The sequence below is a fragment of the Bufo gargarizans genome, chromosome 2 (assembly GCF_014858855.1).
Source record: "Bufo gargarizans isolate SCDJY-AF-19 chromosome 2, ASM1485885v1, whole genome shotgun sequence".
In the NCBI taxonomy this organism is placed as follows: domain Eukaryota; kingdom Metazoa; phylum Chordata; class Amphibia; order Anura; family Bufonidae; genus Bufo; species Bufo gargarizans.
In genome coordinates this window covers 60,390,769-60,453,641 of record NC_058081.1, presented here as the reverse complement: position 1 = coordinate 60,453,641, position 62,873 = coordinate 60,390,769, and the positions used below count along the sequence as shown (strand labels likewise).

Here is a 62,873-nt window from a genome sequence, read left to right as displayed (position 1 = left end):
CCGGCCAGGTGGTGATCGAGGTGCCCTTGATGGTGATTGGGTTTCTGAGTGCTTGTGCGGCTGGGCCCCTGACTTAGGTAGTGTCATGACGCCCAGCTTGATGGTGCAAAATGTTGAGAGTGGTAATAGTGTGAAGTTAGAAGAACGAGGCAAGTTTAAATCCAACTGAGAACTTTACTATAACCAGGTTCTTGATAACAGTTTACATCCAGTAATAAAGCAGTCTCTGATACACATGCAAGTTGGATGTGATGAATCCCAGTAACAGGCTGTACTTGTAGTAATGTCTCAGGCTAGGGTAGTTAGTTATGTACTCGCTGATATTCAGTTCCTTCCCTTGCTTCAGTCTCAGTTGAGGTAGTTCAAGTTAGGGTTGCCACCCGTACGGGAATGACCCGGACAGTCCGGGTTTGTAATCCTGTGCCTGGGTACAAGCCTTTCTCAGACCCGGGCACAGGATTCAAACTGCAGACTTGCACTGTGCACACCTGACAGCTGGCGGTTAGCGGCAGCGTTGGGTGTCAATCAGCGGCGGCGGCGGCCGTATCCTGTCTGCTTGGCCCGTTCCTCAGTTACAGCTTGCTCTCCACAGCTGGACCCACTTCTGGCCTGTGGAGCGCAACGTCCGTGTTCGGGTTTGGCTTGAAGAAAAGGTGGCAACCCTAGTTCAAGTCTTAATCTTCTACACAAGTGATGCAACAGAAACCGTATCTGTCCTTAGAATAACAGTGAGGCTGCCGGAAGCTAATAAATCCTTCACCTAAATACAAGGCGCCTAGAGCCCGGAATAATGGCTTTGTCCTTCCTTTGTCTTTTCCACAATAAACTTCACAAAATCCACTTGCTACTCCGGAAGAGTGAATGGTAGAATACAGACTTCACCTCTGCCTATCTTTCTGGCTTGACGCTGAGATACAAGTTGGCTCCTCTGGGCCGTGGAGCCCAAGAGAGAGAGCTGAGAGGAGAGGGGGCATCTCCTTCCCCCTGCTCCTCACTCCATCTCCTTCTTTTCACTCTCACCAACTCCTACATCTTCTCAACTGACTAACTAGGCCTGAACTGTGCTATATATACTGTGGTGCTACCCCCATCTAGTGGTGGAATGTGTGTAGTGCACCGGACAGCCTGGTAACAGGGATTTCACATAAGGATGAAATACAGCATGATATAACACGTGACACAGAAATCTTTTGCAGTGCCCACGTACACTAGTGGGACGCTGCATATATATATATATATATATATATATATATAGGCTATGGAATGATACACGCACAGTCGGCATGTTCTATACTGTCTGGATTTCACCATGGCCGCAGTCACTGTTTTTACACAGCGTGTTATTGCGACCCTAATGTGACGAGGCCAGTCGCAGTCTTGTCCTAGCCTTAGTGTCTAATAATGGGTGTTGCAGAATTGCATGGGACTCACAACCAGGGGCGGATTAAGTGCATGATAGGCCCGGGCTGTCTACCCAACTCCCCATTTTAATTTTTTACCCTCCTTGGCCTTTGGGGGGAGGAGGGGTGTATAATGGTGGATGTTATTGTAGGCCAGGGGTCAGCAACCTTCAGCACTCCAGGTTATCTGAATGGGTCCTACAGAAATCTATGGGGGGGGGGAAATCAACCCCATTCAAAAGAATGGGATTTATACTCAGTTGTAAAAGTCTCTACATCAAAACTGCCATGTGTGAATATACCCTGACACTTCTCATAAAGCCACATGCTTCTGTTGATTGACATTTATTGTTTATGATAGTTTTCACTTCGTTTTTCCACATTCCTACGTGATAATTGACAGTACAGTTCTGGCGGGAAAAATGTCCCAGTCCCAGAAGTGCGCTACATTTCTCTCACACGTACACAAACTACTACACATCCATCCCGCCACCACATCACGTGACCCACCACTGTATTTGAACGTAAGCGTCGGCGACTGGAAAGCCGGTCACGTGGTTACACACAACCAATGACATGCAGAGTAGGGCTAAATAGTATTCCATTCATACCTAGTATTCGGCGACTTAACACTAGAGGGCAATGGGTCTTTGGAGAAGACATATTGCCGGAGCCTTATTCCATAGCTTTTAAGCGGTGGTCTCGGGTAAAATGGCGGCTGCGGCGGGCACATTTTGCACAAAGGTTGAGCGGTTGAACTTGACCTCGTTATTTTGTAGCAGTGCATGGTTTATCAATACAGGTGATGTGTTGACGATTCCATGTCGGTGGTGACGCCCCCTTCGTCACGGAAAAGAGGTGGGGTTAAAAGTGATGTGACGTCAAGGTTTAAAGAGCCAGCTCCAGAGCTCCACGTTGCTGACAGGGAGGCCGTGATGAGCAGAGTGACCGGGACACCGTGAGCGGCTGGACTTGTGTGACAGTGAGGGCAGCGGCCCGGCAAGGTGAGCTAAGGCTGCCGGGGCCCCAAGGCTTCATTTATTATGTGTGCTCTTTACCATAACCCAATTATACATCTCAATGTCAGTGGATCCTGGCGACCTGTCATCCTGTCCCTTCTTGTGCCCTCGGTACTGGAAACCATGGTACATGGTAGTGTCAGCCCTTGTCTGTCACCCTATTACCTTATGTATTGGGATGCTGCCTTCGTGCCCTATACTCTGGAGGGGGGATCGCCTTCGTGCCCTATACTCTGGAGGGGGGGGGGGGGGATCGCCTTCGTTCCCTATACTCTGGAGGGGGGGGGGGGATCGCCTTCGTTCCCTATACTCTGGAGGGGGGGGGATCGCCTTCGTTCCCTATACTCTGGAGGGGGGGGGGATCGCCTTCGTGCCCTATACTCTGGAGGGGGGGGGGGATCGCCTTCGTGCCCTATACTCTGGAGGGGGGGGGGGGGGGGGGATCGCCTTCGTGCCCTATACTCTGGAGGGGGGGGGGGGGGGGGGATCGCCTTCATGCCCTATACTCTGGAGGGGGGGGGGGGGATCGCCTTCGTGCCCTATACTCTGGAGGGGGGGGGGATCGCCTTCGTGCCCTATACTCTGGGGAGGGGGGGGGGGGGATCGCCTTCGTGCCCTATACTCTGGGGAGGGGGGGGGGGGGATCGCCTTCGTGCCCTATACTCTGGGGGGGGGGAGGGGGAAGATCGCCTTCGTGCCCTATACTCTGGGGGGGGGAGGGGGAAGATCGCCTTCGTGCCCTATACTCTGGGGGGGGGGGGGGGGGTTCGTGCCCTAATTAATATAACCCATTTGTGTGTCTCAATGTCCGTGTGTCTCACTATACCACCTTATTATATTGGACTGTTGCCTCTGTGCACTGCACCGTGGGGTGGTTGCCCTCCTTACTATAGCCGATTTGTACGTCTCCGTGTCTTGGCGCCCTTTTCTTCTGTCTATTGCACTTCTCCACTGAGCTGTCACCTTTCTTGCCCCGTGCTGTCACTCTATTGCTTTGTTATAATGGACGGTTGCCTCCAGACCCCGCACTGCTGGTGGCCGCCCTCGTGCCCTGCACCACAGGGTGGTTCTCATGCCCTCATTGCTACGGCCCATTTTTACTTCTCAGTGTCCTTGTACCGTGTGCTGTCTCCCCGCTGTCCTCATGCTGAGCAGATAACAATGAAAAGTCAAACGTATTTGTGTCTTCAGTGAACGCCGTCCTGTAGGTTATACGGCATCACCCCCCCCCCCCCCCCCCATTATGGACCGGGGCACTGGCACTAATATTGTCTGCATCTCTCCCCCTATAGAATCCATCATGTCTGGTCCATGGCTCCTTCTCGCCTCCCTGCTGCTTGGTTCTGTAATCGTGAGCTCCTTAGACGATTCGGCTGCTCCTGCCTCCCGTGATTGGCTGAGTGCGGCTTCCTTCCTGCAGGACATATTGGAGCGGTATGGGGAGAATGAGACCCTCTCATTGCCGCAGCTGCAGACCCTGCTAGAAAGACTGGAGGTTGGACGAGGGGCCAGGCAGTCCCGCAACATATCACAGGTGGGTTATATGGCTAATCCTGGAGCCGGGAGGCAGACTTATCATAACTGGTGTAAAGGAAAATTGGTTTAGGTGCCCATAGCAAACCAGTCAGCCTCCACCTTTTATTTTCCAAAGAAGCTCTGAAAGGTGGAATCTGATTGGATGCGGGAAGCTAAACCAGTTTTCCTTTACACCAGTGTATTGTGGAGGGAAGACCCGCTGCCCATATCTCCCACATGTATGTAAATCATGCCTGGAGTAGTATTTTCAGAGTCAGGGCTCATGCACACGAACATATTTTCTTTCCGTGTCCGTTCAGTTTTTTTTTTTTTTTTGTGGACTGTATACAGAACCATTCTTTTCAACGGGTGCGAAAAAAAACTGAAGTTACTCCGTGTGCAAAGGAACATGTCCTATTACTGTCCACATGACAGACAAGGATAGGGCTGTTCTGTTCCACAAAATACAGAATGCGCACAGACATCATCCGTGTTTTTGCGGACATCATCAGTTCTTCCGGACCGCAAAATACCTACGGTCATGTGCATGAGCCCTAAGGCCACTTTCAGACGAGCGAGTGTCGTGCTCTGGACTTGCAATGTGAGTATGCGGCAGCTCCTGTCCTGACCTCCCAGCACTGACTGTGGCGCATAGCATTGTATTGATTTATGATGCTATGTAACCCGTAGAGGTCTGGAATGTATTGGATAACACTGCCATAATGCTGCCAGTGTTATCCAATACATTCCACAACTGTAAGGGTTACACAGCATCATAAATCAATATAATGCTATGCGACCTCGACAGTGCTGCGAGTCCGGAGCGTGTGACACTTGCTTTTCTGAAAGTGGCCTTAGGGGATGTCCACAGAAAAATGTTGTCCTTGTTGTTGGCGGCCGTGTCCTTTGTGTCTCGCTTTCATTTCAGTGGAAGGTAGCGCTGAGGGACACGTCCCTTCTCGAAGCAGCCGCAGCTATAAGCCGCTTCTTCGCGATCCTCATCCCTGCCTCCTATTAAGATGTGTGGGAGGCAAAAAGGACAACATTTCAGCTCCGCTGTCCGCCCCAAAACTCTGCAGTCAAATCCATTGTGTGAACGCCCCCTAATAACGGTTTGCGTTTTAGTGATCAGCTCAATCCTTCAGAAGTGGGATTCTATAGTGTGTGTGTGTGTGTGTGTGTGTGGTCTGATCTGATCTGTAGATTTGGGTGGTAATAATACCAAGGACAGATCATATCTGATGGATGCATCAGCTGTTGTAAGACATGGGTGAGCCCCGCAGTGTGGCGAAAGGGGTGCTCATCAATTCTTTATTATATTACCCCCGTTTACAGGGCTTTTTGGGCACAAAAGGACTGTGTATGTAGGAGGACACCCTTTGGCACAGCAATGAGATTTCTGCTAGGGTACATTCACATCTGCAACCAGATTTCGTCTGCTCCTGGTAAACTGTAGGATCTCCACTCATTCCCAAAACAAAAGGGATCCACCTAAAGACCAAACCCCTTTGGCACCGCACAGTGATTTCTGTCGCCACTTTCTAAACAGATTGCTAGAAAATGCCCTTTGCTCGGAAAGTTACATCAGATTATCAGAAATCTCTGTGCTGGGCCAAAGGGGTTTGGTCTTTACATGGATCCCTTTTTGTCCTGGATGTGAGAGGGGATCCTAAAGCTTACTCACTGGATTTAAACTTCCTGTAAGGACGCATGCGCACGACTGTGTTCTGCATCTGCGTCCAGTCCGCATTTTTCCACTAATTCGAGATCATGTCCTATCCTTTCCTGTATTGCGGATGATGGGAGTGATAAAAATGCACACTATGGAGGTTCTGTATTTTGCAGATCTGTGGTTTACGGACCACAATAGGGACTCAGTCGTGTGCATGAGGCCTATTATGGTGTATATAGAGTACGTGTATATGGCCTGGCGGATGAACAGGTAATCTCCAGCTAATCTCGCCTGGCACGATTAGCGCTGACAGGAAGGGGCGGCAGCCGTTGTAGAGCGGGGTGTTGTTCTCTCCGTCCAGAATACGTGTGAATGGTGTAAAGTGGTTTATCTGGGGTTTTCCAATAGATTAACACACGCAGTGAGGCTTTACTGAACAGAGGGCTCTTTATAGAGACCGTAATCGCCACGAACGCCCAGTCCTTTCATCTACAGCACATTGTAGCCCGTGAATCCTACACGTTCCACCGTAATGGGACCTGAGGCGTGCTGGACTGCCAGCTATTCTAGATTACAGGATAATCCTAGTAAATGTACCCGAAAAGGAAGAAATCCAGCCAAAATGTTGTCATCTGGCCAGCGACTCGTCTGGGACACGCCAATCCCTTCCAACGCTAGTGCAAAGCAAAACTGTAGGAGTCGCCCATAGGAACCACTCGGGTTCCCATGTCCATATTTTGAGGGTAGTCCTCAATGCACTCCACGTGGTCACATTTTTGGTGATTGATGCGGATGGTTGGTCGCTGACGTGATTTGCGTCCTCCTGGTGAAGCCGCTGGATCACTTTTGTCCTCCTTGGATGGACAGCTCTGCCCCCTAGTGGTGGTTTCCGGCCTTATTGACAGAATGGGTGAAGCAGCCCTAGAATGTTTCACAAATGACGGCATTTTTAATTCTTTATGCATCTTTGACTATTTGGGAGGGGGGAGAGGGTGAATTCACTCTGGATGCCTAATGCTGCCGCCATAAGAGGTGACATGGCGTGTATGAAAAGTAGTAAATTGGAGGAAGCAGCATGTTACACCTGTGCGCCCATGACAACTCTTCCTGGTCTGAGTTTGGGTCAGAGCTATTAGGCCCCTTTCACACGGGCGGGTATTCCGCGCGGATGCAATGCGTGAGGTGAACGCATTGCACCTGCACTGAATCCGGACCCATTCATTTCTATGGGGCTGTGCACATGAGCGGTGATTTTCACGCATCACTTGTGCGTTGTGTGAAAATCGCAGCATGCTCCTCTTTGTGCGTTTTTCACATAACGCAGGCCCCATAGAAATGAATGGGGATGCGTGAAAATCGCAAGCAATATTTTAACTCTCCTTAATCCACTTGTTCGCGCAGCCGGCATCTCTTCTGTCTTCTTTCTTCAGAACCTGGGTAAAGGACCTGTGGTGATGTCACTACGCTCATCACATGATCCATCACCATGGTGATGGATCATGTGAATGACCATGTGATGAGCGCAGTGACGTCATCAAAGGTCCTTTTCCTCACAGATGAAAACAGAAGAGATGCCGGCTGCACGAACAAGTGGATTAAGGTGAGTTAAATAATTTTTTATTTATTTTTTAACCCCTCCAGCGCTATTATACTATGCATTCTGTACTCAGAATGCTATTATTTTCCGTTATAACCATGTTATAAGGGAAAATAATACAATCTACACAACCTTGAACCCAAACCTGAACTTCTGCAAAACACATTGCACCCGCACGATAAAAACTGAACAGCGGAACGCAATCACAGTCAAAACTGACTGCAATTGGGTATCTACTCGCGCGGGTTTGCCGCAATGCACCGGGACGCATCCGGACATGTGAAAGAGGCCTTACAGGGATGTCCCAAACTGTATTGCATTCACATCATTGTATACTTGCCCCCCCCCCCCCACTGCCCTCTTTTGAGCCCCGGGCCTTCTTTCCTGACATTTTTAGATCTCTGACCTACATTGTAATGCATCTGCTCAGTGAAGCTCTCTGCAATCGGCTTCGAGACGCAGAAACTCCCCCCCTCCCCAAAGTGTGAGCTGACTGGGTACGGCTAGTAATTGCAAGGTCATAGACACACACCCTCATGTCATCTAAAGGTTTTAACATTTTGTTTTGTTTTTTATTTATTTTTATTTTGGGGTAGGATCGCTTACAGGATCCCTATTGCTGATTGGCTACCACCACAATGTATGTATCTAAAGATGGCCGCACACATTTAATGCATGCCAGCCATCATCTAACGCGTATGGCGTGTGTCCCAAACCTCCTCGAAGGATGGGGGAAGTTGGATTTCAACGTGTCCGATCCCTTGGTTATCAATAGAGGGTTTGGTAGCAGCTTCTCCACATGCATGCTCGGCTAAGCCCAGTGTGCACGTGTATGTCCAGCTTAACCCGATGTCTTCTGTATGGATATTGGCCGGCTTTGTCACCGTCTGTATCTTTCTTGCAGTGTCTCAGCGCCTCTACCCTATTCTCCGCTCACAACCTGACCTCTGATTCCACGGTCGACGCAGGGGGTCTGCAAAGTCTCTGCCCATCAATCCTTCAGCAGTTGGAAACAAAAGCGTGCCAGGAGAATGCCATCTTTCACAATGACACCGAGACGGAGGGAAGACCTAGCAGCGCTGAAGGTAAGAAAGAAGCCACCTTCACCACTTGTGTTCGGAGGTCAGTGACTGAAGGACATCAGGGATTTCGGGCTGCGGGCACGACTGGCACCTTTTTTTTATAACTTCCTTTTGATTAATGGGTTTGATTTAAGTTGGCAAGAGCCTAACGGCATTAGCGGCGGTAAGAAGGTATTAATGTGGACCGTACGGCTGCTTTCTTTTCCAGGTCACGTCATTGGAAGGCGTTAGGAGTTCCTGTTTATGGGGTTTCATTCAGTCTTGGTTCTCCCCAGGAGCAGCCCATCTGTGAAGACCTCTCTGGGTCTGACCCACTTTATGTCACTTTAGTATAAGGGCACTTCCTCCCAAAATTATCAGTAACTATAGGTCCATGTTGTCCTTTTATTTCAAGTTATTTATAAATGACGCTTAAAGGGGGGGGTGCAGCTTTTTAAAGGGCATCTGTCAGCAGATTTGTCCCTATGACACTGGCTGACCTGTTACATGTGCACTTGACAGCTGAAGGCATCCGTGTTGGTCCCATCTTCATATGTGCCCGCATTGCTGAGAAATATGATGTTTTACTATATGCAAATGAGAATCTAGGAGCAACGGGGGCGTTACCATTACACCTAAAGGCTGTGCTCTCTCTGCAACTGCAGCACCCTCTGCACTTTGACAGGACCAAGCAGTATAAACATTGCAGAGGGTGAAGCAGTTGCAGAGAGAGCTGAGCCTCTAGGTGTAATGGTAACACCCCCGTTGCTCCTAGAGGCTCATTTGCATATATTAAGACATCATGTTTCTCAGTTATGTGGACACATATGAACATGGGACCAACACGGATGCCTTCAGCTGCCAAGTGCACATGTAACAGGTCAGCCGGTGTCATAGGCACAAATCTGCTGACTGATACCCTTTAAGCGTTTTTGGCTGACCCATCCACCCCGCCAGAGAGGGACGCATACTTGCCTGCTTTCTGCCACTCGGTTCTGGCTCCTTCGTCCCCCCTGTCATTGCTGCACTTTTAGTTCCCGCTTTCAAACTTCCTTTGGCAACACATCACGTGGACCAGTGCATCTGATGACTGGCCGCACTGGTGACGGTGACCTGTCTCCCGAAGCGGCATGAGATCTCTGTCCACCGCAAGTTGGGACTGGAGTGCTGCAGTAACGGAGGGTGACCAAAGGAGCGGGAAGCAGGTAGGTATGCATCCCTCCACACGTCCGGCCGGGTGTGTGACAGCCAAAAAGGCTTAAAAAGCTGGACAACCCCTTTAATCACTGTATACATGAACAGTTGTGCAGTTTTCTCATATACTTTATATTACAGTTCTGTCCCATCTTCAAGATATCAGCTTGCTGTCAGTGAATGAGAACCCTTGATTGCATTCAGCGGCAGTAACCCTGTATATAGTAGAATAGTAGGTCATCCTTCTGAGAAGTGCTAAAGGCCAGGTGATCACCATTATATGCCATTGCATCTTCCCTTAGGCCTCTTTCACACGGGCGAGTTTTGCGCGCGGGTGCAATGCGTGAGGGGGAACGCATTATTGCACCCGCACTGAATCCGGACCCATTCATTTCTATGGGGCTGTGCACATGAGCGGTGATTTTCACGGATCACTTGTGCGTTGCGTGAAAATCGCAGCATGATCTACTTTGTGCGTTTTTCATGCAACGCAAGCCCCATAGAAGTGAATGGGGCTGCGTGAAAATTGCAAGCAAGTGGGGATGCGGTGTGATATATATATTTTTTCTTATCTGGCCCAAAACCATGACGCCCGTGTGAAAGATGCATAAGGGTCCTGAACGGCCCTGATCCCATATGTAATGGGGTGACCTAGCTTTCCAAGAAACCAAAACGCTGAGGAACAAGTGAATAGAATTTCTCAGAACTTGTCAGACGAGGATGACTGGTAAGAGCCGAGACAGATCGGCAGATTTTTGGAGGGTACGTGCGACGTGACGTTGTTAGACCAGTTCTTATGCCTCCTGCAGCCTTAGTTGGGTGTTACATGCTTAGTCTTGCTGTAAGTCTGTTTCTATGTCCTTATACTGCATACACATCCCTTACTTTGTCCTCTTGTCCCACAGTCTGGGGTTTTGGGTTCCTGGCAGTCACGCTGATCAGCCTGTCCTCTCTCCTGGGTGTGTTCTTTGCCCCATGCATAGAGAGACCCATCTTCCGACGACTACTTATCTATTTCATCGGCCTGTCCATTGGCACGCTGCTGTCTAATGCTCTCCTGCAGTTGATCCCAGAGGTGCAGTACCAGTTTCCACCACAGAGGGAACCCACGCTCTACAGAACATTGAACCACACTGACCATTCATATACTGTACAATGGGGGAGGGTGGTGGTTATAGTTGTATCTTCATCGCCTTATTCTTCTTCCATGACATATCTGTGGTATGGAGAAGACTAAAGCATCATTCAGTGTCTCCACCTAGCTTCTGCCTTCATGTAACCCTTATAGAGTGCACCCGTCTCCTGTAATACAACATACCCTAAAAGCTGACCCGTTCATTTAAGGGGAGGGGGGGGGGGGGTCCTAGTGAATGCTGACGTCTCGGAAGGTGCTGCCTCCATTCCCCCATGTCCTTGATGAGCTGACAGATCTATCTGTAATTCAGTGTATATGTTTCTGATGCCCTTTAGCCGCCATTTTGCGGGAGGAGCCACTAGTCATATTTGCAAAAGTTTGGTAACGTCACATGGGATTACCATTGTGATATCCTTCCACTACTGGTTCACAAATCAAAATGGCGGCCACTGTGACAGGTGAATGTTAACTCAATCGGAACCGCCGCGCTGTGATGTGTCTACCGCTCCTTACAGAATACAGCGATAGAATATTTTTTTAATGATATTGTTAATTTTATGTCAATTCAACATCTTTCTTGTTTTCAGGGTGTAATTAACGTCTGTATTTCTGCTGTAACCGATGATCCATTTGTTAAAGGAGCATAAAAAAAACTCATCCCAAACGTTCAAAAATGGCAGCAGTTCCCGTGACCTCCTCCTTCTCTTCCTTTATCTGGTTCCACTTGCCCCTTTTACTAATAGTGTTGAGCGCGAATATTCGAATAGCGAATTTAATCGCGAATATCGGCACTTTGAGAATTTGCGAATATTTAGAATATAGTGCTATATATTCGTTTTTAGAATATTCGGCATTTTTTCCATCTGAAGTGAACACGTGATTCCTCCCTGCTTCTTGCTTGTGGGCCAATGAGTCATGAATCATGTGTTCAGATGTAAAAATGAGGAATATTTTAAAGAGGACCTTTCACTAGAATAAAAAATCTAAACTAACAGACATGTAGGGCGGCGCCCAGGGATCTCCCTGCACTTACTGTTATACGTGGAACCTGCCGGCGCCTCCTTCTCCCATGCTGTACATCTGGCCAATCTCAGCGCTCAGCTCATAGCCTGAGAGGCTTTTTTTTCTTTTCTCTCAGGCTATGAGCTGAGTGCTGCAATTGGCCAGCGCTAAAGCATGGGAGAAGGAGGCGCCGGCAGGTTCCACTGGGTGGAGCCTAACATATGAAGATACCGGAGCCTATACCAGGAGAACGGAGCGGCGCCCAGGTATAACAGTAAGTGCAGGGGGATCCCTGGGCGCCGCTCTACATGTCTGTATAGTTAGTTTAGATTTTTTATTCTAGTGAAAGGTCCTCTTTAAAAACTAATATATAGCATTATATTCTATAGTGCTATATATTTGTTTTTGACCCACGCCTGTATTGAGCGTGCAATATTCGCATATTGCGCGATCATTACCTTGCTGATTTTCGCGTAAAATTTATAAAAAAAATAAGTTGAATATAACGAATTTGCGAATATATGACTAATATTCTACAAAATATTAGCGAAATATCACAAATTCGAATATGACCCCTGCTGCTCATCACTATTTACTAATGCATGTGAGGGGTAGGGTATAGGTGGGGCCGAAAGGGAGGCAGCATGCTGCAGCTGAAGCCTCCCTCTCGGTGTGAGGACGCAATGGAGACCATGCTCTTCTGTCCTTGGTGGAAGGGGGGAGGAAATAGAAATTCAAAAATTCTAGATGACCCCTCCTATGGGAGTATCGGCTACAGCAGAATTACCTGGAGTTTTTGGTTTCCTCGGTTATATATGGCTGGGGCATTGGATCGATGTATGAAGAGCCATTCATTAGAATGTCCTGGTGCAATGCCCTCTGATCTGGGATTGGTGGAAATCATGGGACTCATGCACGTTAATACTGAGCGCAATACATACAATATAGTCATGACGGCTCATTAAAGGGGGTTTAAAACCGATGGCCTATCCTCAGGTGGGGGTCTGACTTGTAGCACCCCCTGCTGATCAGCTGTATGAACAGGCCTTGGTGCCTAGACCAATGACGTCATGTTCATCAGTCACATTTCCCGTTTAATTTAATAAGCCTGGGCTGCAATACCAAACGCAGCCACTACACAACGTATGGCGCTGTGCTTGATATTCTGTGAGGAGGACCGGAGCATCGCGACCTCTTCAGACAGCTGATCGGTAGGAGTGCCGGGAGTGTCGCCCCCACCGGTCAGATATTGATGACCTATCCTGAGGCTAGGCCATCAGTGTCAAACTCCTGGAAAACCCCCTTTAAGCAGTTGTTCAGGATAAGCAAAACATGGCTGCTTTCTTCGGGCAGATAAATACCACATTGGTTATGCCTGGTAAAGCGGATCTCCTTCAGTAAAGTGTGTGTCGCTCAGCTGCAATACCACGCACAACCTGTGGACAGGTGTGGCTCTGTGTTTGGAAGGCGCAGCCATGTTTTTGTGATCTGTGCAACCTTGCTAACTGGGAGAGAAGCTGGATCTTGCTGGGTTTGAGACTTGAGCGAAATGTGCATGAGGCCCATGACTTGATAGATGTGATCAGACTGTGTCTATGGAATCGGATCATTAATCATCTTTTGTTCTCTCCCGTCCCTGTGATTTGAATCCTCTGTCCTTCTTTCCTCTCTAACATCCTTATCTCTCCCTGATGTCTCTGTTTTGTCCCCCCCTCCCCCTTAATTCCTTCTTTAGTGTGGGGTTATGGCTTCCTATGTGTCACGGTCATTTCCCTCTCCTCCCTCCTGGGGGCCGGCGTGGTTCCCTTCATGAAGAAATCCTGTTACAAGCGTCTTCTCCTCTTCTTCATTGCTCTCGCCATTGGGACCCTCTATTCCAACGCTCTCTTTCAGCTCATCCCTGAGGTATGGGGGACCTCGTACAATCCCGAGACACCGTGTGTATGCTGCGTGGTGTGAGACAGTGCATGCGTAGTCTTAGTCGCTGACGTCTTACAACGTTCCAGTTACCATCTACTTAAAATGGGGGTCACTTTATTTTACTTCTCCACTGTGGATTTTTTACTTGTACATGTTTTCTTCTCTATTCCCAGCAAAAGTTCACATTCTGTTGATGAAGCAGTGCACACCACTCCTATGTGGCACAAATCTGGCCTGTCTTTCATCAGGCTCAGTTGGGTGAACCTGACCAGTTGTAGCACCCCACACAATAGACCAGGGCAAGCTTGCCCCTTCCACCAGCTAAGAGCCCCTGCTGACAAAACTTCATGGGAGTCCGTCCAAACTGGGGACCCTCCGCAGAGTCTGTGTCCCCTGCTTCCCTCCACAGCCTTATCTGACTGTGGCAAATTGAAACCGCCTTAGGGTCCATTCACACGTCCGTATGTGTTTTGCGGATCCGAAAAAACACTGACAACGGCAATGTGCGTTCCGCATTTTGCGGACCACAAATCGCCGGCACTCTCATAGAAAATGCCTTTTCTTGTCTGCAATTGCGGACAAGAATAGGACATGTTAAATTTTTTTGGGTGGATCCGGAAGTGCGGATGCGGACAGCACATTCCGGCCCTATTGAAAATGAATGGGTCCGCACTTGTTCCACAAAACTGCGGAACGGATGAGGACCCATTTTGCGGACGTGTGAATAGACCCTTACTGTGTCTGTAAAGTGCCGTTATCCTGCCTTATAACACGTCATCCAAGCCAAAAAGTTATCGTCAGGTGGGATGGTGGGGTTTCCTCCTGTCCTGTAAGTAGAAACAGAGTCAGCATAGATAGGATAGGCCTTCACTAGCTGTTAGGTGGGGTCCGGCATCCTGCACCCTCACCGATCAGCTATTCAGATGGTACTACACTGCACCGTCAACTGCGGTCTCCATTGAAGTCAATGGAAGCAGTGCTGCAGTTGACAGTGGTGTGTGAACAGCCGCGATCGGTGGGGGTGCGGGCTGACGGACGGACCCCACCAGTCTGCCAGTGATAACCTATCCTGAGTAAAAGCTGGACAGTCCCTTTAAATCTCCTGAACTACGGCACATTTAATCCCTCTGATTCCCCCCCCCCCCCCCCTTCCTGCCAGCTAGTGGCGACTGCCATTTTCGACACAGAAACCCCTATCAAACTATAAATTATGAATCTGAGTGCCCTGTTTGGGTTTCTGAGAGATCTCTCCATTTTGAGACGCTCCAAAGTAGTAGTAAAGTATGCCTTCAGCTTTGGATGTGAATGGAGAAGAAAGCACAAGCAACGTAAAAAACAAAACAAAAACTTTATTTCTCATTTTATGCACTTTTAAACTGAAACGTTGTAGAAAATGCTCAAAAGCGGAGGTTGTTTTCCACTTGAGGCTGAATTTGTGCAGTTTGCAAAAGAAATGGGCTATAAAGAGGAAGACTGCTACTTCCCGCTTCTGGCTTTGGCAAAAAAAAAAAATGCATCAAAAACTGCTTGTGTGATTTAGCCTTGCAGTGGTTCTCCAGCTTGCCAGGCCGGGCTCCTTGCAGTGGTTCTCCAGCTTGCCAGGCCGGGCTCCATGCAGTGGTTCTCCAGCTTGCCAGGCCGGGCTCCTTGCAGTGGTTCTCCAGCTTGCCAGGCCGGGCTCCTTGCAGTGGTTCTCCAGCTTGCCAGGCCGGGCTCCTTGCAGTGGTTCTCCAGCTTGGCAGGCCGGGCCTCTTGCAGTGGTTCTCCAGCTTGGCAGGCCGGGCCTCTTGCAGTGGTTCTCCAGCTTGGCAGGCCGGGCTCCTTGCAGTGGTTCTCCAGCTTGGCAGGCCGGGCTCCTTGCAGTGGTTCTCCAGCTTGGCAGGCCGGGCTCCTTGCAGTGGTTCTCCAGCTTGGCAGGCCGGGCTCCTTGCAGTGGTTCTCCAGCTTGGCAGGCCGGGCTCCTTGCAGTGGTTCTCCAGCTTGGCAGGCCGGGCTCCTTGCAGTGGTTCTCCAGCTTGGCAGGCCGGGCTCCTTGTACACCCGGCCGGAGAACCATGGGTGCTTTACCTCGGTTCAAGGAAAACTCCACTTCTAGAGCCGCTTTCTTGGTCATTGCTCCAATGGCAACTCCCTATTATACTGTTCTTATTGGAGGTGCTCCTACTAGCTGTGGGAAGTCTATGAAATTCAAGCAGAATTGCCCAGGGCGTGTTGGATTTCCTGTGCCCAAACTATATAAGGTGCCAGTTCTGGCCAATCAGGCCAATGATGCCCTCTACAATAGTGACAAGTGAAGTGCCATGGGCAGGTGCCCAGGTCGCACACCCCTAAAGCTGGCCACTTACATAGGTAGGTGTGATCCCATTCTCATCCTGAATCGATGGGGCACCAAAACCACAAGGCCTTCTTCTCACTGCGTGTGCAGAAGGCTATAATGGATTACTAGGAATCCAGGCAGGGTAAACGTCCGGGCCGGACCTAATTATTAATAGTATCTTGTGAGAGCAAGTCATGTGACTGAAAACATTTGTGCAACTTGCTGTCTGAGAAAAGTCGCCCCCCCCCCCCCCCCCCAAAAAAAAGCCAACACGTTTGAAATTTCTGCAGAAGTCACAGTTGCGGCATGTCTCATCGCAACCCCCAGTGATGGTCAGGTGCCATGATGCCTCGCGACATTCACATGACCATATTTTAGATCCGCATCCGATCAGCATTTTTGCGGATGGTTTCACTTTAATGGGACTGCCAAAGATGCGGACAGCGAACGTGTGCTGTCCACATCCGTATGTCCGTTCCGTGGCCCTACTAAATAAAAAAATATAACGTGTCCTATTCTTGTCTGTTATGCCATTTCTAACCAAGGGCAGGACATGCTGATCCGCAAGATGTGGAGGACACACAGCCGATGTCAGTGTCTGGTGGATCCCCAGTTGGCGGACCACAAAACGGATTCGGCCGTGTGAATGCCCCCTAATGCAGAGGAAGAGTAGAGCAATTGCCTATAGCAATCGGATTTCAGATGAACTTGCTGCTCATCAGGTTAGAAGAAAATACGGCAGCTCTGATCTAATGTACGTTTCAGCTGTGGGCACCCAGAGGTCCTATCATTCCCCCCCCCCCCCCCCCCCCCCCCCAAAATTTTTTTTTTTTTATTAAGTCGCGAGTGCCTCGATCATTTTTATGAATCCTATGCCGGCGGGCTTTATACTAGGGCCCATCTATGAAGTCTGCCTGTTGCATCTACTGCGCACAGTCCCAGCTAGGTAAGCGATTCCAATAGTAACAGAATTGGGAGTTGCTATTTAAGCAGTGTCGTGGTGTATGTGAAGAAGCTGCCATAATGGACATTACTTGGATGTATGTCCTTTGCCCTTTATCTTTGATGCCAATACTGGGTCGTGACTCTTATTTCTTACTGTACTGCAGGCATTCGGCTTTAACCCGCAGGAAGACTCTTACATAGCCACCTCCGCAGTCCTCTTTGGGGGATTTTATCTTTTCTTTTTCACTGAAAAGGTCCTGAAGATGCTTCTCAATCAGAAACATGAGGTAATGTCTCGGTAATGATGGCGCCGTGCTGACTTCATTGGGAGCAGCATGGTAATAACGAGCTTCCTCCGCATCCATTCCTGCCCCATTGAGAATGAATGGGTCCGCACCTGTTCCCGATATTGCGGAACGGATGCGGACCCATTTGCGGACATACGAATGGACTCTTATACTGATGTCCTTAACTCTGCAATAGGTGATCAGTGGTGGGTCCAACACCCGGGAGCCCTGCCGATCAGCTGTTTGAGAAGGCACCAGCGCTCGTAGTAGCGCTGTGGCCTTCTCGCAGTTTTCCCTAGGCCAGTGACAAGTTCTCCGTACTGTACCGTATTAGACTGTATGGGCTCCGAGGAGCCGAAGTAAGTTATTCTCGAAGTGGTGCTTTGAATCACTTCGGTCGTTGATTTTTAAAGTGGGACAAGCACTTTAAAAAGTGAAACCGGACTCGACTTCGAATCCAAGGTACCAGTTGGTTTTCCGCTTTAAAAATCAACTACTAAAGTTATTCAGTGAAGTCACGCCGACTTCGAGAATGCCTTACTTCGGCTCATCGGAGCCCTTACATTCTAATACTGTACGGAGACAAATCTCAACACTAATCCTAATCCTCATCGGATCCCCAAAGTGTGAATGGGCCCTTTAGTGTCTGTCAGTGACTAATTCTGTCCGTTACCTCCTCAGCATGGGCACAGTCACTATACCGCCGACACCAGCAAACGGGATGCCGAAGAAGGGGTGACGGAGAAGCTGCAGAATGGTGACTTGGATCACATGATTCCTCCACCAGGTGGCAGCGAGTCTGACCTGCGACAACACCTGGGTGATGAGAAGGTTGTGGTGGGGTCGCTGGCTGTGCAGGTTAGTGATGACTCTCCTTCTCCTCCATGCATGCACCCCTTATGATTTACAATTGGCGCACACTTACATGTCCTGTATCTTCTGATGTAGGAACTCCCGGGGAAGCAAAGCTCTTGTTACTGGCTCAAAGGGATCCAGTATTCTGACATTGGCACACTAGCCTGGATGATCACCCTGAGTGATGGACTCCATAATTTCATAGATGGCTTGGCTATCGGCGCCTCGTTTACAGTGTCCGTCTTCCAAGGGGTCAGCACGTCTATCGCCATCCTGTGTGAGGAGTTTCCCCATGAACTTGGTATGTTAACCGATGCCAACCAAAGCAAGATCTGCCATATTGGGCTCTCCATGTTCTGGATTGTGTGCCAAGTAAAAGTCCTATCTTGGATGACATTTTTAAAGGGAGACTGTTGCCTCCAAAATTGGTAGTAAGCATATCTCCATGAAAGGTAGGTACACTGCAGCATGACCATACCTTTCTGGTGAAAACCCAGTCCTCCAATCCTGAGACAGGCTTCTTGTGCTGTTATGCAAATAGGTTTTTGGTGCACTGTGGGCGGGGCAGCTCAGTTTGGTGCACCATTGATCCAACATTATGCTGCCCAACAGCTCCCCCTCTTGTTCGAGTGACAGCCCCTAAGATTTCTGACCCTGTATAGATTACACAGGGGAAGCTAGATGCTCCGAATGGAGTAGCCCCGCCTATTGCGCACCAAAAACGTATTTGCATTAAAAAAAATGCGGATTGGAGAATCCAAGAAGCTTTTTATCAGGCTGGATTTTCACAAGAAAGGTATGGGTTTGTTTCGGGACACCTACCCTACATGTATGCTTACTTTGAAAGTGATTTTGGAGGTGAAAGCCTCCCGCTGAAAAAATGTGCGAAAGAACTGCATTAAGGATCCATTCACACGTCCATAGAATGGGTCCGCATCCATCCGCAAACTGCAGAACAGGTGCGGACCCATTCATTCTCTTAAGAGGCAGGAATGGATGCGGAGAGCACACGGTGTGCTGTCCGCATCTGCATTTCCGGAGCACGGAAAAAAATAGAACATGTCCTATTCTGGTCCGCAATTGCGGACCAGAATAGGCAGTTCTATGGGGGTGTATTGTGGATCCGCACTACACTACGGACGTGTGAATGGACCCTTAATGCTAATTCCATGAGGAAATCCACTGTAGTAAGGTTACGGTAATAAGATCTAGGCCTGCGGGGTTGCGGTAATAAGATCTAGGCCTACGGAGACTTTCATACTTGCAATCTCTTAGCAGACACAGGCTGCATTGGATTATTCCCGTAGTTCTTATTTTAGGTGATTGCCGTTTTAAAGGGCATCTGTCTGCAGTTTTGTACCTATGACACTGGCTGACCTGTTACATGTGCACTTGGGGGCTGAAGACATCTGTGTTGGTCCCATGTTCATGTGTGTCCACATTGCTGAGAAAAAGGATGTTTTAATATATGCAAATGAGGCTCTAGGAGCAACGGGGGCGTTACCATTACACCAAAAGGTTCTGCTCTCTCCAACTGCCACGCCCTGTGCACGTTTATTGACAGGGCTGGGAGTGTGGACATTTACACTGCGTGGCCCTGTCGATCAAAGTGCAGAGGGCACAGCAGTTGAAGAGAGAGCAGAGCCTCTAGGTGTAATAGTAACGCCCCCGTTGCTCCTAGAGCCTCATTTGCATATAGTAAAACTACATATTTCTCAGCAATGTGGGGACACAGGAACATGGGACCAACACAGATGTCTTCAGCTGCTAAGTGCACATGTAACAGGTCAGCCAGTGTCATAGGGACATAGGTACAGATCTGCTGACAGATGTCCTTTTAATATATTCCACAGTTTTATCAGACCTGTCATTTAGAAGTCCAAAATTTTATTCTGAATAAAGGGTTTTCTTACATTGCAAACTTATCCCCTATGCGTCCGTCCCATAGAGAGTGAATGGGAGAGCAGCACGCATGCTTTACCTGCCGAGCCATTCATTTGATCAGTGGGGGTCACAGCGGTCAGGTCACCACCAACCAGATACTGTGGATAGGGGTTAAGTTTGTATTGTGGGAAACCCCCTTTATTTTGTTGATTTATCATTTTAGGGGTCAGGGCTATTTTTATTTTATTTTTTTTTCTTATACAAAGGTCTAAATCGCCTGCATAAAGCCTCATTCACATGTCTGTGTACGTGCTCAAATCCGTGAGCAGGTGGTCAGTGATGCATGCATGAAGGATCAGTGTTGGGGCCGTGTGTCCGTTTTCTCTGTTTTTAGCTGCTCGTGTTTTTTCAGTGACGCTGAACAACTGAAAAATAATTTTCAAAGCATCTTTTCCTAATCATCCGTCAAACATGGATGCAGCGCGGACGGCATCCGTGTTGCATCTGTGGTTTTCACAGACCCATAGACTATAATGGACGTGATGGATCCGTGAACATGGACAAAATGGAGTGTGCATCTGTGCTGTAAACCCGTATCCACGGACCGTGCTAAAACACTGTGTGAATATGCACATTAAAATGAATGGGGACGTGTGCTGTCCGTGGAACACTGACGTGTGAATGAGGCTTAAGGCCCCTTTCACACAAGCGAGTTTTCTGAACAGATGTGATGCGTGATATGAACGCATAGCACCCGCACTGACTCCTTACCCATTCATTTCAATGAGTCTGTTTTTACATGTGTGTATTTTTTCACGCATCAGTTCTGTGTTGTGTGAGAATCGCAGCATTTTCTGTATTCTGCGTTTTTCACGTAGCCCTGGCACCTTAGACATGAATGGGGCTTCCGGTTACAATGTGTGTTTGTTTTTTTTGTTTTTTTCACTGATAGGAGATGTTGTTTGTAAACGCATTGCACCCACGCAAAAAAAAACCCTGAACGCAATCGCAGACAAAACTGACTGAACTTTCTTGCAAAATGGTGCGAGTTTTACTGAATGCATCCTGAGCCTATCCATATCATTCATGCGAAAGAGGCCTAAGGGATTTTATTGAGCCCCCTGCACCAAAGAAGTGGCAGCCTAAAGTTTCATTGCATTACCTTTTTTGTTTCCACCCAAAATTTTAGCTTTTTTTTTTTTTTTCTTCTTTCTTTTTTTTTTTTCCTGTTTAGGCCTCATGCACACAACTGTATCTATTTTTGGGGTATGCCCAAAAAAATAAATAAATAAAATAGATACCAGCTGTGTGCGTTGCGCACTTTCCTGTTCTGCACATCCTGCGTTGTAAAAATGTTACTCTCTACAGTACTCTTACAATGCAGCAAAATTAGGAGCTTGTACGTCTCAATAAATTCGGCGCATTTTAGTCCATTGTATCTTTTTTGCCCAGATGCGGTCCTCGCCATTGAAAAGAATGGGTCTGCATCTAATCCGCAAAACGTGCGGATCATGTGCAGACCAAAAATATGGTCATGTGAATGGACCCTAAGGAAAGGGACACGCTCTCATATCATGCCCTCTTCTCATGGCAGGAGATGGAAGAGAAATGGGCGCAATAGAAAGGACCCGTCTCAGTTCCGTCCCGCGCAGTGAGGGGAGAGAGCGTGACATGGGAGCTCTTCTCTCTCCTCATTCTAGTGGTCAGTGGGGGTCCCAGCACTCAGCCCCCCACTGATCAAAACTTTTGATATCTCTGTGTGACATCAAAAGTTTAAGAAAAACTCAGTGACCCCCTTTGTGATGCACAAGAAAAGACCACGTATCACATGGGCAGAGCTCTAATACATGGGGTGTGCCGCAGCAGGGTCACATGGCATTGCCACATTGTGATCTAATGAAATACCAGACAACTGGGGAGTTATATTTTTTTATCGGCTGCTCCTAATGATATTCTTATCAGTTCATGTCCTTGATGAACTGCCTATGTGACAGCCGTCAGTGCATAGTATGACAGTGCAAAATGAAGTCATTATGAACACTCGGTACAGTTTGGGAATTTATGATGGTTGCACAACATGATCATGAACCTTGGAAAGAAGCTGATTGTGTGGCCCGCGGTTAACTGTCTGCGCAAGTGATTATTTCCAGGTTGGTATCTGGCGCCCCCTGCTGTTTGTGGATCTGAACCTTCTTCTGCTATGTTGTGTTGCAGGCGACTTCGTCATCCTGCTGAATGCTGGGATGAGCATCCCTCAGGCGCTCTTCTTTAACTTCCTGTCCGCTTGCTGCTGCTACCTCGGCCTGGCTTTTGGGATTCTCGCCGGCAGCCACTTCTCTTCCAACTGGATCTTTGGTTTAGCTGGAGGAATGTTTCTGTACATCGCTCTGGCCGATATGGTGAGTAATACCGTATTGAAGGAGGACTGGTGGTAGGATAGGGCGGTGCAAATGAACATGTTTATTAGGCTCTGTGTTTGGAGTATATGGCAAGCGTATACATAAGCTTCTGGCCATTCAATGGCGGCCCCAAAAAATTGACTTTTTGGCCTCTGTTGGGCTGGTATACTACTTCGTGTGCGTAGAAAAGCATAGTTGACTATGCTTTTCTATACAAGGGCACCCCATAAACTGTACCCTGCATGGTGCTAGTGGTTTTATTATGGGAGTGAATGGATAACATATGCCGTTGTATGCCTGTACAATAGGTCAGTGCCTTCCATCAGGAACAGGCAACACTCCCGACGGCTCAGATGTGATGTGAACAGAGCCTTTAAGGGGTTATCCCATTATAAAGACCTGTAGGATAGAGGGATAGGTGTCTGATCTGATGGGCCCTCACCGATCACAAGAATCAGGACCCACTGTTCCTTATTGGAATAGAGCGGGGGGGGGGGTCACACATGCGCCATTTAACTCTGGTGGACTGCCGGAGATAGCCGAGCGCTTGTACTCTGCCATCTAAGACAGTCCCATAGAGTTAAAGGGGTTATCCAACCTCTATAATGCCCCCATAATTCCCGGGCACCTCATAGGTTATACTTGCCTCGCTCCCCGGCACCCGCATCTCTCCTGATGCCAAAATGGTCGCTGCTGCATGTCCCTGTCACGTGCTATTCCAGTCAAACAGAAGAGCACTGAATTCTCCATGATCGGTGGGGGTCTCAGCAGCCGATCAGACGCTTGTTCCCTATGTTGTTGAGAGGGGATAAGTCTTTATAATGGGACAACTTCTAGAAAGGGGCGACCATATAGTTCAATGGATGCACAATATTTGCTGGATGTCGTACCATGTAGAGTTGTTGCGATACCAATTTTTTGATTCGGTTTCGATACCATGAAAAAGTATTGCGATACTCGATACCATTCGATACCACGCGAAAAAAATAAACAAAAAAAGCCACGTGCATTCCTCATTTTTAAAAATGGCGAATCGCGCAGTTTTTATTTTATTTTTTCTGTTCCGGCATTCACCACCTAGATTTTTTTTTATATATTTTAATAGTTTGGACTTTTCTGACGTGGCGATGTAATATGTTTATTATTTAAATATTTTATATGTGAAATTGGGAAAAGGGGGTGATTTATACTTCATATTTTAGTGTTTTTTGTTTGTTTTTTTTACACTTTTTATTTAATGACTATTTTCCCCTTAGGGGCTAGAACCTGGGATCTTTCATCCCTTTTCCTATTCAGCCTGATAGATCTCTATTAGGGTGAATAGGACTCCACACTGTCCCTGCTGCTCTGTGCACACAGCATCAGGGATGTTACCATGGCAACCAGGGCTTCTGTAGCGTCCTGGCTGCCATGGTAACCGATCGGAGCCCCAGGCTTACACAGCTGGGGCTCCGATCAGAAGCTGCCACTGCACCACCAATGAGGGGGGGGGGGGGGAAGAGGTCCCTGTGGCCACTGCCACCAATGATTTTAATACTGGGGGGTTGAGAGGGGCCGGCACACTGTGCCACCAATGATTTTAATGGGATGGGTGGGTTGAGGGGGGGGGGGGGGGGCAATGAAAACTACCTCTTTATACAGGAGGCGGGTACTGGCAGATCAGCGGCAGTTAACTGCCGCTGATCGCAGCTCCCTGTCAGGGGCAGGGTGCCGGCAATGCGATTCTGCTGCCGGCACCCGCCTCCTGTATGTGTTAAAGACTGACTACTGTATATGAGTCCAGACTTTCACTATCAGGCCACACAGAGCGGCGCCCAGCAATGTCCCAGCACTCACCATTAGTCCTGGGCGCCGCTCCGTTCGCCTGCAGTGCTCCATTACTGTCTCCTGTCCTGCTCCACATGCTGCTGATTACTATCGGAGCGATGGGAGGAGACATCAGATTCACTAGTGGGCGTTCCTTCTCCCTGGCTGTAGCGCTGTCCAATCGCAGCGCAGGGAGAAGGAACGCCTACTAGTGAAGCTGATGTCTCCTCCCATCGCTCCGATAGTAATCAGCAGCATGTGGAGCAGGAGAGGAGACAGTAATGGGGCACTGCAGGCGAACGGAGCGGCGCCCAGGACTAATGGTGAGTGCTGGGGCATCGCTGGGCGCAGCTCTGTGTTGAAATAATCCTATCATTGGTGGCGCAGTGCGCCCGCCCCTCCTCCGCCCCTCTCTTCTCATTGCCGGCGCCGCCCCTCCTCCGCCCCTCGCTTCTCATTGCCGGCGCTGCCCCTCCTCCGCCCCTCGCTTCTCATTGCCGGCGCTGCCCCTCCTCCGCCCCTCGCTTCTCATTGCCGGCGCTGCCCCTCCTCCGCCCCTCTCTTCTCATTGCCGGCGCCGCCCCTCCTCCGCCCCTCGCTTCTCATTGCCGGCGCTGCCCCTCCTCCGCCCCTCGCTTCTCATTGCCGGCGCTGCCCCTCCTCCGCCCCTCGCTTCTCATTGCCGGCGCTGCCCCTCCTCCGCCCCTCGCTTCTCATTGCCGGCGCTGCCCCTCCTCCGCCCCTCGCTTCTCATTGCCGGCGCTGCCCCTCCTCCGCCCCTCGCTTCTCATTGCCGGCGCTGCCCCTCCTCCGCCCCTCGCTTCTCATTGCCGCCCCTCCTCCGCCCCTCGCTTCTCATTGGTGGCAGCGGCAGCAGCAGCACAGGGGGAGGGAGGACAGCTTCCTTCTCCCCGTGCTGCTGAGAGAGAACATGAGCGCGCCGATAGCAGCGCGCTCATGTTCAGAGATACTAGACTGCGCAGAAGCGCAGCCCAGTATCGAAAAAACGGAAATCCCGGTATCGTATCGATACCGGGACAAAAGTATCGATTGGGTATCGAAATTTCGATACCCGCAACAACCCTAGTACCATGTGCAGTTGCATCTCCCCGTGCCTGATATCAGATGAGACCCTGGTGCAATTCTTTGACTTGGGTAATGGTGATGATGGAGGAAGAAGGTGGGGATGCACAGAAGGAGGGGCGCCGATAGGATATATCTAGCAGCAGAGGGGAGACTTGTCAGTGAAACGCCAGACGCAGTGATCACTTCTAGACAAGCCCTCTAAGGTTACAGCCACATGTGGCACATACTCTGTGGCTTATTAGCAGTGGAATTGTGTACAGGGCCGTAGATAAAAAAAAAAAAATTTCCTTGTGGGGGGGGGGGGGGGTGTTCAGCTTTCTCAAATTATAAGAGCCCCCCTCCATTTTAGTTTTTTTTTTTTTTTTTTTGTATGAAGAGGCTGCGGTGCTTCATGGGCGCCACAGTCTCTTCTTAGGCCATAGGACATCTTCAGACTAAAAAAAAAATACCCCAAATTGGGTCCTAAACTGAAAAATTTGGTCACCAAATTTTAAATACATATAATTGTAATAAAAAAGACATGGAGGAGAATACAGCACCACATACCTGTTACATCCAGTGACATCTCCTGTCATGTAGACCTTCTCTTTCCTCTTCTCCTCCATTTGACCCAGACCACCATGGCAAATTCTTTCAGCCGCATCTCGTCTCTACAGTTTGTAACACAGACATGTTAGATTTCTCAATTTTTCCATCAACCTCCTCATCCTGGTGTCCCCACAGTGTCATCCTGCTGCCAGCCCCAATACTGTGCCCGTTGTGCTCCCCAATGCCCCAGGAACTATACTGCTGAAAAAATAGTGACCCTAATGGACATAATTGGGGTAATTTATCAAACTGGTGTAAAGTAGAACTGGATTTCCAAAAGAGCTGTCAAATATGAAAGGTGGAATCTGATTGGCTGCTATGGGCAACTAAGTCAGTTCTGCGTTACACCAGTTTGATAAATTACCCCAAATGTTCCTATAGCATCTACAGCAGCTATAATGTCCCCTAGAGTGCCCCCAGTAATAATACCACCCTATATTGTGCTCCAGGCAATAATCCCTGTATAGTGTCCCCAGAAATAATAGAATTGCCCCTACAGTGCCTCCCCAATAGCAACGCCCCACATGGCAATTTGCCCCCACATGGCAATTTGCCCCCACATGGCAATTTGCCCCCACATGGCAATTTGCCCCCACATGGCAATTTGCCCCCACATGGCAATTTGCCCCCACACAGTCCCCATATGGCAATTGCCCCCACACAATAGTTTCCCCCACACTGCCCCCACATAGTAATTTCTACCACACTGCCCCCACATAGCAATTTGCCCCCACATAGCAGTTTGCCCCCACACAGTCTCCACATAGCAGTTTGCCCCCACACAGTCTCCACATGGCAATTTCCCCCACACAATAGTTTCCCCCACACTGCCCCCACATAGTAATTTCTACCACACTGCCCCCACATAGCAGTTTGCCCCCACACAGTCTCCACATAGCAGTTTGCCCCCACACAGTCTCCACACGGCAATTTCCCCCACACGGCAATTGCCCCCACACAATAGTTTCCCCCACACTGCCCCCACATAGTAATTTCCACCACACTGCCCCCACATAGTAATTTCCACCACACTGCCCCCACATAGCAATTTGCCCCCACACAATAGTTGCCCCCACACTGCCCCCACATAGCAATTACCCCCACACTGCCCCATATAGAAATTTGCCCCCACATAGTAGTCCCTCTCATAATTTGCCCCCACATAGTAATTTGTCCCCACATAGTATTCCCTCCCATAATAATTTGGCCCCATACAGCCCCCACATCCCCCCCCCCCCCATGTACTCTATTTATCTTCCCTAATATGTCCTCCTGTGTCCCCCCCAAAGTAGGCACATGAAATAAGAAATAAAAAAAATGAACAAAAAATGAAAAGCTAAAGACTCGCCTATGTCCAGGGCCAGGCGCTTGCTCGCAGAGGAAGGCGGGATGAGTCAGGCGCGTCACAGTGCTGCGTCCCGGCACAGGTGCGTGATGACGTCATCACGCACGCCTGCGCCGGGATTTCACTACCGCATAGGCCTCAGGCCTACAAGGCCTGAAGCCTATGGCAGTGATCGGCGACGGGACAGGAAGCTATGCGCTCCCGTGCCCCGCCGCAGTATGTGGGCGTTCGGGTCAGCGTTGGGCCCCGGGCTGCCGACCCGAACGTCCGTATTGTAATCCGCCACTGGGACAGCGGTTTATCTACGCCCCTGCACTGTAATACAGTAGCCGCTAAGTGGATGAAATGGTAAAAATCTCTCATCCACACACAGCAAGAAATCCGCACTTAAAGGGGTTGTGTCACTTCAGCAAATAGCATTAGTTATGTAGAGAAAGTTAATACAAGGCACTTACTAATGTATTTTTATTGTCCATATTGCTTCCTTTCCTGGCTGGATTCATTTCTCCATCACATTATACACGGCTCGTTTCCATGGTTACGGCCACCCTGCAATCCAGCAGCGGTGGCCGTGCTCTTGCACTATAGAAAAAAGCACCAGCTTATGTGCGCACCTACGGTCCCGGGCCCCCAGAGAGGCTGGAGCTTTTTCCTGTAGTGTGCAAGCACGACCACCACTGATTGATTGCAGGGTGGTCGTAACATGGAAACGAGCAGTGTATAATGTGATAGAAAAATGAATTCAGCCAGCAAATGAAGCAATATGGACAATCGCAATACATTAGTAAGTGCAACTTTCTGAAGTGACACCACCCCTTTGACTTCACTATAACACAGTCGGCACTCCGCTGTCTGTGGTGCGGTGCACCTGTCCGGGGCTGCCGTCTAGCTCACAAATAGAGGAAGAAGAGGAGCGGCACTCGCAGATTAAATGCAATTCTTGTACATTTTATTGCCACATCAGAAGAATTGACGCGTTTCGACTCACACTTGAGTCTTTTTCAAGTAGGTCAAGTGAGTCGAAACGCGTCAATTCTTCTGATGTGGCAATAAATGTACAAGAATTGCATTTAATCTGCAAGTGCCGCTCCTCTTCTTCCACAACCCCTTTAACTTGACCTGTGGTGGCGGACTCCATCTGTAGCATTTCCATTTATGTTGCAGATTTTCATTGTTTGCAGTGCAAACATTGTACCCCCCCCCCCCGTCCCCCTTCTAGGATTTTGCTTCTCCAGAAATACATTCCACCCATCCTGAGCTTATCCTAAATGCTCGTGTCCCTTCAGGATTTCTAGAAGCTTGCTAGTGCATTTTAAGTAAATCTATATGTATATGTTACATGGTCATGTGGCCAAGGAGATTAAAAACTGAGAAGGTCTCCTGTAACAGGAGCTGAAATGAGATGCTTTCCTATTGTTCTTCGGACTCCTTGGTATAGACCTCATGGTCCCACAGAGGTTACGTTTCTCCTGCCCATCATAACACTTTATTTTTTCTCTCTTCTCCAGTTCCCAGAGATGAATGAAGTCAGTAAAGAGGATGAGGAGGGAGGACGTCCCCTCACTGCCTTTCTCATACAGAATGCCGGCCTGCTGACTGGGTTTTCCATCATGCTGCTACTGACAACGTTCTCTGGTCAGATCCAGCTGGGATAGGCCAAGGATGGAGACTTGTGAGGAGGAAACTGGACCAAGGGAAGAGGAGCATTTTACAGCACAGTGTTAACCCCGCATACTGGTGGAGCACTCCATACTGGTGGAAATGCCGCCATTTGTACCTGAAGAGGGCCTTCCCACTACCTACATGGCGGCCCGTCCCACACCCAAGGAGCATCAGCGGTGACTGACTATTTCTTCCTAATGCGATTCGATTACGAGCCCTGTACCAAATCCGTCACGACCAAAACCAACAACCCCTTGCTCTCCTTTCACATCAGTCTCTGACGTGGAGATTTGAGGACTCTGGTTTTAGACGTTTATCTTATCATATTGATAAGTGGATTTTATTCCAATGGACCAAAGCGACTAGACAAAATGGTTGACTTTTCTCCATGTCCCGTGCAACAGAGGCGACAACCCCCTCAGCCGTTGGAGCCGCGCCGAACCGCTGCTTCATTGGCACCATAGCCGTTCCGTTATCTCTTCATCCGGCGGCGTCCGATGAACTGACCCAAGAGCCGCCGGTTAAAGAGAACAACTCAGACTGACGGGACCGAATGCGTCCCATGCTGCTGCTCTGTCCAAAAGCAAAGTAGTGTATCCCGAAGTACAAGGGGGAAGAGAACTAGAAACCTTGTTGTGCATGACTGGCGCTGCGCTGTAAGCTTGCCATATTATAGTGGACATAGCACAGTCACGGGAGGGATCGTCCAGTGCTGGGGGTGGATTTGCACATTTTTGGGATTTGTGTGCATGTTAGTAATAGTACTTATTAGAGAATGCTGAGCTAGTATGTCTTCTAGAGCAGCAGAGCTGAGTGTGTGTGTGTGGTCCTGTAGCTACGATAGTACAGCCCTCCTTCGCTGTACTGCCATCATTCCTTACCCACAATGCTTTTAGAAATACTCTGTTGGGAAGAAACTTCATCTTTTTTTTTTTTTTTTTTTTTTTTTTTTTTTTTTTTTTAAGCGGTATCCAGGGACACCATCTGTGTCCGGATTGGCAGTACAGCAGAGGAGAAGATGGCAGCCATTGTTTGTTCTCTTCTTCCTCCTGAAAAATCCCATCTCAGGTTGTGACAATAAAATATTTAATTGCAGTGTCGTTGCGTCCTTTCTCAGAGCAGATGTTGGAAACTTTCCTGCGAAGTTGCTTGACTAGGTAATATGGATTTACCGTAGTACTGGTCACAGCAGCAGAATGGTAGCATCTCCTGGATGGTAAGGACTGGAAAGCAGGTCCGTGGAGTCGGTAGATAAATGCTCCGACGACTCCGTTTTTGGTACTTCCGACGACTCTGTATTTTTAATATGCGAATGTATTTTATACATTCCTTGAAGGAAAGAAAAGCAATATCCATGTCATTACCACAGAACTACTGGCTAGGAAGCTGCTGCCTTCTCCTGTGTGCGCTGATCTTCTGCTGAAGATTGGGCAGTGGGGGCATCCAGGAAGGGGCAGGGGAAGGGGCATTTATTGTAAAGCCTGATTTCCCTAGAAGAATCCCATAGTCATGTTTGAAGTTTAAGCTAACGATCTGAGTTTACAAGTTTTTATAGCCTCAGCTGAATGACGGCAGTTTTTCAAATGGTTTACAGCTTCAGTCTTGAACCATTGACCATCCATTCCCGTCACTTATACAAGTGTCTCTAGTCCTGCAAAACACATATTTACTTAATCAGTTATCAGTGAGAGGCTAGGACGTGGACGTTCCCTGTAACAGCGGAACACAACACAATGGAAAGTATAAGTATTGCCACTCCTTAACTGTGCGTTGCGTGCCATATAGTGAAGCATATGAAAAGCACGCTTCTTCATGGTCACTTAACGTGTTCGTTTTGCGGTAACGTGACGCACTGCATGCATTGGCCTTTATTCTTACAGTAGAGAAGTATCGTATTTTTCGCCCTATAAGACGCACTTTTTTCCTCTTTTCCTCCAAAAGTGGGGGGAAAATAGCAGTGCGTATACGGTAATCATATCTAACTTGTGGGTATTGTTAAAGTATTCCAATCATCTTAAATCTAGCGCTTTACTACTAACTTCTTGGCAGTCAGGAGGCCGGGTGGGCGCCCGTAGGGTAGCTCTACGTCATGCGCCTGCTCGGCCCACTTTATGAATGAAGCAGGCGCGTTACGTAGTGAGCTACGCTGAGAGCGTCCGCCCGGCCTCCTGACTGCCAAAAAGTTATTGGGGAATCTGTGGATGACACTGATGGGGGATCTGTGGATGACACATAAGATGCTGTATATGTGCCATCCACAGATGCCCCCATAACAGTGCCATCCACAGATGCCCCCATAAGTGTCATCCACAGACCACCATTAATTCAAAAGCGCACCTTTTGGTTCAAAATATATATATATATATATATATATATATATATATATATAATTTTTTTTTTTCTTATTTTCCTCCTCAAAAACCTAGGTGCGTCTTATGGGGTGAAAAATACAGTAATTAATTATAACTTTTTGTGAATTGGGAGGGGACATTTAAACTTTTTTTTTATTCCAATTAGATTTTATTTATTTTTTTAATCGGATAATTTTTATTTAACTTTTTGTAAATTGCAAAAATACGGAGAGAGAAAATAGTCTGTACAATATACATGCAACAGTCAATAAAAGTATTACCAAAGCATTACATGATCGGTCATAGAATTAATTCCATGAATACAATAAGTATCATCAAGCATATTAGAAGACTTACATGAGATCAAGTAATATTGTTACACAGTATACCTTGTACAAACCAAATTTCCCACCCCTTTCGGTTTATAAACAAAAGACCGTTTCCCCCCCACATACAAGTTCCTGTAAGTAGATGATATCAGACCGCTCGAGGAACTGTTTGTAAGAAGTTGCTGAAACAACGGCACCATAGTACACTTCAACGATAAGGATTTAGCCTGTGTCTGGAAGGCATGACGAAGTTGTAGAAATTGATAAAAGGCCATGTGCGGGAGACCAAATTCATTTCTTAACTGTTCAAAGGACTTAAAAACAGCCGCATTCTGTAGCTGACATAAATACCTCACTCCCAGGGTGAAAAGCCATCTAAATGGAATAATTCAGGAAGGTGCCGATTTTTCCATATTGGGGGAAAATTGCGTAAACCCTTTTATTGATAGCAGCGCCTGACATATCTGCCAGACCTTGTGTATCATGAAAAGTGTGGGATGCCCAGTCAGCTTGCCAACAAGTCCACTATTTTCCAATAAAGCCACCAGAGAATTGTGACCAATAATGTGTGCCACCAGTCTGGCTGGGGCAATATCACCAGGAGTCCTCCTCCATCCCCTCAACTGTTGCAATTGAGCCGAAATGTAGTAGAGCCATGCATTCGGGACTGAAAGCCCACCCTCCTCTTTCCCTCTCTGCAGAGTGTCCAGTCCAATCTGGGCTTTTTTTATGGCGCCAAATCAGATCCCTAAATAACCTATACATTTTTTATAAATATCCTGCGAGAAATCCATACCGGGGAGTTATGCAAGACATACATGGGTTTGGGCATGAGAATCATTTTAAGAAGGTTACTCCTCCCAATTTCAGACAACGGCAATTTGCACCAAGCTTTAATCTTAGCCAACATTGTGATCAAAAGTGGCTCTATATTAAGTTTAATATAACTGTTAGGGTTTGCGGTAACCATTATCCCCAAATACTTGACCTGATGCGCAATCTGCAATGGACTAGACCAGGTATGTGCAACCTGCGGCCCTCCAGCTGTTGCAAAACTACAACTCCCAGCCTGCCCGAACAGCCTACAGCAGGGCATTGTGGGAGTTGTAGTTTTACAACTGGAGGGACGCAGGTTGAGCATGCCTGGACTAGACTATGGGAGGAGAGTCATAGCAGATTCATCTAACGGTAGGAGAGTGGACTTATTCCAGTTGATACGGAGACCAGACCAATCTCCAAACTCCTGTACAAGTGCCATGACAGGACCTAAGGACTGTTCCACATTACCCAAATATATTAACATGTCATCAGCATATAGGGACACCTTCTCCTCCCAGGTCCCACAGGGAAATCCTATGATCCTATCAGATGAGCGCAACAATTAATCAATTGTGATAGCAAACAGAAGGGGGGGGACAATGGGCATCCCTGACGGGTTCCTCTTCCCAATCTAAACGACTATGAAGTTCCCCCATTAGCCCATATCCTAGCTGTGGGGCCGTTGTATAACAACTGAACCCAGGAGATAAAGGTCTTCCCAAACCCCATGACTCAACACCTCCCAAAGATAACTCCATTCAACACTATCAAAGGCCTTAGCCGTGTCTAATGAAAGGATGGCTCGACCTCCGACAGACTCAACTCTTCTTTGGATATTAAGAAAAAGTTGTCTAAGATTTACTGAAGTAGATTTGTCAGCATGAAACCCGCCTGATCACTATGAATAATAGTGGAGATGACGGAATGTAGACGATTCGCAAAAACTTTCGCCAAGATCTTAATATCAGAGGTCAACAGTGAAATTGGTCTGTACGAGACAGGGGATCTGGGATCCTTACCAGGTTTGGGCAGGACCACTACTATAGCCTCTTTCATAGAAGCAGGAAGGTTTCCTGATTGAAGGGAATCATTAAAAACTGACATTAGATGGGGCAATGGGACACTACTATATTTTTATTTTTATTTTTAAACTCCATCGGTAGTCCATCTATCCCCGGGGCTTTCTCATTGGCAAATGCTTGTAGCGCCAATTCCAACTCAGTGAGTGTTAAAGGGCCCTCTAGCTATGCCATACTTTCCGCTGACAGTCGCGGAATCTCAATCTTTGCAAGATAATTAGCTATATTGGTAGAATCCACCTCTAATTTAGTCCTATACAGGGATTCATAATAGGTGTGGAATACTAACAGAATCTCCTCATCCGACGTGGCAAGAGAACCATCTGTCCTGCTGGGAAGGGACTACTCATAGACAACCTGATCTAACGCCTTATTGAAAGGGTTGGCCTATGCCTGTGGTGGCTAACCTCCAGCACTCCAGCTGTGGTAAAACTACATCTCCCATGATGCACACTTGCTTGACTGTTCTCAGAACTCCACAGACATAAATGGAGCATGCTGGGAGTTGTAGTTTCACCACAGCTGGAGTGCCGGAGGTTGGCCATCACCTTATGACTGGTGGAGGTCTGACCTCTGGGATTCCCACCGATCCTTAGAAGGAAGGTCCCCTTCACTGGTTTTCCGTGCGCTGCGGCACTTGCAGCCACCCGTCTGTGCAGGGAACTGCAGCCTCCTCCCTGTTGACTTGAATGGAGCTGTCCTGCAGTTCCCTGCTTAGATGGTGGGTTGTGGTGCTGCAGAGTCCCAGAGGATGGACCCCCACCAATCTAAGTGATGGCGTGTCATATTATCTTCATGTTTCTTCAAAAGGGGATATCTCATCAAGACAATCCCCTTCTTCTAAAATAACCCACCTCGCCCATCAGCCATCATGGGTCTGACTCCTGCAACCTCTTCAACACACTGTACACCTCTCTTAGTTTTGAAAAGTGTCTAAAACCCAATGAGGGAGATTTATCAAGGCTGGCGTTACAGTGCATTGTGTTACAGATCTCCAGTGTGGTGGCGCCAAATACGCCAAAATTATTAAAGGGGTTGTCCTAGGTTTTGATCCGCGGGATAGTTCATTAGTATCTGATCAATGGGCATCCAACTCCTAGGACCCCCATCTATCAGCTGTTTGAAGAGCACTGCAGGCTCTTCCTAGGCCAGTGACATTGCGTTCATCGGTCACATGGCCTAGGCACAGGTCAGTCCCTGGGCTGCAATACCAAGCAGAGCCACTATACAATGGATGGCGCTGTGCTTGGTACTCTGTGAGGAGAATGCAGTACTCACTGGAGCGCCGCAGCCTCTTCATACAGCTGGTCAGTGTGGCTGCAGGTAGTCAGACCCCCACCGGTCACGTATTGATGACCTATCCTGAGGATAGGCCATCAATATCAAAATGTTAGGCAACCCCCTTTAACAGGCGTACACAACTTAATAATTCTGGCACATCAGGGCTGACCCGTGCACAAGAATCTGAAAGCTATGCCATTTCTCAATAGCTGGCTGCGACCGGAACAAGCCTCCCTAGCATCGCAAGTGACGCAGATGCAGCGGCGGCCGTGCAGGGTTCAGAAGTGGAGTACATATAACCAGTATGAGGGGCCTGGGCATTTCGGGGGGCATTATAGGGGTTGGATAACCCCTTTAAATGTACGCTAGCAAGGGAGCAGGCGTTGATTTAAGCAAGTCGCACGGCCGCCAGTGTAGCGCCTATGTTACGTGGTGGTAGGGAGTGGACAGGCATCTAATTCTCCAGTCTTAGTAAATGTCCCCCAAAGGTTATTTTTTATCTTTTTTTCTATTTTGCATGATAAAAGCACTTTAAAAACAAAACCACAAAATTTAGTGTCATCATTTTCCACATTTATATCTTTCAGTCGATTATATCCGGGCTTGTTTGTTGCTGAATAAGTTGTAGTTTTCTTTGGTACCATATTGGGGATCTACTCCTAATTTTTTTTTATTTTTTTTTAATTGTTTTGTACTTATTTTATATTTTTGGAGAGGATAAAAAAAAAAAAACAGCAATTCTAGTTTCATTTGATCGAGGTTGCGTCGGCACTAACTTGAATATATTTGGACGCTCGCCAGTTTTAGCTCCATGCCATCAGACTGGCAGCTGGTATTATCCAATACATGGAAGCTGGTGCCCAGCGGCAGGTAAGCATTACAAAACAAAAAAAATAACACATTAGACTAGTGCATTGATAAAATCTCAATTCCATAAAATATGTGATGCGTCCCATGAGTCTTGAACTCTGCTGGGTTCTTGTTCATGGCGATGGTGCATCTTTGTTTTAAAGGGTACCTGCTTGAAGGCCTTCTATCTAGTTAACCTTATGCCAACCACTGATTTACTGCTTACTTTGCTCCAAATTTTGCATCAATTTTGATGCAGGTTGTCACACATTATGCTGCACCCCTTTTTATTAAGATGTAAAAACTGAAATTGTTGAAATAAGCGTACTGGATTATTGGTTTTGGCACAATTGCTTAATGAGCAGTTCAAGCTTTACCCAATATTATGAGCCAGGATTGTGTGTCTAGGCCATTGGTGGACTGGCCATAGACCCTACAGGGAAATTTCCTGGTCGGCCACCCAAACCGTCCTCGTGGTCGCCATCCAGGTACATAAAGGTCTGATGCTCTCAGCATTAATTAATGTAGGAGCATGAGATACTTATGCACCTGACCGGTGGCACGGTGGTATTTGGTTCTGCTGGGGCGGTACTTCATGCTGCACTGCGGTTTTGTAGGCCCCGCATACTTCTGATGGCTCCTCCCTCCCTGTGTTGGTCCGGCTTCTGTCAGTTTCGACCTGCTTATAGCATGGGACCACTTTTAGTTTTTATTTCCAGGACTACTAAGTTCCCAGTCCATTCCTGGTCTAGGTGCAGTCACATTAGTAAACTCATACCTCCCAAGTCCCTCTGTCCCACTTTGCTCCTTAAATGTCCCTCTTTTTGATCTGAGGGTGTAGAGGGAAGGGTGAGATTTAAAAAAAAATATATATATATATATATATATGTTGGTAAGGCTGAGGTTCAGCCTGCATTTGTGGGAGGGGCTTGAGCCTTCTTAAACCCCCACTTACCTCATCACAGTGTGCGTTCCGTTTCTTGGTGATCCACTGGCTAATGTTCGTGTGTTTCCTGGTACCTACGGTCGCCTCTTGCTGAGTTCGTGTCTCCTGGTGGTAAGTAGGGGGGCTCTTTCGCAGGGCAGGAGCTGCGGAGGTCTGGCACCCTCCCTCCGCCTCATGCTGCCGGTGCGTTCCAGCGTGGAGCGCACGGGCTTCCGGCTAACCCCCCCCCCCCCTCCGCTCGTCTCCCTGGGTTCCTGGCGTATGGCGTCAGGGGATGTACCCGGCAGCCGGTCCGGCTCACCCATGCCAGGGGGGGAATATGTGTGTGTGTCTCACAGGTCTGGCCGGCATTCCTGTTCCCGACACGGCGCACGGAGGCGTGCGTTCCAGGGTGGAGCGCACGCACTTCCGGGTGCCGGTCCTCACCGCTCCACTAGCTTCCGGCGGCTGCTTGGTCCAACCGGCCCAACAGTGTCTCCCCGATCGTCGGGGGGTGAGTGGCCGGTTTGTCTTCCCAAGCAGCTGCACCTCGGGTCCGGCGTAGCAGCCGGTACACACGGGCGTGCGTTCCAGGCTGGAACGCACTCCTCTTCCGTCGCCCACAATGACGTCACCCTCCCCTGCCCCGTCACCCTGGCTGCATGGTGAGCTTGCGTTCCACGCTGGGTGTGGGATCACGGGCAGCCGGGTCGGACGGGGAGAGGAGGGAAGAAGTGTCAAGAATTAAATTAACTATTAAATAAAGCAGTCAGCATGCGCAGCAAACCCACCACATAAAAAAAAACAAAAAAAACAAAAACAAAGGGGGAAATGAAATTAAGGTACGTTCCAAAATGGGCGATACATTATCATGGTGGCATCCGTAAATAGCGTGATTTTCACCATGGTATTTGTATATGCTCCGAACAGACATCAGTTGCGCTTCCTACGTAACTTAGTGACTAAGGTGAATAGGATTAGGAAGGGTCTGATTCTTTGGGGTGGAGACTTTAACTCTATATTGGATCCAGCTATGGATTCGTCAACGGGGGTTAGTGGGTCCATTCGGGGCCTTAACTGCCTCTTATTGAGAGAGGATCTCTATGATGTTTGGAGGTTCCATCATGAGGGAGAAAAGGATTTTTCTTTTTTTTCAAATGCCCATCAAACATATTCTAGGATTGATTTTTTTTTGGTAGATCGCCACTTGTTAAATGTAGCAGTATGTTCATCCATAGGGACGATTACATGGTCTGACCATGCGCCTGTCACTTTAACAATTGGCGACGACTCTAACAGACCCTTAGGTTTTCTTTGGCGCGATAATATCCATTTATTGGAGCATCCCAAACATAGATTAACATTGCAGGAGGGTTTAAAGGAATTTTTTCGTACCAATGAGGGATCAGTGTCCAACCCCTTCTCTCTCTGGAATGCCCACAAGGCCTATATGAGAGGTCTGCATATTAAAATTGGATGCATAGCAAAGAAGGAGAGAGAGGAACGGACAACTGCCTTGACCCTGCAGATTAGGTCCCTGGAGTCTAATAACAAAATCAATCCCACCGTTATTATGGGAACTAGGTTGCAGAATCTACGTCTCCAATTGAAGGAACATTTACTCTATAGATATGAGAAGGATCTAAAAAAGACCCGCGCTTTATATTATGCACAGGATAATAAATCTGGGAAACTATTAGCACATAGATTGAAGGAAAGAACTACTAAAAATAAGATCCCGTATATAACGTCAAAAACTACGAATAAAAAGATCATTGATCCACAGGGCATAGCAAATTCCTTCCGGAGTTTTTATAAAACTCTCTATAATTTAGAATCCCTTCCGGATACATCTTCTGGAAGCCCGGTGACCATGGATCAGTTTCTGGACTCAATTGATCTCCCTAATCTTACTGAGGCCCAGTGGGGAAATTAAACTCCCCAATGTCAGAGCAGGAAATCCTAGATATTATTACAACATTACCGAATAATAAAGCACCAGGGCCAGACGGCTTTTCAAACACATATTATAAGTTATTTCAAAAAGAACTTTCTCCTTATCTATGTCAGATTTTTGGGGAAATGGTGAGTAATGGTCATCCTCCAAAAGAGATGCTGGAGGCGAGGATAGTCACCATTCCAAAAACTGACCTTCTTTCAGATGACGTAAGGGATTACCGTCCGATATCACTGCTAAACACAGATGCAAAAATATATGCAAAAGTGTTGGCAAGCCGTCTGGCTCCCTGTATTACTACTCTTGTTCATACGGACCAGGTTGGATTCGTAAAAGGTAGGCAGTTGCAGGACAATACTAGGCGGACATTAAATATTGTGGACTATGTCCAGAGAGGGAAAATCCCAACGCTTCTGGTCACCCTAGACGCCGAGAAGGCGTTCGATCGCATTAATTGGCGGTTCGCCTTCTCGGTGCTGGAGAAAATGGGATTTACGGGGGCCGTCCTGGCGGCTATCAAGGCACTCTATACTCAACCAAGTGCTAGAGTGTGGGTCAATGGGGCACTCTCTGACCCCTTTAATATTAGTAATGGTACCCGCCAGGGATGCCCCCTGTCTCCCCTGATATTTGTTCTGACTATAGAACCCCTGGCCCAGGCCCTCCGCCAATGTCCTGATGTGAAGGGAGTTGATATAGGGGGCACGGAATATAAAATCAGCTTATATGCAGACGACATCATTCTGACGTTGTCAAATCCCCAAACCTCTTTAATAACTGCCATTGATGTCATAACCAGATTCGGAGATGTTTCGTCCTATAAACTAAATGCTTTTAAATCTCAGGCCCTCCCAATAAATATCCCCTCTGTACAGATAAAGAAGTTGAAGGATACTTTTGACTTAGACTGGCAAAACAACCAAATGATTATCTGGGGATAAAGCTTACAGCATCATTTAAGAAGTTATATGTAGCAAATTTTCTCCCACTATTAAAACTTTTGGAGAAGGAGCTCGACAATCTAACTAAATATGAGGTGTCCTGGGTAGGTCGTATCGCATCATTTCAGATGTTTACACTCCCAAAACTCCTGTATATATTTAAGACATTACCTATTATCCCCCAAAGTAGCTTCTTTCAGAAGTGTTCCAAAATGATTAATGCCTTAATCTGGAAAAGACATAAACCGAGAGTAGCGAACTTCAATAATGCAGAGACCTAAACATCGGGGGGGATTGGACCTTCCGAATATTCATGAGTATTTTTTGGCCTCACAAGTATCACAGTTGAGGGAATGGTGGGTAGGTAATTATGCGAAACAGTGGGTACATATAGAAGCAATATTATCACCTGGTAATAACTTAAAAACTCTTTTGCTCGCAGCCCTCCACCCGACATTTAACTGGCCATCTCTTCCGACGTTAGTACACATGGCTCTGAAAAGTTGGGTCCGATTCAATGGACTGTGTACTTTGGAGTCTGGACCCTTTCCACCCAGCGCCCCAGTAACTGTTCTTAACTTTTTTATTCCGAATATTTCAGTGTTGTCTTGGGCGCGGGGCGGATTGGATCTGCTCTCCAAACTATTTATTTCGGACACCCTCCGTTCCTTTGAACACCTTCATGAGCACTTCCTGATTCCACACACAGACTTTTATAAATATTTGTGTATTAGACATTATTTTACAGCTAACTGTCCGTTCAATCTGGTGTGCAATCGGGAGGTGTTTAGTCTGTGGTCATTGGCTCCGCCACAGTGCACACGACTGCGGCCTTTATATATGATGATGAGGGATAAGGGACTTTTTGTTAAAACGACTCCGTTATTTACATGGGAAAGAGATTTGGGGCTGGTGTTCACAGACGAACAGTGGCTGGCAGCCTTTTCTTGCATAAAAAAAAATATTAGATGTGCTTTGCATTATGAATCCTTGATGAAGACCATACTAAGGTGGTATTATACACCAGATTACCTGAGCCATATTTTTCCAGACCTTTCGTGTCTATGTTGGCGGGGATGTGGTAATAAAGGTACATTATATCACATTTTGTGGTCTTGTTCGAGGCTGCAAGATATCTGGAGGGCTATATTCTCTCTTGCCTCAGATTTATTGGGTTCCCAGCTTCCGCCATCCCCCTCACTGGCCCTTCTATGGATTGACTTGGCCGGGATACCATGCGAGGGGAGAGTGGTGTTGGGACACCGTTTTCTTTCAACCAAATTAGCCATAGTTAAAAACTGGAAATCACAGAATACCCCTTGCCTAATGGAGGTTATCCGAAGGCTAAATTCTACCTATATATATGAGCGTGTGTTGGCGGGAGCTGGTGATGCGGCCGTGAGGTTCGAGAGGGAATGGAGTATATGGAGAGCTTCACCGCTCGCTGTATCATCCCCCGCTTGATATACTTAAATATACTTAAATATAACTGACTTGTATAGCTAAGGTCTTGTACATGAGACCATATCTGATAAAACAATGATTGCGCAATGTACTCCAACAACTGCACTGTCTGTCTGTTTGTTTGTTTTATCTCTTGTTGTCCTCTCTTATGTTTTATGTCTTGTTTGTGATGTATTGTTAGTCATTTTCGTTGCTTTATATTTTAATGTGGTATGCATATATCGGCTATTAATGTGGCTTCTATGTAGCCATTTGTGTTTTCTTTTGTCTTTTGTTTAATAACAACAATGTATGTCTTTTCTTAAAATTAATAAAAAACTATTAAGAAAAAAAAAAAAAATAAAGAAATTAAGGTACGTTCTGGGAAACCCGCCATATAGTCCGCAAAAAAAAAAAAAATATATGGATTCACAGACAAACCCGCCATATAGTTAAAAAAAAAAAAATTAAATTTACTGGAAACCCGCCATATAGTAAAAAATAAAAAATAAATTCGATTTACTGAAAACCCGTCATATAGTAAAAAAAATAAATAAATAATTGTATTTTTTTTTTTTTATTCGGGTGTCCACATAGGACCGGTCTGGCTCCTTCCCACTTCGGCCATCGGGTCACGTCCGAGGGGTCTGGTTTTCCTGGTTCGCCCAGGCCATCATGTTTTGTCATGTCACCAAGTCGTTGTCTGCCGGTCACAGTCGGGTGTCCGGTCACGGTTGGTGGCGCCCCCTCCTTCCCTGGTACGCCCAGGGCTCGGCTCACTCCTGGTACGCCCAGGTCTTCACGTTTCTTGTCTTACACACGGATTCACGCACCTGTCCTTCGGCTTCAGGTCTCCCTAAGCGGCCATCTTCGGCTTCTCCCCTGGGCATTCCTGCTGTCCGTAAATCCGAAGTTCATGGCTTACCACTGCCCTTCGCGGGCCGCTGCTACGCGCAGCCTCTATTTTCAGGGCTACGCGCCTTCTCTCCTGTCAAACGGCTCTCTTCGGTCAGGTGTCCGATCCGATGCGCTCGGATGGTCGCTTGGCCTTAGGGTGAGCCCCAGCCTGGCCAGTTCGCCTGGTTCCGCAGGTTGGGGGACACCCATGGCCTCTGCACTTTCAAATGTTTCGCCTGTTGCTTTATTTACAGGAGTTTGTTCCCAGTTCTCCGTTCCTTTTTCGGTCCTGTTCAGGTAAGTTCGCGCTGGCACCACCTCGGTCCCAATCAAATCATAACCACGCGTTAATTGTCTTCGTCTGTTCGGCTAGGCCAGGTTCGTCTGAACCGTCTTGCGAATTCCGTTACCGGTACGTGTCTCTCTGTCGTGCACCAATCTAATCTCCAAGTACGTCGTCACCTTCTTCTTTTTTTTTTTTCCTCTCTTCTCTTTCTTTTCTCCCTTTATTTTGTCATGCCTTATATTTTTTAGCTGCTCTGCCATGTCTCGAGCCTCGGATATGGAGGACGGCCTTTCCATCTCCGGCTCGATCATGTCAAGCCAAGCGGGTCCCTCATCCCTTCGGAGCTGGACCATCCCAAAACTATTGGCCGAGTTAAACCGAAGGGGCATTCCACACCCGGCCACCGCAAGAAAGGCAGAATTATACAAACTGCTCATGACCAGCCCTACCACCACGGCGGTGCAGCCGGAGGCGTCGGCCATCCAGTTGTCCCTGGTGCAGCTGCAGGCGACCCTGAATTCCCTGGTGGACTCGGTAGCGGACGTTCAGGCTAGAGTTTCGGAGCTCGAATCCCGGCCACCCGTTGTACCTCCAGCTCCCGTTCCGCTGATGACCCCATCTACATCAGGCTGGCTGGCTACAGGTACGCCAAGACCCATTCCACAGGTGTCCCCCTCTCACTTCATTCCTGATAACCTTAAAAGAGACATCCTGGCGGGGAAAGATGTCAATCTGGCATCAATCCTCATTGCCGCTCAAGATGTTCCCGAGAACCGGGTCATCAACTGTGGCGATGTGTCGGTGGTCCTTCGGGCCAAGGATTCACGGCTCAACCGCAAGTTGACCATCCCGGAATTTGTCCTGGCCTTCAGCCTCTTCAGGGACATCGTCTGCACCACACAGCCAGAGAGAAGAGAGGAACTGGACAGCTATTTGTACCTAGTCACTGACCTAGGGCACAAGTATGGTGGGTCGGCCTTCTATGACTACCACCGTTCCTTTGCAGCCAAGGCGGCGGCAGCCCTGGCCCAGTTCCAGTATGTCACCAGCTGGTCCTTGATTGACACCGAACTTTTCTGCCGTCACTTCGCTGGCCTCAGGGCTCCCAACTGTGCGACATGTCAGTCGATTTTCCACTCCTCTGAATGGTGCCCCAATACCGCGCACCCGTCTCAGGACAGGGCCATCCCGGGGACCTCTGGATCATTTCCATCCAACCCCTCCACAGACAAGCTCGGCAGACCTATTGTCTACCTGGGGAAGAGCCAGAGCCAGGTCTGCAATAACTTTAATTCAGGGGGGTGCTCTTATGCCAGCTGCAGATCACTTCACGTCTGCTCCCTGTGCTTCAGGGCCCACCCACGGTCCGCCTGCCCAAAGAAGTCTTTCAAAGGTTCCTGACTAGCGGACATCAACGTGGACCTCTTGGCGGCACTCCTTCCACACAGGGCTCATCGCTTTGCCATAGGTGCCCTGGGAGGGCAGGAATCTGCTGTCCGCCACCCTGGACCCTCCAGCAACTAGCGAGTTGCTCCAGTCGGAGGTATCCAAGGGGTTCCTCATAGGCCCGTTCCCACGCATCCCGTTTTCCTCATGGCGCATTAACCCCATCGGCTTGGTAGCAAAGAAGAACACCAATAAAAAAAGATTAATTTATGATCTGTCCGCCCCTCATGTGTCCGGTGTTCCAAGCCTCAATTCTCTGATTCCCTCGGAGGAGTTTTCCATGCGTTATTCCTCAGTGGACGACGCCATCCAGGCCATCCTGTCGCATGGTAGGGGCGCTTGGCTGGCAAAAGTTGACATTGCGGATGCATTCAAACTCCTTCCCATCCTGCCGCAGTTATGGCAGTTCTACGGTATTGAGTGGGCCGCCCAGTATTTTTTCGCCAACAGGCTCACGTTTGGATCCAAGAGTAGCCCATGGTTATTCGACCAGCTGGCCAAGGCGCTACATTGGATCCTGATCCATCACGGGGGCCTCCGGTCGGTCATTCACTACCTCAACGATTTTCTTGTTGTCGAGGATCCGCAGGGCGGGTCCGGCATACTCACCGTCCTCCTCGGATTGTTTGCCAGTCTGGCTGTTCCGATCGCAGAGTCTAAGACTGAGGGTCCGGCCACGAGGGTATCATTCTTGGGCATCGTCCTGGATTCGGTTCTGTTGCAAGCCAGCCTGCCAGAGGAGAAACTCGCTCAGTGTCGGGAGGTCATTTCCCATGCGGCAGCCACGGGATGCCTCACTAGAGTCGAGTTGCAGTCTCTTCTGGGGCGGCTCAACTTTGCCTCCAGGATTATGCCCCAGGGGAGAACCTTCGTGTCAAGGCTGCTCCAGCTTCTTCCCTCGGCACCCGAACAGGACAGCATCATCCGATTGGACGGCCAGGCCATGGCGGATCTGGCTATGTGGGAGTTGTTCCTGTCCCGATGGAACGGCGTCTCCTTTTTCGTGTCACCTTGGTCTTCCTCCTGTCCGACTATTTTTTCAGACGCAGCTGCATCTTGCGGCTACGCTGCCATTTGGGGTTCCCAGTGGCTAGCGGATCGTTGGCCCAGTGCCATCTTAGAGGAGGCTGAATCCATCCGCACCTCCTCTCTGTTGGAATTGTACCCCATTGTGGCAGCGGCTCAGGCTTGGGGCCACCTCTGGGCTAACTTGCCGGTGATGTTTGTGACAGATAACCAGGCCTTGGTCGACATATTGGCCAAGGGCAGGGCCAAGTCCCCCAAGATCATGGCGCTGTTGCGCCAGCTGGTTTGGCTGGCCCTGTCGCATAACTTCCACGTGCATTGTAGCCACATCCCGGGGGAGAGGAATATAGCAGCTGACGCGCTGTCCAGATTTAATTTCGAACTTTTTTTCCAGGTAATGCCGGAGGCCGAGCCACGCAGATTTCCCACCCCGCCCTTCAGTTCCCTGACAATGGACTAAGCATACTCGTCTCGTCAGCAAGGGACCTGGCGCAGCAGTCCCTTGCCCCAAACACGGCCAGGAACTACCTTTCAGGCCTGAGAACCTTCCAGGAGTTTTCACGTCTGCACCCGCAGGCTGGCCTGGCAGACATTCCTTACGTCATGGCCTTCATCGCCCATTGCCACCACCAGTTACACCTCTCCTACAACACCATTAAGTTGTACCTAGTGGGCGTCGAACACCACACCATGCTCCGCAACCCGGGGGGCGGGTCCATTCTTTCTGCGCATGCGGTTAAGGCCACCTTGCGGGGGGTCCAGAAGGGTGGGCCCAATGCCCCGTCCCGCAGGCAGGGCATCACGGGGGAGATGTTCCGGAAATTATCTTCAGCCCTGGATGGTGCTCCTTTTGGGCCCTTTCCCAGCTTGGTCATCAAAGCTGCCATGTACTTAGCATTTTATGGCTTCCTTAGGCCGGGCGAGTTCAAGTGCGGTACGGCGGGACGGTGCAGCCTGCACAGAGAGCAGCTGGTGAGGGGCGCCACCTCACAGCCCTCTGCTACCCCATCTGAAGGGAGCTCTCACCACGGCGCAATTCGCCAGCCACATCCGCACGGTGGCGGCTGGCTTGGGATTGGACTCAGGAGCGATATCCGGTCATTCCTTCCGCATTGGTGCAGCCTCCGCGGCTTCCCGGCGGGGGGTCCCCGCCCATGTCATCCCGAAAAATGGGGAGATGGCGCTCGTCTTGCTTCGCCAGATACATACCTAACCCGCAGGTGGAGATTTCGCAGGCATTTCGGTCTTTGGTGTTATAAGGTAATAAAGTCTTGCACCTTAACTATTGTTGTCATTTTGCCCCCTTTTAGGCTACTCTCATACCCGGCTCCAGGCACACCCCAGCCGGTTTAGGTTCCAGGCAGGCACTCTGCCCAAAGTCTCGTATTTAGCCTCGACCACAAATATATATATATATATATATATACCTGTATATCAATGAAAAACAGAGCAGCATCCAGTACGGTGAAAAAAAGAAAGCTGTTTATTCACCCAGTGGTGACGCCACGTTTCAGCTCCAACATGAAGCCTTTCTCAAGCAATGTGGCAATACAAACTGAACATACTTATAGTGTGAGGAAGTGACATCATCAAACATAATTAGCATTAACCCATGCCTGTACAGATGATAAGTAAATAATGTATACATTTGTACAGCAGGTGAACACAGTGCTTAGACATAAAATAGAACCGTGATACGATTGCATATTATAATACATTATCTAAATAAATGAAAAAATTCATGTGTATAAAGTGCACTTGTGCAATGACCCAGGAAACAATTAGTTAAAATAAGGAGCTGTTACCACCCGTTCATCATGGGGAGTGGTCAGGTCAGATGACTATGGACATGGATACGTGCATACAATCAATCATCTTAACAATACCCGATGTGGCTCCATTACCAAATTCATCGTCTGAGAATCTCGGATGCGCGTGCGCCCGTTGGACCAACACGTGTGCGATCAAGTGCGCATGCGCCAAGACCCAGACGCATCCGTGTCGTCCTAAATACACAGTACGCGCATGGCTGGATAATCGCGTCACATCAGTGTCATCACAAAGCCTTGCGATGCTTCGCAAGCGCCCAGTACTCCTGCACAATCCACCATATTGGAAAAGGTAAAGCCAGTTCAGGCGCGACAGTAACCGCGTCATGACCTGTGCCGACCATTAACCAATATACTGTGCACACACAACACAAACAACTCGTTACTTTTTGGTCCACCGCGTCCAAATCCAAGCGCCGTCAGGCACCACAGGTTGACACATATACAGGGGACCTCACATGGGCAAGACCGCGGTAGCAGCTTCCCCATATGTTATCCATCCCATGGACCTCGTAACAATGAGGGATCTCCTCAACACATCCATACTCAGGAGACTGTAATTATGTAGCACTGTAGGCGATGTACTGTTGACACTGGTGATGGACATGTAGTGGAGTGCGGGGATTGTAGTTAGAATGACTGCGCAAGTCCATGCTCATTTCACGCAACCTTCAGCCATCGACCATGATGTGACTGTGAGTAAAAGAAAAAGAGAATGAGCTTAATCTGTATATTTATACAAATAACAGAATAAAAATTACATTACTACCCAACACAGGAATTGAGCATAGAGTGAATCAAAAATGGGTCAGGGCAAGCTATCGCCCAAATACCTGTGGTTTCATGGAGTTTAAAGTGAAAATCCAATGGATTTCTTTCTTTTTGAGAAGTGCAATTCTGTTACCACCCCTCCTCGGCATTGGTACATAATCCACAATCCGACACTTGAGATCCCTTTCCTTGTGTTTGAGATCCGTAAAGTGCTTGGAAACTGAAAGATCCAATCTTTTTTGTCTGATACTTAAGCGGTGGTTATTCAGTCTAGACTTAAACTCTGTAGATGTTTCCCCAACATATACAATATTGCAGGGACAGGACAGTACATATACCACATGGTCAGAAATACATGTCAGGTGAAAACGGATGGGAAAAACAGCCCCCGTAGAAGGATGGACAAAAGAGGAGGCCTTGCACATGTATCTGCAATTGACGCATCCAAGACACGGAAAACATCCGTGTCCAGGACGCGTCAATGCAGATTGTCTGAGGACTTTTTTTGTCCCCACATCGGCCCGCACCAATTGGTCCCTTAGACTCTTGGACTTTCTATAAGAGAACAATGGTGGGGAATCAAATTCAGGAACACCCCTGATGGAGCCAGCAAGAACAGGCCAATGTCGTCTGATGATATGACTGATATCAGTACTGGCCTCAGTACAGGGAGTGCAGAATTATTAGGCAAGTTGTATTTTTGAGGATTAATTTTATTATTGAACAACAACCATGTTCTCAATGAACCCAAAAAACTCATTAATATCAAAGCTGAATATTTTTGGAAGTAGTTTTTAGTTTGTTTTTAGTTTTAGCTATTTTAGGGGGATATCTGTGTGTGCAGGTGACTATTACTGTACATAATTATTAGGCAACTTAACAAAAAACAAATATATACCCATTTCAATTATTTATTTTTACCAGTGAAACCAATATAACATCTCAACATTCACAAATATACATTTCTGACATTCAAAAACAAAACAAAAACAAATCAGTGACCAATATAGCCACCTTTCTTTGCAAGGACACTCAAAAGCCTGCCATCCATGGATTCTGTCAGTGTTTTGATCTGTTCACCATCAACATTGCGTGCAGCAGCAACCACAGCCTCCCAGACACTGTTCAGAGAGGTGGACTGTTTTCCCTCCTTGTAAATCTCACATTTGATGATGGACCACAGGTTCTCAATGGGGTTCAGATCAGGTGAACAAGGAGGCCATGTCATTAGATTTTCTTCTTTTATACCCTTTCTTGCCAGCCACGTTGTGGAGTACTTGGACGCGTGTGATGGAGCATTGTCCTGCATGAAAATCATGTTTTTCATACCTTGCAGATTTCTTCCTGTACCACTGCTTGAAGAAGGTGTCTTCCAGAAACTGGCAGTAGGACTGGGAGTTGAGCTTGACTCCATCCTCAACCCAAAAAGGCCCCACAAGCTCATCTTTGATGATACCAGCCCAAACCAGTACTCCACCTCCACCTTGCTGGCCTCTGAGTCGGACTGGAGCTCTCTGCCCTTTACCAATCCAGCCACGGGCCCATCAAGACTCACTCTCATTTCATCAGTCCATAAAACCTTAGAAAAATCAGTCTTGAGATATTTCTTGGCCCAGTCTTGACGTTTCAGCTTGTGTGTCTTGTTCAGTGGTGGTCGTCTTTCAGCCTTTCTTACCTTGGCCATATCTCTGAGTATTGCACACCTTGTGCTTTTGGGCACTCCAGTGATGTTGCAGCTCTGAAATATGGCCAAACTGGTGGCAAGTGGCATCTTGGCAGCTGCACGCTTGACTTTTCTCAGTTCATGGGCAGTTATTTTGCGCCTTGGTTTTTCCACACGCTTCTTGCGACCCTGTTGACTATTTTGAATGAAACGCTTGATTGTTCGATGATCACGCTTCAGAAGCTTTGCAATTTTAAGAGTGCTGCATCCCTCTGCAAGATATCTCACTATTTTTGACTTTTCTGAGCCTGTCAAGTCCTTCTTTTGACCCATTTTGCCAAAGGAAAGGAAGTTGCCTAATAATTATGCACACCTGATATAGGGTGTTGATGTCATTAGACCACACCCCTTCTCATTACAGAGATGCACATCACCTAATATGCTTAATTGGTAGTAGGCTTTCGAGCCTATACAGCTTGGAGTAAGACAACATGCATAAAGAGGATGATGTGGTCAAAATACTCATTTGCCTAATAATTCTGCACGTAGTGTATACGTAGACATGAATGAGATCCTGGATACCCCACTTTTGATCGATGGGCCAGACAGGATTTTCTGCCTGTCCATCCCCATCACTGTATTACGGTGTTCTTCCAGTAATTTATTGGGATAACCACGTTTTTTGAACCTGTGTAGCATATCATCCAACATGTGTCTGGAATCCAGATCATCGGAGACAATTCTCTTGGCTCGCACCATTTGTGAGTACGGAAGAGAACGTATCATTTTTTTAGGATGACAGCTGCTGTACAAAAGAGTTGTATTTTTATCAGTTGGTTTAACATATAATTGTGTACAGAAAGTGCCGTTTAAGAACAATACCTTGGTGTCTAAAAATTGCAATTCACTGGTGGAATGTACCAAGGTAAATTTAGTTGGATATAATTTCCTTGTGTGTTGTTGGCTTAATTTTACGTAGTCCTTCAACTACAGCAGACGGGGTCTAATTCTAAATCATATTTACTGTTTTTTACTGTTGTAATCCCCATTTAGTATGTGTTGCACAATTGACAACGCAGTCCAGTGCACATCTTGCATGATGTATGCAGTCCTGGAACAGCCGTTCGAGGGTGTATATCTTTGTTCAAGATGTGAGCAAATTACCCGTTTGGAATCGCAAATTAAGTCTCTAAACGGGCAAGTTGCAACACTGAGAGGCATTGACAATTTGCAAAAGAGTTTGCTTCTCACCGAGCAAGCACTCTTTGGGGTAGATGAGGGGGAGGGTGACAGAGAGGAGGCTGAGGAAAGTGAGGTAGCTAGCTGGGTAACAGTTAGAAAGCGGGGTAGAGGGAAGAGTGCCAGGGAGGCTAGCCCTGATCTGACACACCCCAACAAGTTTGCACGTTTGGCAGATGAGGGGGATGTCAGTCCAGGGATGGCACTGCCGCAGCCAGACACTTCCTCTGCCAGTCAGTGGAATGTCAGCTCCGGTAAGCAGGGGACCAGGAGAGCAGGGCAGGCCAGATAGGGTACAAATAGGGCAATCTGTCACAAAGACCAGGATCGCCGAACAGTGTGCTGTCTTCCTGGCGCTAGAGTTCAAAACATCGCGGATCGGGTTGACAGATTACTGGAAGGGGCTGGAGACGATCCAGCGGTCATGGTCCATATCGGAACCAATGACAAAGTTAGGGGTAGGTGGAGAGTCCTTAAAAATGATTTCAGGAATTTAGGACAAAAGCTGAGGGCAAGGACCTCTAAGGTAGTGTTTTCCAAACTACTATCTGTACCACGAGCCACACAAGAAAGGCAGTGGGAGATTAGGGAGATTAACAAGTGGCTCAAGAACTGGTGTAGGAAGGAGGGGTTTGGGTTCCTGGAGAACTGGGCCGACTTCTCAGTCGGCTACAGGCTCTATCGTAGGGACGGGCTGCACCTCAATGGGGAAGGGGCAGCTGTGTTGGGGAAGAAGATGGCTAGAAGGTTGGAGGAGTGTTTAAACTAGGGACTGGGGGGGAGGGTAATTATGTTATAGAATGGGAAGATAGTGCAGATAGAGACCGGGGGCAAAGTAATGGGACTGGGGGAGGAATGGAAGGAGGGACTAGAACAGTTCAGAAGGAAAGGTGTAGGGTAAAAAATATACATAAGCCTCTCAAATGTATGTATACTAATACCAGAAGCCTGACTAATAAAACTGGTGAGCTGGAATTAGTGATGTGTGAGGAGGAACTATGACATAGTGGGAATAACTGAGACATGGCTGGATGATAGCTATGACTGGGCGGTTAAAGGGAACCTGTCACCTGGATTTTGTGTATAGAGCTGAGGACATGGGTTGCTAGATGGCCGCTAGCACATCCACAATACCCAGTCCCCATAGCTCTGTGTGCTTTTAGTGTGTAAAAAAAAAGGATTTGATACATATGCAAATTACCCTGAGATAAGTCCTGTACATGAGATGAGTCAGGGACAGGACTCATCTCAGGTTAATTTGCATATGTATCAAATCAGTTTTTTTACACAATAAAAGCACACAGAGCTATGGGGACTGGGTATTGTGGATGTGCTAGCGGCCATCTAGCAACCCATGTCCTCAGCTCTATACACAAAATCCAGGTGACAGGTTCCCTTTAATGTACAGGGTTACAGTCTGTTTAGAAAGGATCGTCTAAACCGGAGAGGAGGAGGGGTCTGCTTTTATGTAAAGTCCGGTCTAAAGCCCACACTCCGGGAAGATATAAGTGAAGGACATGAACATGTGGAGTCACTGTGGGTAGAAATACATGGAGGAAAAAACAATAATAAATTACTAATAGGAGTTTACTATAAACCACCTAATATACCAGAGTCCACAGAAAATCTACTACTAAACGAGATTGACGAGACGGAAAATCATAATGAGGTGGTTATTATGGGGGACTTCAACTACCCAGATATAGACTGGGAAACTGAAACTTGTATATCTCATAAAGGAAACAGGTTCTTGGCAATAACCAAAGACAATTACCTCTCCCAACTGGTTCAGGACCCGACTAGAGGGACGGCCATACTGGACTTAGTATTAACCAATAGGCCTGACAGAACAACAGACGTGCAGGTTGGGGGACACCTGGGAAATAGTGACCATAAAGTAATAACCTTCCAATTATCATTCAAAAGAGCGTTTCTACAGGGAGGAACAAAAATACCAAACTTCAAAAAAGCTAAATTTAGCCAACTAAGAGAGGCCATAGGCCAAACTAACTGGGACAAAGTCCTCAAAAATAAAAATACAGCCACAAAATGGGATATCTTTAAAAGCATCCTAAAATCTCATTGTGAGAGGTACATACCGTATGGGAATAAAAGGTTAAGGAACAAAAAGAAACCAATGTGGATAAATAGAACTGTAAAGAAAGCAATAAATGACAAAAAGAAAGCATATAAAACACTAAAACAGGAAGGTAGCACGGAAGCACTGAAAAACTATAAGGAAAAAAATAGAACATGTAAAAAACAAATAAAAGCGGCCAAACTAGAGACCGAGAGATTAATTGCCAAAGAGAGTAAAACTAACCCTAAAATGTTCTTCAATTATATAAATGTTAAAAAGTATAAATCTGAAGGTGTCGGCCCGTTAAAGAGTAATGAGGGGGGAGTCGCAGAGAGCGACGAGGAGGAAGCAAAGCTGTTAAATATTTTTTTCTCCAATGTATTCACTGAGGAAAATAAACTGTCAGATGACATGCAGAATGCAAAAATAAATTCCCCATTAAAAGTGTCCTGTCTGACCCAGGAAGATGTACATGAGCGACTTAAAAAGATTAAAATAGACAAATCGCCAGGACCGGATGGCATACACCCCCGTATCCTAAGGGAATTAAGTAATGTCATAGCCAGACCCTTATTTCTGATATTTGCAGACTCTATACTGACAGGTAATGTCCCACAGGATTGGCGCATGGCAAATGTGGTGCCAATATTCAAAAAGGGTCAAAAAACAGAGCCTGGAAACTATAGGCCGGTAAGTTTAACATCTGTTGTGGGTGAACTGTTTGAAGGTTTTCTGAGAGATGCTATGTTAGAGCATCTCAACGGAAATAAGCAAATAACGCCATATCAGCATGGCTTCGTGAGGGATCGGTCATGCCAAACTAATTTAATCAGCTTCTATGAGGAGGTAAGTTCTAGACTTGACAGCGGCGAATCAATGGATGTCGTATATCTGGACTTCTCCAAAGCATTTGACACTGTACCACATAAAAGGTTAGTATATAAAATGAGAATGCTCGGACTGGGAGAAAACATCTGTAAGTGGGTAAGTAACTGGCTCAGTGATAGAAAACAGAGGGTGGTTATTAATCGTACACACTCAGATTGGGTCACTGTCACTAGTGAGGTACCTCAGGGGTCAGTATTGGGCCCTATTCTCTTCAATATATTATTAATGATCTTGTAGAAGGCTTGCATAGTAAAGTATTAATTTTCGCAGATGACACTAAACTGTGTAAAGTAATTAACACTGATGAGGACAGTATACTGCTACAGAGCGATCTGGATAGACTGGAGGCTTGGGCAGATAAGTGGCAGATGAGGTTTAACACTGACAAATGTAAAGTTATGCACATGGGAAGGAAAAATGCAAGTCACCCGTACATACTAAATGGTAAAACACTCGGTAACACTGACATGGAAAAGGATCTAGGAATTTTAATAAACAGAAAAACCAGTGTCAGGCAGCTGCTGCCAAGGCCAACAAGATAATGGGTTGCATCAGAAGGGGCATAGATTCCCGTGATAAGAACATAGTCCTACCACTTTACAAATCGCTAGTCAGACCACACATGGAGTACTGTGTACAGTTCTGGTCTCCTGTGAACAAGGCAGACATAGCAGAGCAGGAGAGGGTCCAGAGGAGGGCAACTAAAGTAATAACTGGAATGGGGCAACTACAGTACCCTGAAAGATTATTAAAATTAGGGTTATTCACTTTAGAAAAAAGACGACTGAGAGGAGATCTAATTAATATGTATAAATATATCTGGGGTCAGTACAGAGATCTATCCCCTCATCTATTTATCCCCAGGACTGTGACGAGGGGACATCCTCTGCGTCTGGAGGAAAGAAGGTTTGTACACAAACATAGAAGAGGATTCTTTACGGTAAGAGCGGTGAGACTATGGAACTCTCTGTCTGAGGAGGTGGTGATGGTGAGTACAATAAAGGAATTCAAGAGGGGCCTGGATGTATTTCTGGAGTGTAATAATATTACAGGCTATAGCTACTAGAGAGGGGTCGTTGATCCAGGGAGTTATTCTGATGCCTGATTGGAGTCGGGAAGGAATTTTTTATTTCCCTAAAGTGGGGAAAATTGGCTTTTTTTTTTTGCCTTCCTCTGGATCAACTTGCAGGATGACAGGCCGAACTGGATGGACAAATGTCTTTTTTCGGCCTTATTTACTATGTTACTGTGTTACTAGAGTTTAAGTCTAGACTGAATAACCACCGCTTAAGTATCAGACAAAAAAGATTGGATCTTTCAGTTTCCAAGCACTTTACGGATCTCAAACACAAGGAAAGGGATCTCAAGTGTCGGATTGTGGATTATGTACCAATGCCGAGGAGGGGTGGTAACAGAATTGCACTTCTCAAAAAGAAAGAAATCCATTGGATTTTCACTTTAAACTCCATGAAACCACGTGGCCTCAATGTTGATCTCAATTTAGGACAGGTATTTGGTCGATAGCTTGCCCTGACCCATTTTTGATTCACTCTATGCTCAATTCCTGTGTTGGGTAGTAATGTAATTTTCATTCTGTTATTTGTATAAATATACAGATTAAGCTCATTCTCTTTTTCTTTTACTCACAGTCACATCATGGTCGATGGCTGAAGGTTGCGTGAAATGAGCATGGACTTGCGCAGTCATTCTAACTACAATCCCCGCACTCCACTACATGTCCATCACCAGTGTCAACAGTACATCGCCTACAGTGCTACATAATTACAGTCTCCTGAGTATGGATGTGTTGAGGAGATCCCTCATTGTTACGAGGTCCATGGGATGGATAACATATGGGGAAGCTGCTACCGCGGTCTTGCCCATGTGAGGTCCCCTGTATATGTGTCAACCTGTGGTGCCTGACGGCGCTTGGATTTGGACGCGGTGGACCAAAAAGTAACGAGTTGTTTGTGTTGTGTGTGCACAGTATATTGGTTAATGGTCGGCACAGGTCATGACGCGGTCACTTTCGCGCCTGAACTGGCTTTACCTTTTCCAATATGGTGGATTGTGCAGGAGTACTGGGCGCTTGCGAATCATCGCGAGGCTTTTTGATGACACTGATGTGACGCGATTATCCAGCCATGCGCGTACTGTGTATTTCGGACGACACGGATGCGTCTGGGTCTTGGCGCATGCGCACTTGATCGCACACGTGTTGGTCCAACGGGCGCACGTGCATCCGAGATTCTCAGACGCTGAATTTGGTAATGGAGCCACATCTGGTATTGTTAAGATGATTGTATGCATGTATCCATGTCCATAGTCATCTGACCTGACCACTCCCCATGATGAACGGGTGGTAACAGCTCCTTATTTTAACCAATTGTTTCCTGGGTCATTGCACAAGTGCACTTTATACACATGAATTTTACATTTATTTAGATAATGTATTACAATATGCAATCGTATCACGGTTCTATTTTATGTCTAAGCACTGTGTTCACCTGATGTACAAATGTATACATTATTTAATTATCACCTGTATAGGCATGGGTTAATGCTAATTATGTTTGATGATGTCACTTCCTCACACTATAGGTATGTTCAGTTTGTATTGCCACATTGCTTGAGAAAGGCTTCATGTTGGAGCCGAAACGTCGCGTCACCACTGGGAGAATAAACAGCTTTCTTTTTTTCACCGTATGGATGCTGCTCTGTTTTTCATTGATATTATCCTGGGACGCTATTCCCACTGGTTGTGGCCATGGATGCCACAGGTATGTCTGGGCATGTGTGTATGTATGTGTGTATATACTGTATATATATATTATGCCCCCTGTAGAGGAAAATGCCAGGTTATATATATATATATATATATATATATATATATATATATATGGGCTATATTCCCAGGTTTTATATGTGTAATTTGCTATATATGTATATAGATATGCCCCAATTATCTATATGTGTGTGTGTATATATATATATATATATATAGAGAGAGAAAAAAAAAAGAGATGAGCAGCACACACTAGAAAGGTGCAATTCCTTAGAGCAGACCACGGACTAGATCCAATTCAAATATGTATAGAAAAAATCCAAGGCAGAGACAAAAAAAAATATATATATATATTACACCTAAATGTGGCCAATATCCCATCCCCCAGTCACAGGGTGCCCCCTTCCCAGCCTAATCTCCCTGCAGGCACATACCAGCGAGCCTGCAGAAGAGAGATGCCGCCTAGATGGCTGGCCAGGTGCGGCCACTTCAAAAGACGGGATCAATAATGAGCCCCTGCCTTTTTCATAACATCTCCGGAGGTATTTCCACGTACCTACAGGAAATGCGCGGTCCCTGGAAGCACGCGCCAGGACGCGGGGCTGGTGCGGTGACCTCATATCGCCGCTCCAGCCCACGTGTCCTTGTCTACAGGCGCTCAGGAGCGTGCGCCGCCGGATTTAAATAGTCCGACGGCACTGCGCTCAGGAGTTGAGCCGTGCAGCCCGATTGTGAAGAGAGGATCATGCCCTGGACAACGAGCATGGGAGCGAGAATCATCCTCTACAACCGAGCTGGCTAAGTATCACCACCCCTGCCCCTGCATAATCCTGAACCACCAATCAACCCCTGCAATACATATAGTCCCCTAACCACCAATAAATCTACCCATATATTCCCTGATGGAGCCTCAGCATTCACCCCTGCATCAGCCATCAGCCCTGTGTATCTGTGGCCTGCATTAACCCTTGCAGTGCCACCATCACCTGGATTTACCCCTGGCCTGCATGTGTGAACCTTTGCAGTGCCCATAGGGACAGGGTATAGAGCCAGGAGGTTGGGCTGCTAAATAACGGGTGTATGTGAGTATATGTTTTAGATAGCGTTTGGGGTGGAATATTAGAATATTGTACTGTGTGTAGCGTAGTTTAGGTGTATTGTAGTGTTCTTAATATATATTACTGTGTGCGACTAAGTGTATATATATTTATATGCCCATTGATATAAATATATATATATATATATATAATTATAGCAATAATTAGACTGTAAACTTGTTATTGTGTTAATAAATATACTTTATTATTCCTTATACAGTGTATAGTAGTTTTGGTAGGCGCCGTAGTATATAACATGGTGAACGCACGGAGTTCAGGGAAAAAGTGTAAATGCAACAAGGAAGATAGTTAGTATTTTTAGGATAAATAGGCGGAGTCATCAATAGACACCTCACGCCTATTTATTAATATTCATTATCGATATTAACCAAAATATTAATAATTAATATTTCCTTTAACAGAGGGATAGATTTGCAATATTACATTCACAATATTGATCCAGAAGGTTTTCCCTGGTTCCTTGCATATTATTTCATTATTTGATGCAATATGGAATTAAATTTTTTTTTATATTCCAATAATTTTTGCACTATTGTGTAAAAAAAAATCAAAGTATATAAATATTCAAGAAAAGTAGATCTTTCAAACAATAAATCATAAGTGTCCCTCTTTGACCGAATGAATGGAGGGCGGCTGCGCATGCGCAGTGCGCTCTCCTCAACTTTCTCGGCTCCGTTCTCTTTGTAGGTGCCTGTGCGGGTCCCAGAGGTGGGACCCGCACCTATCAGACAATGGGGGCATATCCTAGCGATATGCCCCCATTGTCTAAGATGGGATAACCCCTTTAACCGCCTCCGGACCGCCTAACGCAGATGTGCGGTCCGGAGGCGGCAGCCCTGCGCAGAGTGACGCATATACGCGTCATCTCGCGAGGGCCGAGATTTCCTGTGAACGCGCGCACACAGGCGCGCGCGCTCACAGGAACAGAAGGTAAGCGAGTGGATCTCCAGCCTGCCAGCGGCGATCGCTCGCTGGCAGGCTGGAGATGTGATTTTTTTTAACCCCTAACAGGTATATTAGACGCTGTTTTGATAACAGCGTCTAATATACCTGCTACCTGGTCCTCTGGTGGTCCCTTTTGTTTGGATCGACCACCAGAGGACACAGGTAGGTCAGTAAAGTCGCACCAAACACTACACTACACTACACCCCCCCCCCCCGTCACTTATTAACCCCTTATGAACCCCTGATCACCCATGATTTTTACGGATCCACGGATACATGGATCGGATCCGCAAAACACATACGGACGTCTGAATGGAGCCTTACAGGGGGGTGATCAATGACAGGGGGGTGATCACCCATATACACTCCCTGACTCCCTAGACTCCCCTGTAAGGCTCCATTCAGACGTCCGCATGTGTTTTGCGGATCCGATCCATGTATCCGTAAAAATCATACGGACGTCTGAATGGAGCCTTACAGGGGGGTGATCAATGACAGGGGGGTGATCAGGGAGTCTATATGAGTGATCACCCCCCTGTCATTGATCACCCCCCCGTAAGGCTCCATTCAGACATTTTTTTGGCCCAAGTTAGCGGAAATATATATTTTTTTTGTTTGTTTTTTCTTACTAAGTCTCATATTCCACTAACTTGAGTCAAAAAAATAAAATCTCACATGAACTCACCATACCCCTCACGGAATCCAAATGCGTAAATATTTTTAGACATTTATATTCCAGACTTCTTCTCACGCTTTACGGCCCCTAAAAAGCCAGGGCAGTATAAATACCCCACATGTGACCCCATTTTGGAAAGAAGACACCCCAAGGTATTCCGTGAGGGGCATGGTGAGTCCATGAAAGATTGAAATTTTTGTCCTAAGATAGCGGAAAGTGAGACTTTGTGAGAAAAAAACAACAAAAAAATCAATTTCCGCTAACTTATGTAAAAAAAAAAAAAAATTCTATGAACTCGCCAGGCCCCTCATTGAATACCTTGGGGTGTCTTCTTTCCAAAGTGGGGTCACATGTGGGGTATTTATACTGCCCTGGTTTTTTAGGGGCCCGAAAGTGTGAGAAGAAGTCTGGGATCCAAATGTCTAAAAATGCCCTCCTAAAAGGAATTTGGGCACCTTTGCGCATCTAGGCTGCAAAAAAGTGTCACACATGTGGTATCGCATTACTCAGGAGAAGTTGGGGAATGTGTTTTGGGGTGTCATTTTACATATACCCATGCTGGGTGAGAAAAATATCTTGGTCAAATGCCAACTTTGTATAAAAAAATGGGAAAAGTTGTCTTTTGCCAAGATATTTCTCTCACCCAGCATGGTTATATGTAAAATGACACCCCAAAACACATTGCCCAACTTCTCCTGAGTACGGCGATACCAGATGTGTGACACTTTTTTGCTGCCAAGGTGGGCAAAGGGGCACACATTCCAAAGAGCACCTTTCGGATTTCGCCGGTCATTTTTTACACATTTTGATTGCAAAGTTCTTCTCACACATTTGGGCCCCTAAATTGCCAGGGCAGTATAACTACCCCACAAGTGACCCCATTTTGGAAAGAAGACACCCCAAGGTATTCCGTGAGGGGCATGGCGAGTTCCTAGAATTTTTTATTTTTTGTCGCAAGTTAGTGGAATATGAGACTTTAGGGTGTCTACTTTCCGAAATGGGGTCATTTGTGGGGGTTTTCTACTGTCTGGGCATTGTAGAACCTCAGGAAACATGACAGGTGCTCAGAAAGTCAGAGCTGCTTCAAAAAGCGGAAATTCACATTTTTGTACCATAGTTTGGAAACGCTATAACTTTTACCCAAACCATTTTTTTTTTTGCCCATTTTTTTTTTATCAAAGACATGTAGAACAATAAATTTAGCGAAAAATTTATATATGGATGTCGTTTTTTTGCAAAATTTTTCAGCTGAAAGTGAAAAATGTCATTTTTTTTGCAAAAAAATCGTTAAATTTCGATTAATAACAAAAAAAGTAAAAATGTCAGCAGCAATAAAATACCACCAAATGAAAGCTCCATTAGTGAGAAGAAAAGGAGGCAAAATTCATTTGGGTGGTAAGTTGCATGACCGAGCGATAAACGGTGAAAGGAGTGTAGTGCAGAAGTGTAAAAAGTGGCCTGGTCATTAAGGGGGTTTCAGCTAGCGGGGTTGAAGTGGTTAAGTAAGTAAGTAGTCTGTAACCATGGCAACACCTAGCTCTACATAGGTGCTGTATAAATAAAATAGTATTTTTTTTAATTGCATGTACACAACTGTGTCTAGACCTCTGTGCACCAAATGTTGCCGAATAGTCACATAGGACCCCATGGAAGAGTCTGTTGTCCATAGCTCCATAGCAACCAATCAGAGCTCAGCTTTCATTTTTCCAGAGCAGTTTAGGAGATGAAGCTAGGTTAATAAATGAAAGAAGTGATCTGATTGGTTAGTACAGATAACGGCTCCTTGTCCGATAGTGTTTTTTTTTTCTTCTTCTTCTATCAGGGCGCGTTATTTCCTCAGGTCACGTGTTTCCCGGTGACGCGTTATACTACCCTACCTCGTGAGATTTCCCTACCCTCTGACTTCCTGTCGCATGAGCGATGACGTCGGGGGGCGTGTCTCACTTTTCTCCATCTGCGCATGCCCAAAAGGACACTCTAGTGAAAAGCTCAAGGCTGAACTTAGCAGCACGCCGGGAACCTGCGCATGCGTCTGGGAGCCGAGGTAGGGAAAAATCACGGGTCAGTGCGCAAGCGCAGTTAACTCATTAAAATCCACCCGATATACGCGCCTGCGCAATGTGATGGTAGGGAAAAATTACGTCCCAGTGCGCAAGCGCCGAGGGTAAGCATGAATATCCATGCCAAAAGCACTTTTAACCCTTTGCAGGAGCTATTCTCATATTGGTTCTTGACTGATTGTCCTCCTATATATAGGTTCTATTATATAGGGGGTCTGTCTGCACAGTATATGGGGGGGTCTGTCTGCACAGTATATTTGGGGGGCTGTCTGCACAGTATATTTGGGGGGCTGTCTGCACAGTATATTTGGGGGGCTGTCTGCGCAGTATATTTGGGAGTCTGTCTGCGCAGCATATAGGGGGCTGTCTGCACATTAAATGGGGGGGCTGTCTGCGCATTAAATGGGGGGGCTGTCTGCGCATTAAATGGGGGGGCTGTCTGCGCATTAAATGGGGGGGCTGTCTGCGCAGTATATGGGGGGCTGTCTGCGCAGTATATGGGGGGGGCTGTCTGCGCATTAAATGGGGGGCTGTCTGCGCAGTATATGGGGGGGCTGTCTGCGCAGTATATGGGGGGGCTGTCTGCGCAGTGTATTGGGGGGCTGTCTGCGCAGTGTATTGGGGGGCTGTCGCACAGTATATGGGGGGGTCTGTCGCACAGTATATGGGGGGGCTGTCTGCGCAGTATATGGGGGGCTGTGTGCGCAGTATATGGGGGGGCTGTCTGCGCATTAAATGGGGGGGCTGTCTGCGCAGTATATGGGGGGCTGTCTGCGCAGTATATGGGGGGGGCTGTCTGCGCAGTATATGGGGGGGCTGTCTGCGCAGTATATGGGGGGGCTGTCTGCGCAGTGTATTGGGGGGCTGTCTGCGCAGTGTATTGGGGGGCTGTCGCACAGTATATGGGGGGGTCTGTCGCACAGTATATGGGGGGGCTGTCTGCGCAGTATATGGGGGGCTGTGTGCGCAGTATATGGGGGGGCTGTCTGCGCATTAAATGGGGGGGCTGTCTGCGCAGTATATGGGGGGCTGTCTGCGCAGTATATGGGGGGGGCTGTCTGCGCAGTATATGGGGGGGCTGTCTGCGCAGTATATGGGGGGGCTGTCTGCGCAGTGTATTGGGGGGCTGTCTGCGCAGTGTATTGGGGGGCTGTCGCACAGTATATGGGGGGGTCTGTCGCACAGTATATGGGGGGGCTGTCTGCGCAGTATATGGGGGGGCTGTGTGCGCAGTATATGGGGGGGCTGTCTGCGCATTAAATGGGGGGCTGTCTGCGCAGTATATGGGGGGCTGTCTGCGCAGTATATGGGGGGGCTGTCTGCGCATTAAATGGGGGGCTGTGTGCGCAGTATATGGGGGGGCTGTCTGCGCAGTATATGGGGGGGCTGTCTGCGCAGTATATGGGGGGGCTGTCTGCGCAGTGTATTGGGGGGCTGTCTGCGCAGTGTATTGGGGGGCTGTCGCACAGTATATGGGGGGTCTGTCGCACAGTATATGGGGGGGCTGTCTGCGCAGTATATGGGGGGGCTGTGTGCGCAGTATATGGGGGGGCTGTCTGCGCATTAAATGGGGGGCTGTCTGCGCAGTATATGGGGGGCTGTCTGCGCAGTATATGGGGGGGCTGTCTGCGCATTAAATGGGGGGCTGTGTGCGCAGTATATGGGGGGGCTGTGTGCGCAGTATATGGGGGGGCTGTGTGCGCAGTATATGGGGGGGCTGTCTGCGCATTATATGGGGGGGCTGTCTGCGCATTATATGGGGGCGCTGTCTGCGCATTATATGGGGGGGCTGTCTGTGCATTATATGGGGGGGCTGTCTGCGCAGTATATGGGGGGGCTGTCTGCGCAGTGTATTGGGGGGCTGTCTGCGCAGTGTATTGGGGGGCTGTCGCACAGTATATGGGGGGTCTGTCGCACAGTATATGGGGGGGCTGTCTGCGCAGTATATGGGGGGGCTGTGTGCGCAGTATATGGGGGGGCTGTCTGCGCATTAAATGGGGGGCTGTCTGCGCAGTATATGGGGGGCTGTCTGCGCAGTATATGGGGGGGCTGTCTGCGCATTAAATGGGGGGCTGTGTGCGCAGTATATGGGGGGGCTGTGTGCGCAGTATATGGGGGGGCTGTGTGCGCAGTATATGGGGGGGCTGTCTGCGCATTATATGGGGGGGCTGTCTGCGCATTATATGGGGGCGCTGTCTGCGCATTATATGGGGGGGCTGTCTGTGCATTATATGGGGGGGCTGTCTGCGCAGTATATGGGGGGGCTGTCTGCGCAGTATATGGGGGGGCTGTCTGCGCAGTATATTGGGGGGGCTGTCTGTGCTGTACGGTATATTGGGGGATGTATGTGCAGCATATTTGGGGGGGGGCAGTGTATTATATTTGTGGCCTGTGTGTTAGATGTGTACAACCCTATTTTAACAAAAAAATAAATAAAAATTCCCTATATCTCCTATGCCATGGCATGTTTTTTGCTACGAAACTGCAGTCATCTCGTCACT

The 62,873-nt window shown here is 47.6% G+C and overlaps 1 protein-coding gene across 2 annotated transcripts; it reads left to right on the top strand.

Annotated features, from left to right (window-relative positions):
- Positions 1 to 2,305: 2,305 nt before the first annotated feature.
- On the top strand, positions 2,306 to 29,784 carry SLC39A14 (solute carrier family 39 member 14). Of its 2 annotated transcripts, none has more exons than XM_044279020.1 (9): positions 2,306 to 2,404; positions 3,712 to 3,953; positions 8,108 to 8,288; positions 13,331 to 13,500; positions 16,942 to 17,064; positions 17,746 to 17,922; positions 18,013 to 18,220; positions 22,018 to 22,202; positions 28,536 to 29,784. In XM_044279020.1, exons 2-9 carry the CDS (start codon positions 3,720 to 3,722, stop codon positions 28,680 to 28,682), a joined length of 1,425 nt encoding a protein of 474 aa, XP_044134955.1. In that variant the 5' UTR covers positions 2,306 to 2,404; positions 3,712 to 3,719; the 3' UTR covers positions 28,683 to 29,784. The 2 variants fall into 2 exon arrangements, with proteins under 2 accessions (XP_044134955.1, XP_044134956.1); XM_044279021.1 differs by lacking the exon at positions 13,331 to 13,500 and adding an exon at positions 10,364 to 10,533.
- Positions 29,785 to 62,873: the final 33,089 nt, after the last annotated feature.

Coding starts and splice junctions, on each gene's coding strand:
- SLC39A14 (XM_044279020.1), top strand. CDS start 3,720: ATGTCTGGTCCATGGCTCCTTCTCGCCTCCCTGCTGCTTGGTTCTGTA. Junction 13,501..16,941: donor TCTTTCAGCTCATCCCTGAG/GTATGGGGGACC, acceptor ACTGTACTGCAG/GCATTCGGCTTTAACCCGCA. Junction 18,221..22,017: donor GGAGTTTCCCCATGAACTTG/GTATGTTAACCG, acceptor GTTGTGTTGCAG/GCGACTTCGTCATCCTGCTG.